This window comes from Malaya genurostris, chromosome 2 (genome assembly GCF_030247185.1).
Source record: "Malaya genurostris strain Urasoe2022 chromosome 2, Malgen_1.1, whole genome shotgun sequence".
In the NCBI taxonomy this organism is placed as follows: Eukaryota; Metazoa; Arthropoda; class Insecta; order Diptera; family Culicidae; genus Malaya; species Malaya genurostris.
The window spans coordinates 314,416,216-314,488,304 of NC_080571.1; the positions used below are offsets into that span (position 1 = coordinate 314,416,216).

Sequence of the window (72,089 nt, forward strand, 5' to 3'; positions counted from 1 at the left end):
AAAAATAAGGTCATTTTAATGAACGTGTAAGGTGCAGTAATGATGAGTTTTCCATGCAAATTTGGAATATCATTACTTGGTGATCATTAAAAATGATATTAATAATTCTCGTGTAAGGGCCGCTTAGGGAATATTAACACAGATTATGCACAGACTCATTTTAGAGGCAAACACAGATTTTTTGAAAAATGACCTGGCATCCCTGAATATCACCTGGAAAACGTCAGCGGATTGTGATTTGATGTGGTATTTCTACATCTGAGCAATGCGGTTTTGCTAAAAGATTTTTTACAATATTCCGTATAATCGTGGAATTAGATTCGTTTTTCATACTATAATTGAATTTGTTCTTATTAAAAAAATGGTAATGGTTCTCTTATTTGGCTTCAATCAAATGATGCAACGTTTCCTCGAATAATTTAATTTTAGGCTACTGAGAGGAAGGGAACATTTAAGGTGGAATACCTACAGCAAATCGAACGGGAAATGCAAGCTCGATGGGAGCGAGAAAAACTTCACGAAAATGATGCTCCTAATGCTCAGAGGAAAAGTGCCGATGAAAAATTTATGGTAACTTTTCCCTTTCCATACATGAATGGAAGGCTTCATCTAGGCCACACGTTTTCGCTGTCTAAGGCCGAGTTTATTGTGCGGTATCAACGACTCAAAGGCAAGCAGGTTTTGTTCCCGTTTGGATTTCATTGTACTGGAATGCCCATCAAGGCATGTGCTGATAAGCTCAAGCGAGAGATGCAAGATTTTGGATGCCCCCCGGTTTTCCCACAGCAAACAGAAGTAGTAATTGAAGAGAGGGACGTTGTTCCGAAAGATAAAAGCAAAGGTAAAAAGAGTAAGGCCGTTGCCAAGTCTGGTGGAACTAAATATCAGTGGCAAATTATGCAAAGTCTAGGATTGAATGATGAGGACATTAAGAAATTTGCCGAAACGGATCATTGGTTGGAGTATTTTCCTCCGCTTGCCATTCAAGATTTGAAATCGACGGGATTTCACATCGACTGGAGACGAACATTTATAACGACTGACGCCAATCCGTTCTTTGACTCCTTTGTGCGATGGCAATATAACCATTTGAAGGCACGTGGAAAGATTATGTACGGGAAACGGCATACCATTTACTCTCCAAAGGATGGGCAACCTTGTATGGACCATGACAGGTCATCGGGTGAAGGAGTTGGCCCACAGGAATATACTCTTATCAAAATGAAGATTGTTGGAAAGTTGCCAAGCAAGTTGGCAGGAGTCAACGTACCGGTTTATTTGGTTTGTGGAACATTGAGACCTGAAACCATGTACGGACAAACCAATTGTTGGGTGCATCCAGATATTAAGTATATTGCCTTTAAAACTACTAGAAATAATGAGATATGGATTTGTACCCGACGAGCCGCTAGGAATATGTCATACCAAGGCTTCACTACCGTTGACGGTCAAATTGAAGAAATTGAAGAATTGATAGGTCAGGAAATTATAGGTTTGTCTTTGGTTGCTCCTCTGACATTACACAAAACAATTTACACGCTACCGATGCTATCGATTAGAGAAGACAAAGGAACCGGTATTGTAACGTCGGTTCCCTCGGATTCACCCGATGACTATGCAGCGCTGGTAGATCTCCAAAAGAAACCTGCCTTCCGAGAAAAATATTCTGTAACGGATGAAATGGTGTTGCCTTTTCAACCAATTCCAATCATTGAAGTTCCTGGTCTAGGCAATCTGAGTGCGGTTACCGTATGTGAGAAGCTAAAGATTCAAAGCCAGAATGACCGTGACAAACTTACGGAAGCTAAGGAAATGGTTTATCTGAAAGGATTTTACGATGGAGTCTTGCTGGTAGGTGAACACGCAGGCAAAAAAGTTCAGGACGTGAAAAAAGATTTAAAAAAATATCTAGTCGATCGCAACGAAGCCGACACTTACTACGAGCCTGAAAAGACTATTATGTCTCGTTCCGGTGACGTATGTGTGGTCGCTCTGTGTGACCAGTGGTATCTCAACTATGGAGAAGAAAAATGGCAAAAGATTGCTTTCGATCATCTGAAGACGATGGAGTTATTCCACGACGAGGTCAGGCGAAACTTTGAACATTGCCTCGATTGGTTACACGAATATGCTTGTTCCCGTACCTATGGTTTGGGAACGAAGCTGCCGTGGGATGAACAGTGGTTAATTGAGTCACTATCCGATTCCACTATTTATATGGCGTTTTACACCGTAGTGCATCTTCTGCAAGGAGGCTCTTTCCGTGGTGAGAAACCTAGTCCACTAGGGATTACCGCGGCAGACATGACTGGTGAAGTTTGGGATTATATCTTCTTCGGTGATGCGAAGTTTCCCAGTAAAAGTAAAATCAAGAAAGAAAGCCTAGAGAAGATGAAAAAGGAATTTAATTATTGGTACGTCTGAACTCAGATCACACTTTAAAATAGAATACTGTAAAATTTGTAAATTATTCATGACATACTCTATCTGCAGGTATCCGGTTGATTTGCGTGTCTCGGGAAAGGATCTTATTCAAAACCATCTCACATTTTTCCTGTACAACCACGCAGCCATATGGCCCAACGATTCGGCTAAATGGCCTCGAGGTATTCGCTGCAATGGTCACCTGCTGCTGAATTCGGCCAAAATGTCAAAATCCGAAGGTAATTTCCTGACACTGTATGAAGCAATCGCTCTGTTCAGTGCCGACGGAACACGGCTGTGTCTTGCCGATGCCGGTGATAGTATAGAGGACGCCAACTTTGTGGTGAGCACTGCCGATGCGGGCATTTTGCGACTTTATACGTTTATTGAATGGGTTAAGGAAACGTTGGCTTCGAGGTTTGCACTACGGAAGGGCAAACAGGATGATTTCAATGATGCTGTGTTTATGAGCGAAATGAATCTAAAAACGAAAGAAACTGACGAGTTTTATCGTAAAATGTTATTTAAGGAAGCACTTAGAACTGGCTTTTTTGAGTTGCAATCGGCGAGAGATAAATACAGAGAGTTTTGCGGATCTGCGGGAATGCATGTGGATCTAGTCGTGGAGTTCATTAGACGCCAAGCTCTCTTGATCGCTCCGATATGTCCACACGTGGCTGAGCATGTCTGGGAGTTACTTGGTAATAAATCTAGTATAATGAAGGCCTCCTGGCCGCAGGTTGGAGCCATAGACGAAAATAAGATTAAATGCTCGGCTTATTTGTTGGACGCAGCACATTCTTTCCGTTTGAACCTGAAGAGTGTTTCGCAGGTAAAAACTAAAGCTGGTAAGGCTGCTCCGCCGGCTGCGGTCAAGCCAACTGAAGCGATCATTTGGGTGGCCAAGTCTTTTCCACCTTGGCAATCTTGCGTGCTGGACACAATGCGGGAATTGTTCGAAAAAAATAATGGTCTGCCCGACAATAAGGTACTTGCGGTGGAGTTGGGTAAGAAGGAAATACTTAAAAAATATATGAAACGTGTAATGCCATTTGCCCAGATGGTGAGAGAACGCGTTGAATCTGCCGGTGGACCAGGTAAAAGTGCGATGAATGTTTCTTTAGACTTTGACGAACGGGAAGTGCTGCAAAGAAATTTGGAATATTTGAAAAATACATTGGAATTGGAATCGATTGCCATCGGATTTACAGATCAACCAGACGCTCCGGAAAAAATGAAAGAGGAAGTTCGCCCCGGTGTTCCGTACATTGTTTTCACGGTAAAGCCTAGTGTGTCAGTTACATTGGAAAACCCCGTGGAGCGATCTGGTTTGTTCACTGTGAATTTGCATCTATCTGAAGGAGACACTAGCCGAACGTTCAGAGAGAAGTTGGCGAAGCAAATCGGGTACAAAGGTAGAAAAACGCGGAGCTAGTCGTGTCATTACAGTAAGCTAATTCGATTGCTCTATTTCAGCCGACATTCAAGCATTGGAAATTCTACGCTATGAAGATCCTGCGCTCGGACCTCGAAAACTTCCTGCTTTTCAGGATTTCCGCAGTGGTAAACTGACTCTCGAAGATGGAACACTAAACGTTGACGCAGACAAAAAGCAGATATCCTTGACCAACGAAAAATCGCAAGATCTCATTATCGGTACTTCGTTTGTTTACGTTATTAATTGAGTTTCATTTGTATCTTCTTCACTGCGGTGCTTGTATTTCAAATTGTAAAAGATCAGTAAAACTGAAAATTCATTGAATTGGTATTTTTAATAACAGTTTTTAGTTCATGTATGAGTTCATAACTTTCGCAAAAAATAATTTTATTGATAAATCAAGTCTCGAGATATCGTGTTTGATTTTCTTTAAATATTCGGCTGGTGTTCAGAAAAGTGAGAGATTAGTTCCCTAAATTTAGCGGAACCGGAATATCAACTAAAATTTTGCCCTGCCGTGGAAGATCTTTTACACAGCCCATCTAGACGTTGTTCGCGGCATACCGCTTTGTGCACTTTTTTTCGTAATGGCAAGATTCGAAATCAGAACGGAACAATTGTGTTCCCAAAGGAAGGGCTTTCCCAGGCACTCTTGTATATAAATGACCTGGTTGCTATTCCCGGTTACAATGTGTCACTCTTCAAACCACAGGAATAGCTGATAGATGAGATGCCATTGTTTTTAGTTACCCCGACCATAAACGCTTTATTTTGTCTACTGTCTCGGAAAGCTAACTGATATTCGAATTATATCATTTGACAATCTTCATTTCAACTATACAACCATACCCATCCTACGATTATCGCTCATCGGATGAAGATTACTTGGTTTGCACTTGCACGATTCGCGCTTGTTAATAAGTTTTCGTTTTTGAATAAGTTTGTTCTAATTCTACGGTTGCGTTGATGGCACAGAGGTTAGAACAAAGGTTTTGTAAATCATGTAAACCAAATTATTACAGACTATTTTTTGTTGAATTTTTTACCTTCCTCACATAGAAAGGCTATGCAATCACTTTTGATCCGAGACCCGGAGGGCCGAGTGCCATATAAAACTATGCACGCACTCTTCTCCCAGATGCCTGAACGAATGTTGTTTGGTTTGTACTAGGGATGGTACTCGGAAGTCAAAGTATCGATACCTAGGGTATCGGGATATCAAAATTTTGGGAATCGATACAAGGTATCAAAAGGTAATAAAGTATCGATACCTGTATCAATTGATACTTGCACAGTAATCATTTTGAAATAAAATAAATGAATAAATTCGCGACTTTTGATACATGTCAAAGATTATCCGCACGCCACTTTGTGTTGGAGCCATGATGATTTCACATTTCACATATTTTCTTAAAAAATTTCATGTCATAACCTTTATTACATTAAAAGCCAATTCCTATTGCCATTACGACGGTACCGACGACGGACTGAACAGAAGCACCAGGCTCGCGCATGTATTGGTATGACGTGGACTAGCCGTCGTTGAAATTCGTTCTCGACAATCTCGCGTCGTCCCACATGCGCACTGAAACAGTGCAACGAGTGTGAAAAATTGAAATGATTAAATCCTTAAGGACTATTCACACATTTCAGTTCCGTGACGGTTCAGTGAAAGTGCCTTCAGTGCGCCGTCAGTGTTCTTTTTTATCGGTACCCTTCCGTTCCGTTTCCGTGCTGTTTCCGTTCCGGCACAGCCAATGCAATGACATATCGACTTCAGTGAAAATGAAAAATATCGGTGACGACGAATTTGAGTTTGCCGGACGGACGCGACACTGACGGCGAGCTGCACGGAAACGGCACTGTGCTGGATAGGTGTGAATGCGCGCATAGAAAACGAATGAAATAATATCAGTATCCGTGCACAGTGTTGTGCCGGCACTGAACCGGATCGGATATGTGTGAATAGTCCTTTAGTGAGTATGGCCTTTATGTGCGTGTTTTCTCTCATTGCACTCTCTTTCAGTGCACCTGTGGGACGAAGCGAGATTGTCGAGAACGAATTTCAACGACGGCTAGTCCACGTCATACCAATACATGCGCGAGCCTGGTGCTTCATCGAAGTTGAAGAAAAAAAAGAGTGGTGGGTTATGCCAGAAACATAACCGGATGGCATGGCATACGAATAAAATGAATTCTGGACCTAAATTCTGAAACTCAATTTTGATGATAGACCCTGGAACAGAATTCTGAAACTAAGTCCAAGAATTGAGTTCTGAATGTAGATTGTTGAACTGATCACTGAACGTGAGATCTGTAACTGAATTCGAGACCAGGATTCTTCGATAGTCCGATCCAGGAATCAATTTTCAAAATTTAGCTTCGAAACTGAGTTGTATAATCCAGATCCGGAATATAGTTCAGAAATCTTTAGAATCTAGACTCTGAATTCAGTTACACTTTTAGAATTGTAAAAGTGAGTTTTGTATCCTAATTCTAGGCCAGCTTTCTCTAACTTTCCAGAATTCTGGAAATAAAGCTGAGTTTGAGATCTGAATTTGATCCAGATTTCCAGGGCTGCAATTGCAGAACTTGAGGTTCAGAACTCAATTTCCAAATTCTGAACTTAAATTATAGTCCGAATTCTGGATAGGAGTTTTGCAAACCTCAATTTCAAATCCAGAATTCTATTTCAAAATTCATATTCAAGTCAAAAAATTTCTTTTCCAAATTTTAGCTCCAAAGTCTAGGTCTAGAACCAAGATCCTGATCTATGTTCCAGATTTCAGGTCCATAAACCAGGCTTAGAATAACATTCTTAAATTTGGTCCAGGTTCCAGAATTCTGGATTTCATTTCTGGAAATCGGACGAGGAACTGAATATTAGATCTGGATTATGAAAATGAAAAATAATATCTGGTCTTGCATTTTGAAATCAAATTTCAGAACTGAACACTAGAATTGGATTCTCGACCTGGATTCCGATCTGAACTGAATGAAACAACTACGCAGGCTAGAATAAAAGAAGCATCAAATTTTCACCTTTTTCACTTACCAAATATGAAATTTTAATTTGTGGTTATATTACTGGAAATTTTATCACAAATTGCTGAAATCTCCGATGACGTGTAAAAAAATTATGATGATACGTTGAATAAAACAAGAAATATTCACGATCAAAACCACTCTTCCAGAGGGTAAATTTTGAAAAGGTGCCCCATAGTAAAGTGAGACGTATTCACGTCAAAAAATGTTTCATCGGTGACGGGTATAGCGTGATGGGTTAGTCAATGATGAGCCGAAGGCGAAGAATTCGGAACTAAATATGTACTTTACGTACAAACCAAACAACATTCGTTCAGCCATCTGGGAGAAGAGTGCGTGCATAGTTTTATATGACACTCGGCCCTCCGAGTGTGCGACACTGTTCAACATTTTAATGCAAAAACCAGATAAAAGCATTTGTTTTTAAAAGTATCGGTTTTCTGGGATTGCGGGCATTGTCGATTAATGGCATGTAAGTATGAGATACGATCTTACAGCACCGAAAACTTTAAACGCGTTTATCTCAGAACCACGTTGTTTGAGCTGGCCGGAAACATAAGTCAGGTAAATCTTGACCAATCGATTCAAAAATTCTACAAAATATTCTCGATAGTTATCTCCACAGAGGTACGTAGGGTTTTTTGAAAATTGTGAATATTTTTTTATGAACAATTTTGTGATGAAAAAATGCGTTTTTTTTTCAAAGGGCTGCCATTTTACAGAAAATCAAATAATTAAAAAAACCCCTACGTACCTCTATGCAGACTGTAATATGATATAAGAAAATGTTTTGTTTTTTGCCTTCTCATATAGAAAGGTTATGCAATCACTTGAAAAACCGACTAGTGAAAATTGGCCCGGAGGGCCAAGTGTCATAACATTCGACTCGGTTCATCGAGCTGAGCAATGTCTCTGTGTGTGTGTGTGTGTGTGTGTGTGTGTGTGTGTGTGTGTGTGTGTGTGTGTGTGTGTGTGTGTGTGTGTGTGTGTGTGTGTGTGTGTGTGTGTGTGTGTGTGTGTGTGTGTGTGTGTGTGTGTGTGTGTGTGTGTGTGTGTGTGTGTGTGTGTGTGTGTGTGTGTGTGTGTTCCTGAATTTCATCCGGATCCTACTTCCGGTTCCGGAGTTATAGGGTAAAGTGTGTTCAATATTGTACACCGTCACTTAAAATATTTTCGGATGCAATAATTTAGAGTGCGTACTAGAAGAGTTTGGTTCTCGGGTTCCGGTCCGGAAGTGCATATAATAGTGAACCCATTTCGTTCTCTTAATGATGACTTACGCAATCAAAGCACTGTTTTATTCTGTATGTTATGCATTTATTCTGTATGTTATGCATAAATAGAATACCTCAATATTATATGTACATGAGAAAGGCATCATTACACCACTAGGTGGATTAAAACAGGTTTTGTTCTAGAGGTTCCATTTAGTTTTTCAATTTTTAAAACTGATCATTTTTAGTACCTAAATATACATATTAAAAAGTGCTTATACAAAATTCGGATTACTCCATTTTTTGGATCCCAAAATAATTCCCCAAAAAAGTCCTTCTCTTTTTTTCTACAGTGGTGTAACCCCTTAAAGGAGCTTTTCAAACTTAGATGCACTCATGCGGTTTTTGCATTCAGCCGTTCATTTGAAATGAGATTTAGTCTTATTTTTAGAAATGACAACTAAGTTTATACTGCAAACAAGACCGTGATAACATCAATACCCATGAAGTTATATTCACCAATGTAATATGCGTTACGTTCAGTTTCAGTCAAGAAAAACAAAATAGCTTATGACCCGAGAACTTTTGATCATGGTCTATAATCATAACATGAAAATACACGCTTTTTCTGAAATCATGACTCATTTTGCTTATTTGCAGAATCGAAATTCTGCCCGTGTGGGATTCGCTCGTCACGAATTCGTCCATTGATTCGTCATTGTTATGATTTTATCAGCGACTTCGTTATCAGTTGAATTGGCAATCTCTTCTCAGCGAGGCTCTGATGTGCTTTTGTTTAATTTCTCGCAAGGTCTCCTAAAGTGGGTTCGTTTTTAATAGAACTGACATGTGACCAGTTGATTCTCGTATGTGATGATTCCTCCTCGCTGGAAATTACCTCGCTGTACTAGGGGTACGGGTATGCGTATAGCGTGATGGATAAGTCTGTACCTTTAACACAGCCCACCTGGATTCGATTCCCAACCCCGAACATAGAAGCAGCAAGTCAGACCTGAAGGTTAAAATCTGTATAATTGAAACAAATAAAAAACATCCCCGTACTGTTCGCCATTTGTGGTTGAATAAACTTATCGCCATGTCCTCAACAATAACGTTCGGAAGGAACTTTCCAACTCATTTTCAGAGTTTTCAGTTTCATTCATTTATGTTTTTGTCGATTCTCGTGGAGTAGTAATAAAAAATACATTTTTAACAAAGCCAAAGAGAAACATAACAAATCACTATTTTAAGAGTTTTATTGGTTGAGCGTCTTAGAAATGCTTTATAAACTTAATAATTCAAAATCCCTATAAATCCTTTCTTTTTAAACATAGAATAATTTAAAAACATGATTTCTCAGACTTTTGTTGATTTTCTTTCGTTGTCAGTATTTTAAAAGCATTCGTTAGGGTGTTCGCTAGGGTGGGACAAAATATTGATTTCAGCTCCACTAAACTTTTCGTGTTCCTTTTGGGTCCCATAAGCACCATGCAAAGTTTTAGCTCGATAGGAGGAACTATATTTTCGCGCCCGCGGTTCAAAGTTTGTATGGGATTTAGTATGGGAAAACTAACTTTTAACAAAAAAATCATCTGGGGGTCACCCTATATACTCAAAAAATCAGCGGGCATGTAATTTTTGTAGGAAATTTAATGAGGAAGAAAACCTTCGAAGACTGTAACATAATCCGACATCTGTAAAAAATGTTATTAAAGAACAACCGACACAAGGTCCGAACGATGGCTCATTCCTTAATGTATCTAGCACCACTGCTGTTAGTGGTGGTAATATGAGTTTGCTTTCTTTTATTATGCTACAACGATTGATCTGAGTTGTTTGATGTCTTCACAATAGTTGCTCGGTGTAGTTTGAAGATTTTTTTAAACTTAAAAACCATGTTCCAAAACTCACTGTAAAGATACACAAAAATCTAACTTTTTTATTTGAAGAAATACAACTTTGAAATCTTCCACAATATTGTTGATAAACTCAAATACTATAACTTTGTCGAAGACATAAACTATCTGCCTCATATGGTTTAGAAGATATGGATGATTTCATTTAATACTATGAAAAAAAACATTTCCTACAAAAATTACATGCCCGCTGATTTTTTGAGTATATAGGGTGACCCCCAGATGATTTTTTTTATCAAAAGTTAGTTTTCCCATACTAAATCCCATACAAACTTTGAAACGCGGGCGCGAAAATATAGTTTCTCCTATCGAGCTAAAATTTTGCATAATTTCTATGGGACCCAAAAGGAACACGAAAAGTTTGGTGGAGCGAGAAAATATTTTTTCCCATACAACCTTGTCCCACCCTAGTGTTCACGTATGAAGAAATTGGAATCGTTAAAACGCATTCACCATTGGATTTCAGAACATAGCAGTCGATTTTCTTGTTGTAGGGTTGGGTATCAAACACAAGTATCGATTTATAAGTTTTGTGAATCTCTGACATACTGGTTTGTTTTTCTTTTCTAGCATAAGAGTTTTATGCCTTTTGATATGCAATGTCATCATAATTCGTTTTTAAACCTTGTTGAATATACCGATGACAGCTAGACAACAGTAATTGGTTCATGAGTGTAATGAATACAACATTATTGCGTCCGTGCAGGGGACTGAGCCGGCACTAAATCGGACCGAAAATGTTAGAATAGACCTTAGATCTTAAAATATAAAACACGATCACTAGCTACATTCTAGATCGGATGGTGTATGTGATTCCTGTCTAATCACGAAATCAATCCATGGCCGCATTGATCCGACACTAGCGTACACTCCTGGTTGGCCTCCCTGGCCGCATCCCACGCCCCATGAAACGATTCCCACCACTTTTCGGTCCAGTATGAATGGTGCTCCAGAATCTCCGTGACAAGCATCATAGCCACCTTTTCTGTATTGTGCACAGAACACATTTCTTGATATTACATACCTACTGTAGTAATGTTTACATTCCATTTTGCTGATGATTGGTATGTAAGTCTTCTGCACTTTTTCCTGATACTTATCGCTGTATGGATCCGTACGACCCCAACCGCTGATGAGCCCCATTGATCCGATCGATGGCATAAATCCATTTGCAGCCATAGAAATGCATTGGCTGCATTTGTCCAATTTTATATTTCGTTCCAGCATTAACAATCCTACATCGAAATTTTGAACTTGGGCACTGTAATTTGGATGAATGTGAACTGTTAAAACACGGATTCTCGTTCCACCTCGATTGCGGTACGGTGATCCCGCTCTAACATAAATTGGTGTATTTCTGAAGTTGTCCACACAGTGAGCTGCAGTTAGGATCCATCTAGGTGCCACTATGGATCCTACGCAGATGTAGTCATTAGCGGCTACAATTGCCACTAGATAAGGAAAAGCACAATCCAGCATTGTTCATTTGAACGAAATACGCTTATATTTGCTGGTGTTCTGCTTCATTGGAACAAATTTAGTTTGTACTAAATCTAATCAAGTTTCGCTACAAATAATTAACCGTTTCCGAATGAAATTTATACGGAAAAACAAAGGCTAGACCCTTGGAATCTAATTACTTTAAATATGAGTTTCTACGACTGATCATAGTTTCCGTCTCCAGAATATGCCCAACAAAAAAAAAAGGAAAAAGACCAGATAATACTGTAAAAAAACTCCAATATTTTATCTAATATATGTAAACTGATCATTATACATAGGTAAAACAGTCTTAAAAATTTAGTTTCTATTTAATAAATACATAACGTATAAGTAAAATAACTATGTTGCAATATTTTCGTGATCGCCCTTTATATGGAACCAACTTGCTCTTTTCAGGCAATTACGAGAATTGTTACTTATGTATGTATGTATGTATTAGCTTAAAAATGGAAACAGTATTATATTTGATCGGAAATGGTTTTATTGTTTTTCAAAATATTCCCCTAGATGATGGATGACCCATCAATTCGACGTTTTGGCCGGTCAAAAAGGTGCTGGTTTGAGTTGATGTGTGAGAGCTCGCATTGTCATGATATAGGATGAGTCGTCTTCTCTTGTTCTGCAAAGACTTCAGGCATACAAATGGTTGTGTACCATTCAGAATTGACCGTCTTACGTTACTCCAGCGGCACAGTTGGCACATGATCCGTTTTTCCGGAAAAAACAGGCGACTATTTGCTTCGAAGTGCTTCGTGCGCGAACAACTTTTGTTGGATTTGGTTCGTCTTGGAACACCCACACAGTCGATTGCTACATATATATTTATGATTCGTTACATGTTACGATCTTATATACCTTATGATAAAAAAAAGAACCAGAATTTTATTAAAAAACGCAAAATTTCAATTTTTAATAAATTTCTTTATTAACGCCTTTAAAGTACTCTCCTCCTGCGGCAATACATGCATGCCAACGCTTGATCCAATTTTCCATACAAGTTTTATAGGCCGCCGAAGGTATGGCCTTTAGTTCACGCAGCGAATTCTCTTTTATGGTCTCTATGATCTCAAAACGCGTTCCCCGCAATGGCAATTTGAGTCTGGGGAAGAGGAAAAAGTCACACGGGGCCATATCTGGAGAGTACGGTTCTTGGTTGATGATATTGGTTGAGTTTTTGGCCAAAAACTGCGACACAACCAACACTGTGTGAGCCGGCGCAATGAAATGAAATTCAGCTTTTTTGGCACCAGCCGAGAAGCGACGCGTTTCAAACCCAAAACATCAGTTAAAATGTGTTCGGCTGATCCATAAGAGATGCCCAACAACACAGTAATCTCTCTAATCGGTACAGAACGATTTTGCAACACGATTTGCTTCGCCGATCCAATGTTTTCTTTAGTAACAGATGTTGTTGGGCGGCCAGGGATCTCACCATGATCCAAGCTTGTACGACCACCTTTGAAGCGTGTACCACTCGTATGCCTGTGTTTTTCCTAGACACGATTCACCAAAGGCCTTTTCAAACATTTTCAACGTTTCGGAACACTTAAATCCATTTGCAACACAAAATTTGATGCAGGCACGTTGTTCTAAATTTTCATCCATTATAAAAATCGCCGCACGAAAATTTTCCAACTTCTTTGTATAGACGCCAAACAAAAACTAATCGTACGATATGCGTAAAAACATGACAGAATGTGTACAAAAGTGTTGCCAACGTTGAGAGAATAAAAGTTTACCGATTGGACAAGCGCGGGAATTTTAAAATGAAAACTCCGGTTCTTTTATGATCATAAGGTAAGTCGGGTGACGCACCGCGATCTTATTTTTTTAAACATTTCCTTGCACCAATCGACACGAGCCTCTTTTTGAGCGATTGTCAAATTGTGCGGGATCCAACGAGAAAAAAACCATTTTTACGGCCAGATGTTCATGCAATATTAAATATGGAACTAATACCCAAGGACGTCTCTATCTCACGGTATGTCACATGACGATCTTGCATTATCAGTTCAAATACAGCAATCGATGGTTTCCTTAGATTCGAAATTCGTCGGCGACCGAACTACGACCACGATGGAATTCACTATACCACCGATATACAGTGGTTTTTGATGGTGCTTCATCGCAATACAAAGAACATATCAATTGGTCCGAGCATTCGTCGCTCTCATTAATCGCGTTTCGATTCTCCAATCGTCTTTTTCGTTGAGGTTTCCTTAGATGAACCCTCGACAAAATGACCAATAATTTTATTTGATAGCGCAAAGTATTCAGCTGTATTTGTTCTCTAAAAACAAGACACTTTCAAAGTTCTCGGGTAATTTTTTAAAAGGGCGTATAAGCAAGTGACAGTTTCTCTTTGTTTACTTTCTCTTCTATTAATTACCAAGCGGTATCCACGTTCATCACTCAACTCTTTGCATGAAATGATACCCGAAACTTTCGACTTTCAAACAGAATAGTGATATCAAAGAAAATCTTTTTAATCACATCACAATAATCGAAAGAGAGAGTGTCTGTCACTTGCTTATACGCCCTTTTGAAAAATTACCCGAGAGTTTTCATGAGTTGCCCCGAAAAATCGTTCTTTCACTTTTCTTTGTTTTGCCTCTGTAGCATCTGAGAACTTCGGCAGTCTTTTTCTGATCTTTAGCAGAGAAAACCAGCAACCTGTTGGGCCGCCATTTTTTTGTGACCATAATCTTTTTCGTTAAGACGAAAACAACGAAGAAGTATGTACACATAAATAAAAGTTTGTTAATGCTAAATATCTGTGAGATTTGTTAAGAAAAAGTTGATTTTATAATTGTGATATCGTTATAAAATGTGCGGTGCCAAATTGTAATACTGACTTTCACAATCGATGATGTGTTGTATTTCTGTTCTTTTTGTTTACTTCGCTCTCACTGACTTGCTAGCTTTGAATGCCCCAAACGCCCGAGATGTTGGCTACGATAGCACTGGCTAGTGCGCCTTATTGTTGCCACCGGGCTGCAGAAAATCGATTTGTTTGAACTTGTTATGCTACACTCAAATAAAAAAATCACATCATGCTTACGTAAAAAGTTATGTGAATTTTTTTCACTCTACTTTTTGCGTAGATTTTAATGGACTGGCATTTAGAAGTTATCTAATGTATAATCCAGTAAGAGTTACGTATTCCATAGATAAAATTTAGTGTATAGTTTTCATGTCACATTTACCTACCAGTTTATATCACATTTACTAGGGCAATTGTTATTTTAAATATTAGTTGATATTAGGGATTTTCACAGATTTTCATATACACACTTAAATTTTTTAGCTGAGTCTCGGCAAAAAATGCCGAGATTCGCACAGCCGAGTAATCAGCAATCATCTCGGCAAAAATAAAATTACTGAGCGTCTCGGCACCCTCAAATTTGACAAACGGTAAATATTGCCGAAATCGTCAGCATAAGATTTACTGTTTGCTCAGTGAAACGTTCACTGAATATTCGGCAATCCAATAAAACGAACAAAATGAAAAAATAAATTACCGAATCATCAGTAATTAAAAATCTAGTCAATTAATTTTGTTTGTAATTTCTCAACATTATAAACACGCCAGTCAAGATCAAAAATTCCCTTTATTAACACTTAAAGAAGGCTTACAAATTTGTTGCCAGTAGTGCTTAGCCTCTACCTGAAAACATGTAGCATAAAAATGCGGCGTTTCCAGATGCGACCATCTTGAGTCGAGCTGGAAATATGAAAATAAAGATATATATTGATTTTTGGCTTACATAAATGTTCAATATTTAATGATGCATATACGGTATTGTTCAAAAAATAAACTTACTTTGATCTATTGAATTATTCCATGCATTGGGTTATTTTTTCGCATATCCCCCAAAGTTTTGTCTCGAGGACGCTTTGAGCCCCGTGTTGGGTGTTTTTCCCTTAAAATCGCGAGTGCTCTGATAAAATCGCTTTTTATAAAGCGAAACATGTCACTATATTTATTCAATATTTTTACTTGCAAGTGGTTTCACGCTCCTTCGAAGATTATCCATTTTTTCACTCGAGAATTTCATCAGAAAATAATCGCACAATGCGAAGCGGAAATGTAACGCGGCAATAAATGACAGCTGTCATGCTGAATCTCGGCAACAGCTAGCGCATATTCCGGAATCTCGGCAAACGTCTCTGCTGATGTCGGCATATCTGTTGTTTACTGATAAATTCAGCAAGCAATTATGCCAAATATCGGCAAAGTGAAGCATTTTACCGAAATATCAGTAAATGCATTTAACGAAGTTCAGAACCATGCGTATTGATTACTGAGCAATCAGCAAATTTACGTGTTGCTGATCAGTTTCGGCATTTTATTATGACGAGCTCAAGAAATGGTTTTAAGTGTGTAAATCAATAGGATTCTTACTATGAAAAATTAAACATTTATTTCAGCATATAAGTTTAATGGCTGAAAAAAACCACCAACAATCGATAAAATCGTGGGAGTGGGTTTGTAAGATTGACAAAACAGGAATAGTTGAAATATTAAGTTAAAACAAAATCGCAGTTGTTTGTGTTTTGTAGTATAAAATTGTTATTAGAAAAAATTCTCGCGTACTTCCAAACGACTTGCACTCTAAACACTCACTGTTTGCCATTTTCAAAATCGAATTTTTCACACCGAAAATTCACGTAGATTGCTTGGCGTTTGGTCAAATCACATAGATTCTATTCATTTTTGGGGATGTTCGCATAACATTCATTTTCTTCACGTAAAATATTCAATTTGACATTTTTAACCATTTTAATTTATTTTTCAAGTAAATCGAACGCGTGGGTTTGAAACGTTCCCAATTTTATGAATGATTTGAAGATGCCGTGAAGATAATACTTTCATATTTTATTCAGTCAATATTCTTCGTCAAGTCATATTAAACACTGTCTGAATTACTGAATCTACTGTCTACAAATAGTAATTGAAACAATTATTGATAAGTACTCATTACTTGCAGGATGTGGATAATCTGGATCGATGGTTACATTCAATCGTTTCTAAAATATTGCCATAGTTAGGAGCTGGATATCATTCGTCCAATATTCAAACTCCTGTCCAATGTTAGAAGCATATCACCATCGTGTTGGGTTTGCCGAGAATAATTATTGTACTGTGAGTTTTTTCCTTTTGCGTGTCCTATGACTATCCAATGCCACAGTTCGTGATATTTTAACTTTTCGTTTCCTTCCGCAGATGAAATATTGTTATTATTTCCTAAAGAAAAGTTGGAGTTTCAGTTGAAAGATTGTCCTTGATGTTTGCACCCTTATTCCATCCAGAAGTTCAACCAGTAACTAGTAAACTGGCTTTGAATTAAAGTAATATAGTTCACGAAAATAAAAACAGGATAATCGTGAAAACATGTTTAAAATTGATGTACATAAAATAAAATCGTTATCGTTCCTGTAGCACAAGTATATAGGACTTCAATTTTTTTATTCTTCTATGTGAATTCGATGAATGAATGAAATGAAATAGGTACTTCTTTTAGTGATTTTCGTTTAACGGTTGAAACTATACTCTGTTCATTTAAAGTTTTCGTGAAAGGCTCCATCGAAAGACCATCGTTGCTGCAATGCAAATCATCCCAGTTGGATCGACCTTGCCAACACTAATCTATCATTTTATTTGCCTACTAATCGTTAGGCTATAAAAATACTCCCATGTGCACAGTGAATAATTTTCCGTTCACACTTCCACCTGCCGAATTGGCCATCAGCGGTGGGGTGTAAACATAAATAGGGGACTACCTGTTGCACACGAGTTCAAGCAATAAATCAGAGCCAATAGTGCAAACAGACCATTCCCTTTCGTAAACGAGTGGAGACTTTATACAATATACAACTTTAATGGTCTTCCTCGAGATGCTTGGATGAAATTCAGTTGGCAGCCTTTCTACAATGTCGATCGCTATTGCATTTACATCGCGTCGAGAATGATTTTCGCAGGGACTACAGGCTCGTATGTCACGTGATAAATCTTTCAACCGAAGAATCTTTTCAATAATGTGTTATACAAATGAAAGCGTTCAATTTGCCAGTGATTTACGAGTAGACTTTATTTTACTGAAGCCTAACCCATGATCGACTCATTTGGTCGTAGTGCCCTTCGTTCGTAGCAGAATTTGTTATTGAACCAGCTCAGACTCCGGCGTTTTCTCGAATCCATTCACGTACTACGGCCACTCGTGAATATACGCCAGGATAGTTCGGGCGAGCACATCCCAAACCCCACGAGACAACACCAACTAGTTTTTTGTTGGCGACCATTGGACCACCGGAATCTCCCTGGCAAGAATCTCTGCCGCCTTGACGCAATCCAGCACAAATCATACGATCCGTTACTCCACCGTAAATCTCGTAAGCTTTATTGCAGCGCTGTTGGTTGACGGCTGGTACATACGCGGCCCGTAGAACGGCATTCGACTCGGCAGAACTCTGTAAACATAGGACAAGGTAGAACAATTGGATTAATTTGAACGGCACATCTTGAATAGCTACCTGAGTATTGCCCCAACCGGAAATCGTGCAACGGGTATTGTCTTTCACTGCTTCGCCTTGTTTGGGTAATGCAATTGGTTTCGCATTGCTTCCAAATTCAATAACTTCCTTCAGATTCAGTAAGGAATAGTCGTAGTCAATCGAGTCGCTGTTATAATTTGGATGCTGAACAATGCGGTTGATGTCTATCAGACGTCCTTCCGATGCATGTCTGGAAGAACCAACCCGTACCTTCAGGTTACTTGCGCTAGCTCCGTCCGTACAATGAGCTGCCGTTAGAACCCATTGGTTGGCAATGATTGATCCGCCACAGATGTGTCTTCCACGGGACTGCAGTGATACTTGGTGGGGAGCATCCGTTATGTTGATGGCAAATCCACCTACAATCTTACCGTGTTCATCTACCGAATGAAGATTTGGGTCGTAACGTGGTCTGGGGAGTAGTTCCTTGTTCTCGGGTAGGACTGCAATACGAAAGTAACGTTCAATGGGAATATTTGGGAAGCAAAACTAAAATGAATCCTACTTGACCCTTGTACTACAATTAGCACGGCAAAAACTAGGGTTATTGAGCGAATCATCTTCTCAACAGTTACTTGCGTTACTGCACACTACAGCTGGTGAATTTCGAGCGTTCTGCTTTTATACCCCACTAAAGTTAGTTCAAAATTGACAAAGTAGGAATCTTATCATTTGAACTATTCCAATAGAGATATCCGGCGTTAATCCTGTTTCAAGTACCCATTCAAGAAGTTCAGGGCACTCTTGGTATCGGTTTGTCCAGCTTAGCGACACAATAACTGCATCATTGTTTTGCTACCGAATCTTCGCGTAAACAACTTCAAGAGCTCTATATCATGTCTCGATAATTCACGTCTGAAAGGTAGCTATCAATTTGTTGTGTTTACTGAACTTTTGCACAATAACTCTATTATAGGAGAAGTCAAAATAGGAATATGAAAGTTCTACGAATTACTTCTTTGCAGAAACGACTCATGCACAAATTTTGTTACGCCTAATGCGTTGTCTCGAATGGGAGTTTCCTAGCCAATTGCACGAAGAATTCCCAATACCAGAATCGAATGTTATATCGAATAAAATGTATTACTAGTTCATGAGATATCTTTGTGTAATCGAGGTTTTTGGTTAATCTCCTTTCTACGTTGAGAATATACTAAAAACCGAATAGAATAGTACATGTAGCTTGAACCTCCGTTACTTGTCTCTTTTTAAAAATTCAGTTTTCACAATGATTTAGTAATTTTGTTATTTGAGAAACGAATAATTGGCCCAATTAATTGAATTTCCGCTAGAGCCGATCTATGTTTTGTTCACACTAAGGTTTGATTCCGGTATTCGACCATTTTGTTGGCGAAAATTTACGGTAAAGATCAGATCAATTTTTCGGAACATGAGTTTTATTTTACAATAATTACGCGAGTTTTTACCAGACGATCGATTACCCGCAAATTCTTTTTCATGATTTTGTAAATACAAATACAACTTATTCGGTAAATCTGAACAGTCACCGAGTATGGTAAAAAAACGTACAGCGCACATGGTAAAATTAACTTTAAACTTTAATAATTTTGCGAATGCTCACAGGAGGAAGACGGGTGCCTCATTGATATTTTTAGTTCTGTTGTCTTACCCATTTTTTTTCTCCCGAGTGCTCGGTAATCGTCTAGAAAAAATCTATAATTACTGAGAATGTTGGTAATCCTAAATTTGTTAACTCTCAATTATTGCCGATTAAAAACGATTTGGATTGAATCATGAATGGCCGTGTCATCAGTAATTGAATATACTACTTTAATCAAAAAGTTCCCGGAATCACCACCGCATGGCGCTCTGAGTCACCCGGTTAGATTTTTTATTTATTTTTTTGGGTTACCACATCTGTTTTTGATATTTTATCGAATTTCCAGCTGGATACCTGGACATTTGTAAAAGTTACGCTGTATTGAGTACATCTGCGATTGAGCGTGTCCTCGATTTTGTACAATTTTCAAAATAGAATTTAACTTTGAACAACGAGTTTGCATGTGTTAAAAATGGTTTCAATGGTGCGACGACATTGCAAATGTTATAAGAGTGTTTCGGCAACGATACTCTGAAGAAAACAGTCTTTTATAAGTGGCACGAACGTTTCAGAAGTGGCCGTGAGTCTGTGAATGATGATGAGAGAAGCGGTAGGCCATCGACATCAAAAACCGATGAAAACATAAAAAAATCAAAGAATCAATGACCGTAGACCGCAAATTGACTATTAGAGAAATGACAGAGTTATGAGACATTTGCGTCCTGCAATTCGCCGAAAAAGACCAGACTTGTGGGCAAACAACTCGTGCATCATCAAATTCACCTGATTTGACTCCCTGCGACTTTTTCCTATTCGGTCGACTCAAGAAACCGCTCCGTGAAACGCGTTTCAGCACTCGAGGTGAGATTTTGGAAAAATCACAAATGGCTTTGATGGCCATACCGAAAACTGAATATAAAAAATGCTTCGAGGATTGGATCAAGCGCTGGCATAAGTCCGTTGCAGTCGATGAGGAGTACTTTGAAGCGCACAATATCGGTTTTGATAATAATAATTTTAATAATCTTGAATAATCTTGTATTTTTAATTTTCCGAATAAATTCCGGGAATTTTTTGATCAATGTAGTAAAACGGATACTGCATGAAATAATTATCACAAAGGCTAAGGTTGTGGAAAGGGGGTGGTTAATTAATGTTGATTTTAATTCAGCATACAAAAAGTAACCCCAAAAGAATCAAATCACGGCTAAAGAAATTGAGAGTTTTAATCAAATTAAAAAAATTATGCAAAGTGTAAAGATGATTGTTTGAGATCTGCTCCTCGTACTTTTTTAAGCGTGTTTGTAAACAGTAAACTGCTGAACTGTCAAGGATGAATGCTTGTTCATTTGTCACGATAAAAAATCTAATTAGGTTTTGCAAGATGACGACACAAATGAACTGACGATGAATCAAGTTCATCTTTGACAGCTGCCGTGTGTTTGTTTTATTTTGTGACTGCAAATTAAAAATTGAAAAATGTCGAAAAAGTGCCTGTTAAAAACGTGTTCCACAGTGAAAAGAACTAAAAAGAATGCGTTTCCAGCATCAAGGAGCGATATTTGTATAAATCTGTTTAGTGTGAAGCGACTTGCAATTTTTCAATTCAAATGATGTACCTCTGATGAACTTTCAAACTGTAAAAAAATACACGGCGACTGTCAAAAAAAGTTCATTCTGTTCATTTTTGTGAGGTTATGTTATGTTCGTGCAAAACCTAATTGAAACCCTAGCTAGCCACGTTTTATTTCACCGAACAGTAACATGAATGGATGAATACTTCTTATTCAAGTCTTTGCTGCTTACTATTTAATCCTATTTTCAAGTAAGCCAACTTATTTATTCAAAACATTTGAAAAGGAATCATTCCTCTATTTTCACAACAGATTTAGCGGAATTTTATATCGAAATGTACTCAAAGCTCAACTTTATATTGCTCAGACCCAATAAATCTATATGGATGCTCTGAATAATTTTCATTGAAACTTTGAGTTAACGGTTGATCGAAAAATGAGGATAGATACACTGAAACTAATTTACACGCTGGCATCATGTGCCAAGCATTTGAACTATCACTACTTGTATAACACATGAAATTCATGAAAACATAAACCTAACTCATAAAATGATTGTAAAAAACTAATAATATTAAGCATGCCACATTTATCTGAAATGCACATCAAAACGATAGGATATATCGTTACCTCTAGATTCTTAATGAATTTCATATGAATGTCACATTGTTTTTCACAAAGATTTCAATTGAAACAGAGTTGACCGAATTAAATGTTCTGCACATACATTTGTGCTGTACTCTTTTCCACTAGAAAAGGAAGTGTTTAACACATATAGTTCGATTCAATAGCAAAATACATTACATCCAAAAGAAAACCACTTCAAAGCTAAGTGAAAAATAATCTAATCTTGCATCTTAGTGAATTTGCACATGAAATCTTCAAAAAAATCACTTTGGTTATTTATTGAAATGAAAAAGCATATTAAATTGAAGTGTAGTGTTGTGCGCTTTTGTTTTTTTTTATTCTATTTCAAAGCTATTTTATTTAAATGGACGGTCTGGAAAGGTCTCTATACACTTACTGAAACAATCTAATCGTAATGTCTTCTTTTTGGTGTTTGCGCTTTTTTGCTTGTTTGCTGATTTCAATTCAGATCAATAAAACACCCCATTCGCAAACCTTAGCTTTTGTGATATTTAATTCATGCAATAATGAAGGAAAGTCCTTCCTTCTTTCGATTACTGATGACTCGGCAATTCATGATTCCATCCTGATAACTTTTGCAAGCTTTGCCAAATTTTTGCTGGCAATAATTGTTAACTGTCAATTGACAATAATATTAGATTGACGAGATTCTGAGTAATTATACGATTACCGAGCACTCGGATGTGCAAATCTCGGCATTTTTTTGCCGAGATTCAACAAGAAAATTTAAGTGTGTAGAGTGATGGGTAAGTCAATGCGTTTCAAGCAGCCCACCTGGGTTCGATTAACAACTCCGCACATAGGGTCAAAAAGCTTTTCTGGTCCGTAGAGGCAAAGGTTAAAACCTCTACAATCTAAACAAAAAAACAGAGCAAAACTTTGTCACCCGATTGCTGCTAGCACATGTCAGTTCCTAACGTGCCCGATGAGTGACAGATTGAACGGTCAGCCAACAGGCAGTAATAGTTGAACTTTTACCGACCGTACAAAGTATCACATACGAGTTCAGCGCTTTTTCATTGGGTTGCTTTCTGGAGTACGATACTGAAGGAAAGTTCTCACTATGTCTCATGAACTGCTCTGCCAAATATAATGGAATGTTGTTGTCAATAAAAGAAGTTTCAATATGTTGTCTCTGTGTTTGTATTCTGGTCCATTTTTTTCAGTCGCGAATAGTTCAAAAGCATCAATATTTTATCATAATGGCTTTGCTAGTGGCCGACATCCTGTAAAATTTGTCCAATTCATGAGCATATCTTGGAAAAGACGGGAAATAATTTTCCAGCATCACACGGATGGAGCGAAGCTGTGGTTCAAATTGAATCATGCTCTTATGAAATATATTATATATCAAAATTGATCACTCAAGGGAATCCAATACAAATCGAAAAAGACAACATAGTTACACCATCTCGTGATGGAAAAGGTTACTAATTCAATATTGTTTAATAGTTTGCATTTAACATGCACAAAAATGTCAGTTGACTTCTCAGAAGGCCGTAAGAGCAAGTGACAGTTTCTCTTTGGTTATTTTCTCTTCTAATTATCAAGCGGTTTCCACGTTTATCACTCAACACTGCATAAAATGATACCCGAAACATTCGACTTTCAAACTGAATTTTAAAAAGCAGGAAAATTCTATAATCACAGCACAATAATCCAAAGAGAAAGTAATTAAAGAGAAACTGTCACTTGCTCTTACGGCCTTCTGTAAAATCAACCGAGAAATCTGAATGTCAAAACAAATTGAAGTGGAAACTTTTTTATGTTTCAAGTGTTGTTTTTTCTGAAGAATTGTCTGAATTAAAATGTTGCCTATAAGCAACACAACAATCAACATAACAAACCGTTCGAGGTTCTGTGCAGAATTAGAATAAATCTTATCGTCTTATTATTCAAAAGTATTGACAGTATATGATATTTTGTATTTACACCAATGCAATCAGAAATCATCATCATCATAAACTTGAATGAAAGTGGATTGATTTCTAAAATCAAGAAATTGTAATACATTCTTCGGAACTGCTGACAAATAATGATGTAGCCAATGATTTGTTCGGGAATGTGAGAGCTGGATATCTTGTTAATATGATGTCTCTTATTGTATTAGGTAACCTCATTCGTCGAAATATTTTTTCTATGTTGGTATGACTGCAGTGACATCTGTGCGATGTATCACGTCAAAATATTCATTAGTATTTAGTATACGTCTGTCCTTCTGAAATACTAAAAGTGCAATCGACTATTTTTATAATGAGTGAAATTATTCAACAAAGAAGTTCCATTAAATTATATGTGCGGAATCAAATTTCTGGTGTCGACACGTTCAGAATGTTGTATGTCTCGAGCAAGTGTTTTCGATTGGTACAAGTCTTTCAAAGAGGGTCGAGAACGCGTTGACGACGAACCACGTTCAGGACGGCCATCAACATCAACTGATGATGAACACGTCAATAGAATCAACGAATTGGTGCTCGAGAATCGACGAATAACAGTCAGAGACCTTACTGAGATCGTTGGAATATCGGAAGGATCAGTAGAAAGCAGTAGTAGTGTAGTACACTGATAAAGATCAGCCTTTTTCTAAACTTATTTTTATTACAAGCCGATGCGAGCTGTCCGTATAATTTTAGTTCGGTTCCGACTGTCAACCATTTGTTTTAAGCTTACAATTTAACTAGCTCGTTATAAATTCCCAATGTTTTGTAACATAAAATTATGTTGATGCTCTGGAAGTATGCATTTTCTTTTTAATTATTTCGGTGATCGTTCACACTGCTGCTATTCCTAAGTTTAGCACATAGTGAGACACTGTACAGATATTTAAATATGTATTTAGTAGACTTGTGATAACAAGTAACATAAATGATAGGTGTGGTTGTCAGTGTATATAAATTCATTTATTGTACATTAAATTCAATATATCAATTTGGCGTATGAACATATAGCAAGTTAATAAAAAGTAATTAATTTACCGTTTTCGTTCATTCATTCTAAAATAAATCTCATAGATGCAACTATGTACAAAAAGCGTTTAATTTTCAACGATGAAAAAATTACTACTACTGCTGCTGCTGCTGTTGGACGGTAACTAATGCACTAACGCTTTCCCCTACGGAATCGATTATATACGTCAAATGCATTTTCTGCTAACGAACTTGCGGCATTTCAATTTCTGCTAGGAACAACCTTCACTGCGTAACGCGTATATTACACCATTATTCCATTCTCAATCATGATTGTGGCCGAATTGCAACGGTCCGGGCTTGCGGATCTGGCTTCTGCGAGCCAAAATCTCGGAAAGACTGTCACGGTGTTGCTGATGGCTGACGTACCCGAGGGATCCAGACCCGAGGGCAACCCCATTGGGACCGTGGATGTATCCGAGTGATCCCGACCCGAGTGCAACGGGACCATGGTTTTTCGTTAGCAATGGCGAACGGTTGGTCAGTGGCAATCCGAGTCGCGGATTGAAACCGATCGTGGTGGAGTATGGCAAGTTGAGCGGACGGTTGTACACGGTCGGTGGAAATTCGGTGTTATAGAAGGATGGGTCCAAGTTATCCGGCTGTAGCAAACGGTGCCGTTCGATTTCCTCCGGGTGATGTTCTAGGACGGAGTACTGCTTGAGAATACGCCCATCGGCGATGTAGGTTTCTTCGTCGTTGAATCCCAGATGGTTACCACCGATGAATTGGAACGGTGAACCGTAGTTGGAGTATTCAAAGTAATTGTTTTTGTAGATGGTGTGCAGCGACGGGTTGGAATGGTAGGACGGAAGGCTCGATGGGATCGGTTTGATTATTTGATCGAGCACGGGTGCACCGGTAGAGTAAATGGTCGATGGTTGGAACGTTGACGGGTGGTAGTATGAAGTTGCTTCGGTTACCGAAACGAAGGGATCGGCAAGGTCGTACAGTAATCGTTTTTGTTTGATCAGCTTGGCAAAGGTCTGCATCTGGATAGCAGCAAACATCAAGAGTGTTGAGAGCAGAAGATTCTGTAAATATATGAAATAAGCGATTTTATAGATTAGTTGAAATTGAAATGGTTTATCTCTCAGTCCGAATTCTTCAACCAAACATCTTGTAGAGCGAGTTTTTCATCAATTAACAAACCGGTCAATTCAATTATGGCGAGATTCAGCAGATAAAATCGAACACCGTTATAGTGACAATTGATGTCGAAAGTCACGAAAAAGAAATAAGCAAAAACACTTCACTGATTAGTGGTCACATGGCACGCACCTGGTCTGATGGAAATAAATAAGATCATGTCGTTGTTGGACCACTTTTGAAACCATCAATTTTACCAGAACATTGGAAACCACGTAACAAGTGTTATGGCGATCATGCTTAGCCCTTTAATGATTTCATGCGCACTTAAATTAGCCACGCACACGCAGTCTGGTAACTGAAACGGTCTAATATTCACCTTAAATTACCCATTTTATACACATTCGTGAGGATTTCTCTCCTAATAACCCGTCTGCCCATGCGCCTTCTTATTACTTCGAACTTAATTGACTTAATCACTAGAGTTTAGCGACTTCACGATCTTCGTGATTCATGAGATTTGGTTAACATCTCTCATCGTAGGGCTCCAGTTAAGTGTTTCTTTTTTTAATGTGGAGGCTGTCGTTCACAAAATTAACTCGTGACCAGCGTTATTGAAAGACTAAATTCAAGTTTAACAGCTTTATGGGATTTATTTTGTAAAGCGAGCAAAGGGTGTGTTCCTTTTGATCCGAAAGCCCTTCAACCTCCACCAGCAGCGCATCGGCACAAGTTCCTGCCGCTCGACGGAAGGTATTCAGAAGTCACTGTCAGTCAGCTTTCCGTCCATTCAGTAGCAATCAACGATGAAGCATGAATCGTTAGCGTTGATCTTTCAATTTGGACGCTTATTCATGATCATGTTGCATGTCGTGTGGCTATTAATATTTCAAGCTGAATAATTAAATATAATTAGGAACTGCAACGATGGACCCACCTTGCCGGTTGGAAACAGACCGGCCAAATGCCTTTCTACTTGCCCTTGTTTGCACGAAGTTCTAGATATTGACGAATGAAGGCCACATGCCTTTCGAGGGCGAAATCTGTCATCGAAATTATGCAGCTTTACACACAAAGCTATAAATGCAATGAAATGTTTCTCTCGTTCGTATTGTTCTGGTCTTAGACGAAAGGCAGCCGTAGGTGGGCTTGAGAGTGACATATAACGTACCCAAGTAAGTTAATATCTTACGCGTAAGAGGAAACGATTAACGCAATATTTGTCAATTACCTACGCCTTTTACTCAATCACTTTTGATTTAATTTTTTTTCTTGGGTTGGGAAACAAGCTGTGAGCAACAAGCATTCCTGAATTAATTAATTGATCAAGTGCTCAGTTCGTACGATAGGGGAGAATGAGGATATTTCATCCCCAAGTCATATTGCACAAATTAATCACAACCATCTGAGTATGGAGCAAGAATAAAAACCCGGTGACCCAAATTTAGAAAAGAAAATTTCTCATTGTTTGTTTTGGTGTAGTTTACCTGCGCTAAATATAGGAATCATAAATCGAATTGAATTTATAAAAGCGTATTTGCAAAATTCCTCAAACGAATTTTCATAAATTTATGTTTAAACTTTCTAATTTGGTTTTCCAAATTTGATTACCGTAGAGAAAGTGCGCAATTGCTAGATGTGAGGGATCGTAAGACACTGCTGTAAATTGCGCATACATCAACGGAAACAGATCGAAAATGCAGATATTGTGTCATCTCGGTCATTGCCCACAATTCTACCCGCATTGTCTCAATGATGGACTGAGTAGTGAATTCTTACTTGACTGCTCGTTTCTGTGTGGTCGACATTAAGAAATTCATGGATTTTTCGCTCACTTAATGTGATAATGTAAAAATCAGGCTACTTCCGCCATTTCATCATATTCCAGCTTGAAGATTATGGGGATAACTGAAAAAAGTGTTTTTTTTTTGTTTAGATTTTAGAGAGTTTAATCTTAAGGTCATTCGGCTCGCCGGGCCGAAAATCCAAAGAAAAGTGATGTAGAATATAAAAATGCAGAAATATTGTGGGGGCATGGCCACTCAGGTTTTTTTTTTTGAGGGGCAAAAAGTGCCTTGCACTCTATAGCTGCCACTCCTGTCTGGCTCTGTGACCGTGACTCGGAAAACGTGTTTTCCAAAATTTTCTCGCGCCGTTCGTGTTTTGAAGGTGCTGTTTCAAACTCACTCAGGTGAATATGCTATTTTTTATCCATAGGCTTAAGCCCTTCGATACACAAAATTCATTTCGGATGCAAAGTCTTTCAGTCTTTTACACACTACTATGTTGCAAAACATAGTTCGTTGGGAACACCTTAAGTGAGGCATTAAAAGACACTCGATACCAGTGTTTCGTGATACGTTCAATTGTATTTTGTTTGGTACTTCTACCCGTGTACCTCTTCCCGTTTTGTAGCCTCAATGTCGCGTTAGTCTATAATAATTCCATTCGACAGTCGCTCAATCGTACAATCTACCACCTACAAAAACTCTTTGTTCACTTTTTTTTTCAACATTCTATAACTGTTCTATAACCATGTGTTTAGCCCTTATAAAGTTTTCTAGCCTAAAAGTCTTGAGTTTTTATTTGATTTACGCGGTGTCTCAAATTCAATTCCAAAATCATGGAACGACACTTTTGATCTGAATACGTCTTACCGTACTATGGGGCGCTATTTCAAAATTCACTCTGTAAAAGAATTGACAGAACTTTATCGAGAATATCTCTAGTTGAATTTAAGGCAACAACATAATGTTTCTCTATACAATCGGAAATTACTAATTTATCATAGAAATTTTAGTAGTATGAGATAACAACAAATAACTCAAAGTAGAAGTTTTCTAAACTGTTTGGTATGAGCGAGCATTAATGTGAAATTTAGTACCAAAATAGAGCGCGCCAAATTTCAACTGCATGGATTGAACGAATCATCGCTCAAAACGTATCGTGCAAAACCTGTTATTTAGTTGTATGGCAGAATAATTTTTTAATTTAAAAAGATATTTTTATTCAGGCCTATTTGCGTACATGCTTTACGTGGCCGATTGAGCCGATTTTTTAAATAATTTTTTTTTGTATTGGATCTCGTTGTCACCTTTTTCTAGAGGGAGAGGAGCTTCCATTTCCCTCCTGCGAGGATTGAGGGGCACTTTGTTCGTGGCTCGTCTCGTCATCCATTGCCGCATCGGTGATGTTGTTGTTGATTTCCGTCTTAAGTTCGTTGCTAGTTGTACATTGGTTGCAGTTGCGCCTTGTTGTACATTGGTTGCAGTTGCGCCTTGTTGTACATTGGTTGCAGTTGCTGATTGATTGGAGGGTAAGTTGTTAACTGCAGCTGGTGTACTTTGTTCTATAGGGGATACTGATGATTTTGTTGAAAGGGATGCTTCATTGTTGTTGGTGGCTGTCACAGGTGTACTGGGGTTGCTTGGGGTTGGTGTGAAGAAAGCACCGTTGTCCTTTGGTCTAGTTGTATCCTTATCCAGTTCATCACATGGCTTACTGTAGTGAACAGCTTTTTGGCAATATTGACATGTGACCATCTGATTGTCACAGGTAAAAAATGATTTGCACGGGATTCTTGTGTCCTGACCAAAAGTACCATAAGAAGGTATATGCCTCTTCAAGCGCATGCGTAACAAACGTACGCCATTTAGAATACCGGGGAAAAAGTTCTTCCACTTTTTCCCTTGCATTTGCTCTTTAAACAAACCTTCAAGTTCTCGTATCGAAGGTCGAATTTTGCACTGCCTGAAGTCAACAATAATTGTATTCTTTCGTACCGGCGGTAGATTTTGTTCGTTTGGTACACTCATTTCCAGATCGTTCTATTCTTCACTACACAATACTGTACTTGGTTTCTTCCGTCCCGAAAGTAAGCGGTTTTGTTTTATCGGCTGATTTGGATGAGATGTGAAAGCAAACTGTATGGTAGAATATGTTTGCCGTCATAAAGTTGTACTTATGTAAACAATTCTGGGATCGGAGCAGCAGGAGTTGCAAGATTCACATAATCAACTAATAGGAACGATTGCCTATATTTGGAAATGTGAAAGAAGTATGTTAGTTTTATTCGTATTCACGTCCTCCAGTTATGTCTAAGGCGTTACCCACTCGTCTTTTCTAAGTAATGTTAATCATCAACATTATATTTGGTATATTGTATGAATCAGTAAAAGCCTTAATTTTCGTTTTTAGTTTAGTGAATGTCAAGATTTTAGGGATTTGAAATTTCTTTTTTTTCTGGCAGAGATATTGAACTAAAATGAAGTATGTTTCACAAGTTCGTACTCTCTCCTATATTTTCAAGCAATTTCATGATCTCAAGGGTTCCTTATTTGCTGATATATCAAGTTGCTTGAGATTAGTTTGTACGATATGGCTAGTGGAACAAATACCAAAATATACACTGTAAAGAAAGTATTCTAAATATTTGTAACGCATAGAACGCATTCAAGCAACAAGAAGAAACAAAATTAATAAACTTTGTTCGACTAAAAATAAACAAGATCACAAATCTGGCTTTGGATGTCATTTGCTATTAGTGTAACTTTTTTTGTTAGTAACTTGCTTCTAGGAATAAAAATAGAAGAATAAGTAAACAATTCTTCGATGATATCAATTGAAGTTCATTCAGCTAAATAAGCTTGATAAAAAACGCTTGATAGCAATCAGCTGTTTGTTTACTTGCTCATTATTTATCACTCCACTCTTATTCATTATGTCCATATAATTTCCCCATAATTACATAGTGTTCCTCGTCATTCGACAGCATTCCGTGGTAAACAAACCACCGATAGCTGTCAAAGATGAACTTTGATTCATTGCTAGTTCAATTGTGTCGTCATTAGATTTTTTATCGTGACGTCACAAATGAAGAAGCATTCATCCTTGACAGTTCATCGGTACTGTTTATAAACAAACTTGAACAAAAATCGAAGAACACATCTTAAACAATCATCTTTACAGTTTGCAACTAGTCATTTTTATTTAATGAATCTCAAAAATACACCGTATCCAAACGTAAACAAATGTTTTAAAACTCTTTTAAGGTGATATGGACCGTATGTCAACAGATAAACAAAAAAATCTCTGTTTACAAACAGTACTGCTGAACTGTCAAAAGCAGTGACGATAAAAAACCTAATTGTGTAAAATCTAGTGAGGTTATGTCTTGTTCATGTGAGATAAAATTTAAACGCAGTTCAGTTGATCTGCCCGTTAATTTTGGACATAAGAAATATCCATTTCCTATTAGGTTTTGCACGATGACGACACGAATAAACTATCGATGAATCAAGTTCATCTTTTGACAGCTATCAGTGGTTTGTTTACATATCTATTGACACGTATTCGAATTAGAATGAACACATGAACAAACCACTGATAGTTGTCCAAGTTAGTTCATTTTGTTCATTTTTGTGAGGTTATGTCATGTTCGAGTAAAAACTAATTTTACAGGACGGCGTCATGAATGACGCCGTGATGAACAAAGTGTGTTTGACAGCTATCAGTGGTTTGTTGACATGTTCAATTTACACATTTAAATTAGAATAAACATGAAGTCACGTGAAGTCATTATTATATCAACAATATATATGAGACTCGCACATTCCGCTTGTTTTATAACATCCTGCCCAAGTAGCACACGTTATTACACTTTAATGACAGTAACTTATATGACACAAATTCACGGAACAAGTAGAAGACTTTCCAATGTGTATTATAACTGCTATGTAACCTGAAAAGCGTAAGATGCGGAGCTTGTGCGACTTACCAAGGGTTGCCAAACAACTTCTCAGTAACGAACATTTGATTTTATTCAGCGCACACATCAGTCACAATGAAACAGAAAATATAAGCTTGTGTCAAGTTACAAATTGTTAATGTTTTTACCATTCAACATTTACGACCAAAGATTGGAATCCAATTATCAGAAATGAAATATAGAATTCAATCATCTTTAAATTCACTATATCTACTCAAAATCTAAGTGCTATTCGATATTTATGGTGAAGTTGATCACTGTACTTATTGAAAACGTGCGCGCCTTCGATATTTTGGGTTTCAGAACATCGACATACAAAATAATATTCATATCTTTATAAATTTTACAGCTAAAAAGTCGAAATTTGTTCAGATAGAACTTTTTTGTGATTAATATTAGTTTTTCATATACCCAAGTTAAAACAGTTGACCAACCGAAATAATTAAAAAATTGCAGTTTTTTTTAAATGTAATGATTATTTCATTCTCTAGTCATAATGATGGTCATTGGCATAAGTTTTTCCATGACTATACCGCCGTGACGAAGTGTAGAAATATTTTCTCTGGTAGAGAGGAGGGAATTTTCTACTTATTCTACTTATTGATTTAATATTATTGTCTGGGATAATGTACAGAAGCTTTCAACCGACACTGTATTTGTATTTCTTTGTTGCATCATTATGTAGGAAAGGATAGTTGATCGTTTGAGTTCAGATTTTCCTTAAACAATCGTGATTCCTGGACAATTAAATTGTAAGGCCTCCTATAACTCATTTGTGGAACAATAGTATAATTCTTTTTTTAACAGCTAAATGCAAACATTGTATATATTTAACTTGAGTGAAAACCGGAGTCGTGTTAACACATCTTTATCGCATCGATCAGACAAACAAAACTTTTCTTGCAAAAACCGCATAACTATATCCTTTATTCAGTTTTTTTTGCATTCAAAGTTTCAATGTACGGCTCTAGCAAAAAATATGTGTTCTTCTAAAATCTCTTCCAAAATCAATAGATGAACACAAACAGTGTGCCACATTTAAGCAGGTATAAACGAACGTTAAATCTATTGGTTCTGAAAGGTACATGATAGGTAATGAAAATTACCGATTTTTAACATTACAGATGTATGTATGGACTACCTGTGCGCTTCTAAATATCGGTAGACAATAAACTTTTGTCGGATACCTGGCTCGAACTATATAAGTTAAACCATCGGCCACTGCTTCACTGGTAGAACAGTGATTTCAACAAACAATTATTACGACGAAGCTAAGCGAATCAGATATTAGGATGTGTAACCGGATTATAGTGATATTATGTGCAATTCTAGTGTTGAATAACGTGAGCATCAATGCTAAGAAAGGTTGATATAAATTTATTGACATTTTACTTGAGTTGGTTTGAGAAAGAGAACGATCTGTTGAGAGTGTATTTTTCTAACTTTTATTTGTAAGCAATTTATTGCTCCACATGATAACTGGAATTCTTTACTCTAACAACAATTACTGTAGGTTTTCTACACTTTGTATTCATTTCGCTAAAAACATTGTATTCTTCCAGGAAATGACAAACATAAGCGGTTTGCTGATTACTACAAACCAATACCGGTGCCCAAAAACGAGTACGGCCACTACCATTCATACGAACCTTACCAGCCATCATATCACCACAAACCACCATGCGAGCATAAACCAACAACAACGACCACAACCACCACTACGAGCACTACCACCACCCCAAAGTACGAGAAAATTACCAAGAAACCATACTTGGAAAAGCACCACCCTTTACTGGATCTGAAGAAAATTTTTCACTACCCAAGCATCAAAGGCCATCCCACGGTGGCTCCAGCAATTCACGAACAAAGTTACGGTGGCATCGTCAGTGTACAGGAACATCATAAACCCGTAGCACATGAACAGAGTTACGGTGGTAGCATCGCTTTTCCTGATAGTCCATCATCATACGGACAAAATTATGGTAGCTGAACACTGCTTTGGAAGAACTCAAACCGTTTGCTCATCCGCCATCGCTAGGTTAACATGGAACTGAGGTCAACAATTACTATTAGAACAAATTAAATTGAAAATACGAGGTCTGTTCAAAAAGTACCCTGAATTCTCATTTTTTAAAAAAATATTTATTTATTCGTCCACATCTATATGGTCCCCTTCAAAGTAATCCCCTCTAGATATAATACACTTATGCCAGCGTTTTTTCCAGTCTTCGAAACACCCCTGATAGTCACTTTTCGTAATGCACTGTAGCACTCTCAGCGATTCTGCCTTTATCTCTTCAATCGATGAAAAACGCTGTCCTTTCATGGGTCTCTTCAACTTTGGGAATAGAAAAAAATCACACGTAGCGATATCTGGTGAATAAGGAGGTTGGGGCATGATTAAAGTCTTGTTTTTAGCCAAAAAATCACGAATAAGCAACGAAGTTTTGGAACGAATTTTGCTGCCGCTCGTTTCATGCCCAAAACATTTGAAAAAATGTGATGGCATGAGCCAACTGATATGCCAACTTCATCAGCAACTTCTCTAATAGTGATTCGGCGATCATCCATAATAATTTTTTCCACTTTTCTTACATTTTCATCGATTATTGACGTGCTGGGTCGACCGGAGCGTTCGTCGTCTTTAACGTCTTCGCGGCCATCTTGGAAACGCTTATACCACTCGTAAACACTTGTTTTTTTCATAGCAGACTCACCGTTGGCTCTCTGTAACATTTCGCACACTTGGTTACACTTTATTTCATTTTTCACGCAAAATTTAATACAAATTCTTTGACTCTTCAATTCTTCCATTGTTTAAACTAACAAAAATCGCCGAGCTCAAAAAAACACGTCTACACCAGCCGCTACAAGACAGAATGTAAACAATGAATACAGCTGAAAATTTCATCATACATTAGGGACATATGTACCAACACAATAAAAAAAAAAATTTGACCGCCGGACTCTCCAGACGCGCGCAATTAAAAAATTCCGGGAACTTTTTGAACAGACCTCGTATATGGTCCAAACGTTGAAAAGAATCTAAAAATTTGTTTTACTTACAGTTAAAGTCTATTTGTCGGAATCCAAAAATCCTAATTTGTATATTAGCTATTTCGATAAAATTGCAGAGTGCCAAATCCAACCAAAACTACATCTCGGATTGCGTAGGTAAGCAGAACCTTGTTAAAACAGATACTTTTCTGAAAAGTTTCACGATTTACCAAACCAACATACAATGTGAACAAATAACGTGCTTTAAGTCGTGATATCATGTTCATTACATTTCAACTTTTCAAAGTTGTATGTCTCTTCTTCTTTCTTCTTCTTCTTATTATTCTGGTTGGCGTCACCTTACTTGAGGAGACGCCGATTTGATGGCACAGCAACTAAGGCTATATTGCCAGTTAATTTTCGTTTATAAAGCTTGCTTCATTTAGAATTGGAACAAACTTTTACTCATACTTTTGCGCTCCTGGTGGACGGATTTGGAAGTTCTTGGCGACCGCGTTTTGGGGAATTTCGTCAGCTTCACGTTTGATTTTTGAAATTCCGCAAATCGACTGTACTTTGTAAACAATCAACATGGAAGCCGAAAGAAGGGAAAAGATTGTGCAAAGTTATTTGGAAAATCCATTGTGGTCTGCATCTAGGCTAGCTAAACAGCTGAAATTGCTCAGAAATACCGTATGGCGCGTTATCAAACGGTATAAGGAAACATTGACGACGATTCGGAAGCCTCAAGCCAATCGTCGGAGTGGAACTGCCGACCGGAAACTGAGTGGTAAGATTTTGAAGACGATTAAGAGGAAATCTGAGCTGTCGGACCGTGATTTCCAGAAAATTCGGTGCTGCCCATAGTACCGTGAGGAGAACTCGACTCCGGGAAGGAATCAAGTCCTATCGAGCTAGCAAACAGCCAAATCGGACCATAAAACAGAATAGTGTGGTCAAAATTCGTGCTCGGAAACTATATGACCAGATGCTGACCAAGTTCGACGGGTGTCTTCTGATGGACGATGAAACCTATGTCAAGGCTGACTTCGGGCAAGCCCAGGTCCAAAATTTTACTTGGCAACGGCTCGGGGGATGCTATAGCCAAATTAAAATTTGTTTTTGCCGAGAAATTTGCAAGAAAATTTTCGATTTAGCAGGGCATTTGCAGCTGTGGCAAAAAACGAAAGTTTTCGTTACAAATAAGACAATGACATCGGCACTATACCAAAAAGAGTGTACCCAAAAAAAAAACTTAACCCACCCTACTGCCCCCAGTTCCGCCCTATTGAGAAACACTAGGCAATCATGAAGAGGAGACTCAAGGCAAAGGGAAAGGTTGTCAAAGACATCAATCAAATGACGACTTGGTGGAATAAGATAGCTAAAACGATGGACGAAGAAGGTGTGCGCCGCCTACTGAGCCGTGTTACAGGAAAAATTCGAGAATTCCTTCGAAACCGTGACGAATAATTTTATCCGTATTTTTTATTTTTTAGCAAAACTAAAACTTCAACCATGACAGGCTACTGAATGAAATGAATACAAGCCAAGTATTATCGTTCATGTACAATATTTGAAAATATAACTTTTATATAACCTGTGATACAAACAATGTGGCCTGGTGAACTACTGGCAAAGATATCGAAAATACTCTTGTCTTCAATCGTTTTTTTTAAGGAGAATCCATGCTTGCTACTAAACTCAGGTATATACATGGTTAGCAAGTTAGTCAATACATATACATATAACCTCATGTTAGTCATTCATTATTACTCATGATTCATAGCTCTAGTGTAAGAGTAATCACTAACAATAACGATTGAATTACCATATATTCAAATTGTGAAGGATTCAAAAATCAATTACGTCCAGTCTTTTTCACAAACCAACATAACGAGAGGTAAGCCCACTGCGCTCAATCACTGAAAAAAGTTCTGGTTTCTATGTGTCGGTTTTTCTTGTTATGCTTTGTGTGACGGTTCGTTTAACTGAAGCGGATAAAATTTTGCGCGCATTTTATGACATTGCATTGCACCTTAAAGAGGCGCAAATCTGTACAAATACGACTGATTACCTCTCTACGCGGGTGAAGTTAGACGGAGCTGGGGACCGGACTAAGTACAAGACTTAGAAAGAACCTATCCTTTCGATGAAAGCCTAAATATTGCTATACCAATATTTACTTGGGCAACATAGTCATATATGGAAAGAATGTATGCCGAAAGCCGACTCTCTCATATAGGGATGAAAGAAGAACAAGAATCCACAACCTCATCCTATCCGTATGCCGTAAAATGAAATAGTTTTTTGAGAAGTGTTACGCGAAAGCTAATCAGACTAAACCAAATGTCACGAGCAGAGCTCTAAAATTAAAAACTGTATTTCGAAATGAAAAATCATCTGTGATGCATAAAGTACATACAAATCTATGAAAATGTTTGCGAAATATCTGTCAGTTCTAAGTAATAATCCTGAAAATCTGTTTTTTTAATGTGAAATAATTTTTTATATGTGGCATAGAATACACAGAAAAAACAATATTTTGTAAATTTATACTTGTTTTCCAGCACATCTTTGGAGTAGGAAACTTAATATAAAGTAACTGTAGACTGTACAGTTTCTCTTCATGGTAGTTTAATTGGTAAAACAATTTCCCCGGTTAGGAGTTAGCTACGGGTTCGAGTCCCGTCTCTGTGGTAACATTTTCGCAGTTTTCGTTACATCACTACAGTTCTTTGTTTTTCAATATACTTTCATTAAAAAAAATCAATGCATTCAATTTAAGTTTTACATAGGTGATGACTTTCAATCATATTTTCATACGGATATTTATTTTATAGTACTAACGATTAACATGTCGTGTAAAATTCATTTTTTGCTCCAGTAGGGTAAGGGCTCCTTATTTCATCTCATTTGTAAGAACGTCGCCTCAAAACCCCGATTTAGCCACTAACATCATTATAATTTTTTCATATTACTGCTTCATTTGCCTGGCTCCAAGTTGAGAATTGATACACATTTCTTGAAAATTTAACTAATATTGATGAAACAGCTAAAAACACTTATTATGTGTTCACTACTCTGCTCCTAATTTCATCTCAATGGATTTTTATGCATCATATCGTTGGTCCTTTATTCATCCTAGGGGACGGGTACAGCGTGATGGGTAAGTCGATGCCTTTCACGCAGCCTGCCTGGATTCGATTCCCAACCCCGCACATAGGGTCAGAAAAATTTTCTGGCCCAAAGAGGCAAATGACCTTTAGGTTAAAACCTCTATAATCGAAATAATAAAAAAAATAAATAAATTATTCATCCTATAAATTAGTAATGGCGACAGCATATTCCACTGTTACACTCTCAAGTTCAAAATGTCAGAATTCTTCTTAAAAACGGCCTAATGCACTATGAGACAACACACGATATTTTTAGAACCAATTTGAAATCATTTCAACGTTTTAAATATTTTTTGGTCGTTTCCGTTACCTTTCGTTTTAAATTTTAAATTTTTTTGCAAAGTTAATTTGGTAAACTTTAAATAAAACCAAAAAATACTGTTACTATTTAGGCATTAGCCTTTCTTAAAACAAAATGCAGGGCCATAGATGCCATTTATACAGCTTTATCTGTATTGTATAAATTTTTGCGTTTGCATACTGATTTAAATCAATGTACAGATTTTATACAGATTTCCTAAATTTAACACAGATTTGTACAGGTTTATAAAAAGTGAGAAGTAAAAATATAAACTTTTCGCTCTGAGTATCTATTAGTATATGATTGCAGTGATTCTTTAAAAGTTTATTAATCAACGGATAAATCACATGTTAAAGTAGAAATCTTTTATGCAGATTTTTGATTATGATTAACACCATTTTATTAGTGAAAACAGATAGAGCAGATATAGACTTTCTATACAAGTAATCATATTTTCTATGAAAATATCTGGCATCTCTGTGCACAGCCAATGAAACACAAACACTTCACAGCGTTATGTTGACGTATAGCGGAATGAAACCAGTGCTACTAGATTTGCCACAATGGTTATTTCAATAGTATTTAACACGCTCTTTCTGGTAATATTCGAAGCCGAAACAGTTTTATTGAAATATTAATATCAATAATATAATTAAACTAATGTCACGGATACCAAAAATATACTTTTTGATGATAATTTGAAGAAGAAAAAAAATTTTGTTTTGTAACATTATGAGATAACTTGGCAACCTTGCGAAACCAAATGAGATGAAAACAAAGCGCAATCAAGTGAACTAAGTGAAAAACTCTTATCTCATATTTTTGAAGACTTTCATTGCTTGTCGGGTAATTTTTGAAGTTTTAATCGTTAATTAAACAAGTGGCAAGTGAACATAACTAATTATGAAGTCATCCAACATTCAATGGTAGTGTAATTGTGCGAAATAGTGATCATGTTTTGAAGCGAATCGATTAGTAGATATTCAGAAACATGACGAACTGTAAATCATGAGACGAAAATGTATCCTAAATTGAAAAGTAAGTTTATTTTAAATGAAAAAAACGTTCACCGCAAAATTGAAAACCATTTCTTTCAATAGGAAATAGTGACAATAGCTTTTATAATCATTTTAAAACATTTCACAGTTTGGTTCAGGTAGGTTGTAAAATATTATTCGTGTTCAAAGTAATGAGGTGACGGGATGAGATGGAAATAGAAGCTCAGATGAAATAGGGAGCCGTTACCCTATATGTTTAATAAAAAGAATTGAAAAATCTTTGTTTTTGTCAGAAAAATCTTCGAATATGAAAACCCTGTTCACGAACTGTTTTTTCCGATTTTGAATTTTCGTATTGAAAATTGACTATGTTTTGTCTCTTTTCGTATTCGAAGATTTCTCCAGTAGCGAGACGTTCAAATTGGTCATTCAGGGTTTTGGATACCGGTTTATGCTAAAGTGCACATGATGAGGTACCGATTTTCACAAACATTAGTTCAAACGGAAGGTCGTCTGATCCCATATCCAAATAACTTGTATAACTTATAGGCTAGTTATACCATGTGTAATTTCTTAATTCATATTCTGGTTTTTAAATGAATATTTTAATCAAAAGCTAGAAGTTCCGTAAATACCTGTATAACTTATAGGCTAGTTATACCATGTGTAATTTCTCAATTCATATTCTGGTTTTTAAATGAATATTTTAATCAAAAGCTAGAAGTTCCGTAAATACCTGTTTTAGCAGTAATTTCTTCATTTTTTAGAAGACACTAACCAAATTTACGTGAAATGTGGGTTTTCATAGCTTCAATATTGAGAAAATTATTTACTCCGGGTTGGCGGTTTTTAAGCATAGGGCGCTGGTCTCACATCCAAGTTACCGTATGTTCGATCCCTGATCTGGATTCTTAGTGTCAGTAAGATCGTGACACTTGCTATGCAATGGTTATGTATGATAAAAATTGGCTGCGAAGTCAGTTGACATAGAATGGTCAATTTGCACAAAAAGAATGTAATACCGACACTTTGGTATCAAATTTAAAATACGTTTTTCTTAAATCGTATATTTTAGAATAATTTTGTTGTAAATACGACATACTTTTCTATGGGGCATTTTTTTCAAATTTTACCTTGCACAAGAGTGGGTAGAACTTAATCGAGAATATCTCTTGTTGTATTTAAAGCAGAAACATAATTTGTTCTCTTTACCAACGGGACGAAAGAAACCAAGTACAGTATTGTGCAGTGAACAATAGACGACCTCGAAAATGAAAGAACCAAACAAACAACTACCACCGGTACGAAAGAATACAATTATTGTTGACTTCAGGCAGTGCAAAATTCGACCTTCGATACGAGAACTTGAAGGTTTGTTTAAGGAGCAAATGCATCTTGACATTAAACGTGTGCATTTACTTCAATTCAATAAGACTAATAATGTTGTTTACATCCAGTTTTATAGAGAGTTGGATGCAATCCAATTCGCAAAAGACAATAATAATGTGCATTATGTGGAGCACGAGAACATTAAGTACAACATTCCAGTATATTTTTTTGGCAACACTGTTCAAACAGAGGTTGTTGTGTTTTTGCAGTCCGTATTATTTGCGTTTTTTAACAGTTTACACGTTAGTTCTTAACTAAAGTTTTTATCAGTTAGTGACTATTTGCTGCCCGAGCTTGTGTGGAGTGTTATTCTTAACATTTGACTGCTGATCGCATAGTGAATCAAGTTCAGTTGTGTTGTGCCTACGGTTAGTCTGTTTGCCGCCGTCGTGTTGTTGTTTTGATAACAAACAATATCGTTTCACACTGTGCTTTGTATAAAGCCTAACTGAAGGCGTTTTATTGCATATATTACGAGTATGGAGAAAACCTGTGGACAATGCAGTCAGATTATCACTGGCATTGATTCCGTTGCTTGTCGCGGCTACTGTGGATGCATGTTCCATTTGGCATGCTCGGGTGTTTCTCGCGCTCTGCTGGGGTACTTTACATCGCATCAGAAAAATCTATTTTGGATGTGTGATGAATGTGCCAAATTGTTCGAGAACTCGCATCTCCGATCTATCACCAAATCGGCAGACGAAAATTCGCCACTTGTGTCACTTACGGAAGCTATCAATGGTCTACAAAAAGAAATCAAGTCGTTATCAAAACCGACACCATCACAATTAAATCTTCGCTGGCCTTCTATCGAGCATCGTCGTCCGGCCAAAAGACCTCGCGGACCTGATTTGGACGCTTCTGAGTGTATAGCTGGATCGAAAAGAATCGTAGAGAACGTCGTCAGTGTTCCAATCTGCGAAAAACCAGCAGACAAATTTTGGCTGTATTTGTCTCGTATACGACCGGATGTCACCAACGACGAGATTTCTGCTATGGTGCGAGCCAACCTTGAGCTAAGTCAAGACCCAGTGGTAGTTAAACTGGTTGCCAAAGGTTCTGATATTAGCAACATGACCTTTGTGTCTTTCAAAGTTGGCCTTGACCCTGCATTGCAATCTATCGCTTTGGATCCTTCAACTTGGCCGCAAGGAATATATTTTCGCCAATTTGAGGAAAAATCGACCCAAAAATTTTGGAAACCTTTGGCGAGTCCGTCTGTAACGCCCACACCAGGAATATCTCAGCATTGACTGAATGCAGCACACTGGGACGCGCCGTAAATTATACTATGGAAGCCTCTGACTCTCCTGCCTCAGTCGTGCCACTGCAGCCTGCGATCGACAGCCGTCCCGGTCCTGAGAGCAGGTGCGGAGAAGGGGGCTTCCAAACTACTAGCCTGGGCAAGTATCCATTCGTTTCCAGTATTTCAAGCGCTGAATCGTGTTTTAGTTCCAGTTTGGTGTCATCAATCCACCGGCCGCTGGGACGCACCGAAGTTGGTATAATGGAAGCCTTTGACCCCCCCGCCTCAGTCGTGCCACTGCAGCCAGCGTTCGACAGCCGTCCCGGCCCTGAGTGCGAGAGCGGAGATGAGGTCTTCCAATCAGCCACTGCCGGCAAGTACAATAGTACCTTGTACAGTTCAAGCATTCACTACCTTCCTGATTCCAGCACAAATCGGTCTCGTTCGCGCTCTCAGCCAGTTTTATCAAACATCTTATTGTATTATCAGAATGTTAGAGGGCTACGTACGAAGATTGACGATTTGTTTACTGCAGCTTCTGATGTGGAATATGATGTTATTGTGTTAACTGAAACGTGGCTGAATAGTGAAATTAATTCACTTCAATTATTTGGCTCGATGTACACGGTGTACCGTAACGATAGGGATCCAGTAAATGCTGAAAAAAAACGCGGCGGTGGTGTGCTTATTGCTGTCTCCAACCGGCTTTCGTCCAAACGTAAATCTGTTCTGAATCATGCTCTTGAACAGCTTTGGGTAAACATTCGCAGCCATAATACTGACATATGTGTAGGTGTGGTATATATTCCCCCCGATTCTGCCGATAACGTTGAAGTTATTCAAAGTCATATTGACTCCGCACTTGACATCGCTCAATCTATAGATCCTAGCACAGTGCATTTACTGTTTGGGGACTATAACCAACCAGGTCTAGTTTGGATGGAAACTTATTCCGGTTTTGCTATCCCTGATCCATCTGGATCAACCTGGACAAGGCCGAACGTTTCTTTGCTGGATGGAATGTCGCTACTGAACATGGTGCAAAAAAACACTGTTACTAACATGCGCAACCGTACGCTAGACCTGCTTTTCGTAAACGAGGAAAATTCAAGGAACTGCATCACTACTGAATCAATTGAGCCTTTAGTAGCCGTTGACGCAAATCATCCTCCGCTTTCTGTCACTTTGACTTGTCCTCGGCTTGTGCGGTTTGACGATGTGTCTGAAGATACGCTGTTCAACTTTTCGAAGACTGACTTTTCCGGACTCAATAATGCACTGTGTGTTATCGATTGGGATTCTCTCCTGGATAATGTTGCTGACGTGGATACAGCTGTAGACAAATTTTCCTGTGTTTTGCGGGACCTTTTCTTAGTACATGTTCCCGCACCCCGCCCTCGCCCAAAGCCACCTTGGGGCAATAGAAACCTACGTGAGCTTAAAAGGTTACGAGCAGCTGCACTTCGGCACTATTCCAATCGACGAAACCCAATAACAAAGAGGGATTTTGCTCAAGCTAGTAACAATTATCGGTCGTACAATCGCTATCTCTACTCGAAGCACGTACAAAAAACTCAATCCAATCTGAAACGAAATCCGAAGAAATTTTGGTCTTTTGTTAATGGCAAACGCAAAGAAAACGGACTTCCTTCCAGCATGTTCCTTGAAAATGAAACATCGAACACTCTAAGAGGCACCTGCAACTTATTCGCACAACACTTCTCGAGAGTATTCAATACAGACTCGGCTAATTCAACTCAGGTGGAACGATGCCTTCGAAACGTTGTCAATATTGTCAATATTGCGAAACACATGTCAATATTGCCAAAAAGCTGTTCATTACGGTAAGCCATGTGATAAACTGGACAAGGAGACAACCACACCAAAGGACAACGGTGCTTCCTTCACACCAACCCCAAGCAACCCCAGTACACCTGTGACAGTCACCAACAACAGTGAAGTATCCCCTTCAACGAAACCATCCAACGTAACCCTTATAGAACAAAGTACACCAGCTGCAGTTAACAGCGTACCATCCAACCAACCAGCAACTACAAACAATGTACAACAAGGCGTATCTACAGCAACTAGCAACGAAATCAACAGCAATGCCACGGCAATGGATGACGAGACGAACCACGAACAAACTGTCCCTCAATCCTCGCAGGAGGGAAATGGAAGCTCCTCTCCCCCTAGAAAAAGGGTGACAACGAGATCCAATACAAAAAAAAATTAGCTAAAAACTCACCTCAATCGGCCACGTAAAGCTTGGACGCAACTAGGCCTGAATAAAAATATTTTTTATAAAAAATAAAAAAAAAAACACAGATGACGGTTTTACTTTTTTCGTTGTTAAAGAAATGAAGCTATGATGATTGTCATCGTTCTGCAACAGCATGGCTTAATAAGTTTATAAGAAACATGCTAGTACCCAGCAGTAATGATACAGAATGAATATTTGACCCAATAAATGATGTACAGAAATGGATCAGAAAAAAGACATTCATGTAAATTGTTCACCACATACGGATTCGTGTCGTGACAAAAAAAAATTGAATAAATTTTCAAGGAAAAGGCAATACAACTAATCTTGAAGAAAATAAAACTGGGGATAAAATTGATATTTTTTAAACAATGAAAACTAGAATTCAAACTGCGAACGTCTACTCTTACTGAGCGCTACCTCATAAGCCAACTATAGTACAGCCAAAACAGTTAGAAAGTAGTCAGCGCCTTACAACAAGAAAACGTACGACTAATTGAAGGTAATTAGGGGACCTGTTCTTGCCGCTCACGGAAACTCGAATGAGAAATGTTTTTTCCGCCTTCTAGATTATATTCAGTCATTATCTTTTTTCAACTGATAAAACGTAAAAGTGCTACACGTGAATGTAATCGTGACTCGCTATTCAATCGTATGACAGGTGCATGCACCTACTCCAGAACGAGACACTTCTACTATCGTTTGATTGACCAACTTCAGACAGTAGATGTGACGCCAAACAAATGTGGAGAGGCCACGATTGGCATTTTCCCAGCACACCACGTGAACTGAAAAACCCCCATACCAACCTCGACGGGATTTGAATTTCGAAGAACTCTCAGCTTCTACGGTTTAACAAGATCCAAGGATTTACCTTGATTGGTAGTAGCCCCGGTTAGTTCGTGGCATTGCATAATTCAAATCGATTTATCTACGCGTCTGGTGCGACCGCGCATGCCACAGTTTGTAGTTCACTTAACGTGCGTGTACGATCAACGCACAGCTGGGTAATATTCTGGTTTCTGCTTTATCAATTTTTTTTATGCGCCCACCGGTTGTTGGCGGATGAAGGAGGTGGAACATGAGATTAAGTTAGAATGGGTGTGACTAAAGTCGTGAGAGGTTGAGGTGTATTAATTGCCGAACCCAAATGGGCTTTTCAACAGATTTATTATCATTGGAGATCTTAACAATCGAGCCGTTAAATGCGGATGTTTTGAGTCGATTTGGATATGATAGTTATTATGGTTTACCAAATAATTCGTCATACACCCACAAAAAACGCTATTGCAAATTTAAAGTCCAATGATTCAGTTACAATTCTGTAAAGTTCAATAACGAATTTAACACCAAGATTCTGACGAAAAGTAAATCTCAGTCACATTCTAGTGGGCAAAATAAATATGTTCAACTAGATGTAGCAATCTACGCAATAAAAGTGTAACCAACCCAGAAAAGGGGACACACAAAAAGCCGCCAGTATCATATTGACCGGTCAGACTAGCCAGTGGACAGATCTGCTGTGTTAAGTGAAAACACTAGTGGATATACTATACTACCTACAGTCAAATCAAGGCGCTTGTAAAAGCGTCCGAGTGGTACCGGTTCCCATATGCGTATATTGCCGTAGGGTTCAATGCAATTAGGGGAGTGAGTTGTACTAATAGTACAGTTGGAAATAAATTAATCAACATATGATGACATTTGATTTCAGGTTATGACATGTGATTTGATGTCATAGATTAATAATATATGTGTGATTTCTTCAGTTAAATTTAGCAACTCCATCTTTTCTTTCGCACCTTCAGCAGATCCGATACCCTAAAAGCGAGAAGTATTTTTTTTTCTAATTCTCGCTTAAATTATGCATATATATTTTCATTTACTTCTTTCGATTTCACCAGAAGCAGCAATAATCTCCCCTAAATATGGTGCGAACAGTCCGGCCTGCATCGGGCTGGGTCATCTGGTTAAGGCAAATATCAAACCGGGACCGGCCGAAGCGCGGCCGACTCCAGACAACTTTTTCATGACACGCACTTATGCCAAACTGCAATAACTCTCGAACAAATCGGACCGAATGTCTTTATTCCGAGCTGAAGGTGATAAATGTCGTCGAAATTGATTTGCATTTGAAACTAGGGCAAGATATTGTAAGACATGAGCTTCTTTCGGCACAGCACCCTAGCGCGTTTCAGTGTGACATCACGAATGAAATACTCGAAGAATGCAGCGCACATTCGAGCACATTTGTTTCTATAGAATTAAGTTCTGCAATCAAAAGTGTATTGCTTTTCAACACCTATACAGTTTTAGATTATTTTCCAAAAATTTTATTTTCTAGTTAAAAACGCGCTCACTCCACATGTGAATATTTTGACGTAGGACAATATCTATATTTTCTATGTAGGAGTTTTAATATCAAATACGAAATAGCCAGGTTTTGAGCCAGTTAATTCAATTTTAAACATATTTTCGATTGCATTGCATCTATTTAGAAATGATTTCTTGCATCGATTCGAGTAGATATAACTATATATTTTGGATAAACGGAGGAGAAAAATTCAATTAACAATTTTCCTTGTTTTTTTTTTCAAATCATAATCATGGTTTCCTCTATCAGAGACGACTGTTTCGTATCCATCATGCCGAAGGAAGGTTGGCGTCCACAGCGTTTCATCCGCCATTTCTTTGACATACTGTTTATCTCAAAACAGTTACTCTATGGACATTTCAAGAAGCCTAATGCATCATTGTTGTGGGGTAAAATGTCTCTTGCTGTGTGGCATGCCACTGATTTGTTGTGCAGAGATGGCATTTCACCAGAGAGATACACGCTAGAGTCAGATTTTTGCCACACCGAGGATGAAAAAAACGAAGCACCGCACAAAGCGGAAAGCGCACTTCTTCTCAGTGTCGAATAGACAGCATTTGAGTGTGTGCTTGTGGTTAAAGCAGCTGGCGCGAGTGAAACACATTCTCTTCGCATGAATCGCTCACACGCGCTCTCGTCTAAATACACCCAAGTGACCACTGGCGCGTGATGTTGAGCGAACACTTCTGTGAACTTCAATTAATAGAGAGTAGATCTGGCCTTGCTATGAAAAATTTGCAAGGAAAACCGAAAATTTTACGATAAATTGTTTTATTTTGCTGATTTTGCGTGTCCACGCTTCATCTACGCAAACCATACAGCAGAGTGCTCACCGGCGTGTACACCTCTGTGAAAGTATCTGCATCCACCTCAGAGAATTTATTAGCTAATGCTCTAGCACTTTGGTGCGATTCAGTGGAAGAGGTAAAAGGAAATAAACAAACGCACTCATGATGCGTGTACACTTTACACAACAGTGGTGTATAAATGTGAAAGAGAAGAGCTCTCGTTGAAGTTGTCAGTGCGAGGGGAGAAATTTTGCTTGCTCTTCGTCACACAGAGGAGATAGACATCTGTGGTTGTGAGACATATTTTACGGCATTATGTCTAAGGCAAGCGAAAAAACTAAGAATGTGGTCGTTTTGGAAAATGAATTTGTATCATTCAGTTCTCATCTTTTCTATTGGAGTCATTGGGAATTATGTTCCTTAGCCGTATTGCAATGAAATACTCACATTCTCGAGGAAAATATATATTTACACACTTAGAAATATCTAAATGTTTTCTTAAAGGGCAATATTAAAACACTTTACCCCGCATCAGCAACTGAACCGTTTAGTGTTTAGTGTATCTTTCGCTTCGCACGAGAGACATTTTGATCGCAGTTCCGCAATTTCTTCGTATTCGAGAAAAACGCAGGATGACCTACATCGTCAATACTAGCACACCAAACGGTCCTTTTAAGGGCATTTATGAAATTATTTTCGAAGAAAAATTTTCATATTTCTATGGAACGCAAAAAAGCTGCTAAATGAATATTCAAAACAAATGTTAAGAGTGGTAACCAACCCCGGTGGGAACTTTGGAGGTAGGCTGACAGGGAAGGGGGGGGGGGGTTTGCTTCAGCAAGTCTGAGCGTCTGTTCTCCAGGTTAGGAGCGGTTCACAACAGCGTCTGCTCCCCATGTTAGGGGCGGCTGATCGATGTCCGTCTGCCAGTGAAGGACTCTAAGCTCAACTGTACCCTATGGTCCGCCGGAAATTTAGGGGGTTGGTGTCCGGCCCTGCGAGCCAGCCGTAAAAAAACTATTGCAACAGAAAATCAGCAAGAGAGTAATACGAATCGAGACCAATGGCTACGACCCCTGGACTTGCGATAGGAAGCTCGGTACGTGGAACTGCCGATCTCTCAACTTCATCGAGAGCACCCGCATACTCGCCGATCTACTGAAAGAGCGCGGGTTCGGCATCGTAGCACTGCACGAGGTGTGTTGGACAGAATCTATGGTGCGAACATTTAGAGGTGATCATACCATCTACCAGAGCTGCGGCAATACATGCAATTTTATCGTGATGGGTGATATGCAGAGACGCGTAATCGGTTGGTGGCCGATCGACGAAAGAATGTGCAGGTTGAGGATCAAGGGCCGTTTCTTCAACTTTAGCATAATAACGTGCACAGCCCTCACTCCGGAAGCACTGATGATGACAAGGACGCATTTTACGCACAGCTCGAACGTGAGTACGACTGTTGCCCGAGCCACGACGTCAAGATCATCCTAGGAGATCTAAACGCTCAGGTAGGCCAGGAGGAGGAGTTCAGAAAGGCGATTGGAAAGTTCAGCGCCCACCAGCTGACAAACGAAAACGGCTTACGACTCATCGATTTTGCCACCTCCAAGAACATGGCCTCCCTTATCGTTACACCTGGAGATCACCACAGCAGACGGAATCGCAAATCGACCACGTTCTGATTGATGGAAGGCACTTCTCCGACATTATCGACGTCAGGACCTATCGTGGCGCTAACGTCGTCAGTGCGAGAGGTGATGGTAATGCTGTAGCATGGAACCCGGCAAAACGTGGAACGATACAAACAGAAGCGGAAAGAGCAGATCCGCATCTTTCGGGAGAAAAAACGCCATCTGGAAGAAGCGGAGTGCGAGGAACTGAAACTGCTGTACCGCTCTCAAGAAACACGGAAATTCTACAAGAAGCTCAACAAATCTCTCAACGGCCCTGTGCCGTGAGCCGAAATATGTAGGGATAAGGACGGGAGCCTCTTAACGGATGGACATGAGGTGATTAAAAGGTGGAAGCAGCACTTCGATGAGCACCTGAACGGCGCGGAGAACGTAGGCATGGGGGTTCAAGATGATGGGAGAAACGACTACGTCAGTGCAGCAGCAGACAGAAATGATCCAGCTCCCACATTGAGGGAAGTTAAGGATGCCATGCACCAGCTCAAAACTAACAAAGCAGCTGGTAAGGATGGCATCGCAGCTGAACCCATCAGGCCCAGAAAAGTTGGCCACGTGTTTGCACCGATTAGTAGTCAGGATCTGGGAAACCGAACAGCTACCGGAGGAGTGGAAGGAAGGGGTAATTTGCCTCATTCACAAGAAAAGCGACCATTTGGAATGCGAGAACTTCCGAGCGATCACAATTCTGAATGCCGCCTACAAAGTGTTATCCCAGATCATCTTCCGTCGTCTATCACCTAAACGAATGAATTTGTGGGAAGTTATCGACAACGGACCAGATCTTCACCGTGTGACAAATCCTCCAAAAATGCCGTGAATACCCGGTCCCAACGCATCATCTGTTCATCGACTTCAAGGCAGCATACGATAGTATCGACCGCATAGAGCTATGGAAAATTATGGACGAGAACAGCTTTCCTGGGAAATTGACTAGAATGATCAAAGCGACGATGGACGGTGTGCAAAACTGCGTAAGGATCTCGGGTGAACTATCCAGTTCATTCGGATCTCGCCGAGGACTGCGACAAGGTGACGGACTCTCATGCCTACTATTCAACATCGCCGTGGAAGTAATGCGACAAGCCGGACTTAACAGCCGGGGTACGATTTTCACGAAATCCAGTCAATTTATGTGCTTTGCGGATGACAATGCGGATTATCGCGAGAAACTTTGGAACGATGGCAGAGTTGTACACACACCTGAAACGCGAAGCAGCAAAGGTTGGACTGGTGGTGAGTGCGTCGAAAACAAAGTACATGCTAGTTGGCGGAACCGAGCACGACAGGATTCGTATAGGAAGTAATGTCACGATAGACGAGGATACCTTCGAGGTAGTGGAAGAATTTGTTTACCTCGGATCCTTACTAGCGGCTGACAACAATGTGGGTCGTGAAATACGAAGACGCATCATCAGTGGAAGTCGTGCCTACTACGGGCTCCAAAAGAATCTGCGGTCAAAAAAGATTCACCCCCACACGAAATGTACCATGTACAAAACGCTTATAAGACCGGTGGTCCTCTATGGACACGAAGCATGGATCATGCTCGAGGAGGACTTGCAAGCACTTGGAGTTTTCGAGCGACGCGTGCTAAGGACGATCTTCGGCGGTGTGCAGGAGAACGGCGTGTGACGGCGAAGAATGAACCACGAGCTCGCTTCACTCTAAGGCCAACTGTGCATCCAGAAGGTGGCCAAAGCCGGAAGAATGCGATGGGCAGGGCATGTTGCAAGAATGCCGGACAACAACCCTGCTAAACTAGTGTTTGCCACAAATCCGTTTGAAACAAGAAGGCGGGGAGCGCAGCGGGCAAGATGGGTGGAACAGGTAGAATGTGATCTGACGAGTATTGGGCGTGATCGAGGATGGAGAGAGGCAGCCACAAACCGAGTATTGTGGCGTACTATTGTTGATTATGTGTTATCTTAAATGTGATGTTGTGCAAATAAATGAATGTATGATAAGAGTGGTTTTAACAATAGTTGTTAAGTCCTATGTCAATATTTCGAACATTCGGTTCGTGTTTACACTTCATTCACAGAAAACAGATATACAAGCTCACATATGAACTATGTGTAAAATTTGCTCATTCAGCGTGGCGAATACTTGCAGATGTCACCACGATCATCGACACGAGGTGTCACCACGATTTGGGTGTCATTTTCACATGAAACAAAATGTTGGGTGCAACATTCACTTTACGCTAGATATTTGTTTTGCTGTCGGTTAAAACAAAAAGATTGCTTTTGTTTTATTCCGATCGAATTCTCGTGAGATTTATGCGACCTGGAAAAAATTTGTTATTAACACTTAGGGAAATCGTGTATTGGAACGTTTTGAAAGATCGCGGCGAATAGTCGAGTAGGATTTTAAAAAATTACACAGAATTAAAAAAAATATTCGAGTCTGCATATCTGTTTTCTGTCATTGCTCTAAGTATTTTAACCTAATTCAATGCAATTCTTTCAATGACATATTCTAACGAAACGAGTACAATTGCTTTAATCTGATTCCCATATTAACCATATTAATTACGCTCATTATTTTAGTCGTCAACCGTGCGTCTAGCGAAGTTACGGAGATATTCAATCGAATTTATCTAATATATTTCTAATTGCATACTTACATCTTGCAAAATTTAGTCTTTATAGGAGCATTCTATGAAACGGTAGAAAAATTGTCTATATTTTTAATTCTAGCACACTCGAAAACTTACGAATTAAAAAAAAAGTGTGAACGAGAGGTTTACTGAAAAGATTAGGCACTCCAAAGAAATGGTAGGGTGAGAGTGAATTTCAAGTAGTCAAAAAAGTTGTACGAAGCTAGAATTTGAATCTTTGCAATCATGTTTTCAGATAATATATCTATCAATTATGGCAATAAATAAGGAACGTTTCTTTATAGAGTGTAAAGCCCCTTCCAGCCACCCAATTCATAATTCAATCTTTATGAAAACCTGTTACAAGGGTGCATTTCCACCAGGAAGAAAGCGCTTCAAAGAATTTAGAATAAAATTCTGAAAATGATTTTGAAGCGTCCTCCCTGGTTTAGTACAAATGAGTTGCACAGACTCACAAATATAGAACCATTAGATGTAATGTCGCATAATATTATAAGCAAATTCCGACAAAAATGTATGCAATCTTCAATTAAATCGATTCGTTCTCTGTATTAGTTTGTAAAATAGTATATAAGTTCCTTTTCCCCATTACATAATACAATTAGGTTCACAATTTTCCCTACACAAAAATCACAGAATTGCGCAAGCAAACGATGTCTTAATAGTAATAACCAAATCATATATATAATAGGGCTGAAAATGCACCTCTTGTGGCTGAACACCAAATTTAAATCTTAATAATTTAAGTTTAACTTATATTTCAATAATAATTTGTTTTTTACCTTTCTCATATAGAAAGGTTATGCAATCACTGTGGAAACCGCCTTTTGAACCGAGGCCCAGAGGGCCGAGTGTCATATACCATTCGACTCAGTTCGTCGAGAACGCAAAATGTCTGTGTGTGTATGTGTGTGTAAGTGCGTATGTGTGTATGTAATGTTTTTTTGCGCTAACTTTTCTCGGAGATGGCTGAACCGATTTTCAAAAACTTAGATTCAAATGAAATGGTGCCATACAAAATTCCTGAATATTATTTGGATTCGACTTCCGGTTCCGGAATTATAGGGTAAAATGTGCAAAACATTGTGAAAATATGTGTTCTAACTTCTCTCATAGATGGCGCGACCAATTTTCACAAACTTAGGTTTAAATGAAAGGTCCTGTGGCCCCATACGTAATTTCTGAATTTCATCCGGATCCGAAAATATAGGGTAAAGTGTGTTAAAAATTTTATACCATCACTGAAAAGGGCGAGAAACCGTAAAAAAGTGTTCTAAATCGACCTTAAATCTTCTCCAATTGATAGTTTTTATCAGTAGACGGTCAAACAAACCGATTTCGGTTTTAAGAATCGAAGAAAATTATTTTGAAGAATACCACAGAATTATATATGATAGTATGATTGATATGAGAAAGGCATAATTACACCACTAGGTGGATTAAAACAGTTTTTTTTTAAACAGGGTGCATTCAAGAATTATGTTTGACATTTTCACATGTTTTCAAATATCCCTCCCACCAGCTTGACTAGAACTCTGACAGCCGGTTGGAACCTCATTAGATTTTGACAGCTGCAAAAATAGTATTCTGCCTATTGTATCATTCTATTTCCGGTCATTTAATCTGTTTCACCTTATTCGACTCCCGGATGTACCAACAAGAAGCCTTTTCGGAAGAAAAGGCCTTCTGATTATAAGAAAATTACGGCATAACTCTGGAACTACTGAACGGATTCCTACCAAACTTGGCAAAGAAGTACTCTTCAGATATGGTCATAAGGTTATTTTTATAGGGAGGGAGCGTAGTAAGTATAATTGAAAGGGGAAGGTCATGAAAAATTCATATATTTTGAGGAGAATCAATACATTTTGAAGACTGTAAAACATTTAGCATACTTTAGATATGATTATATTGAGGTGGATGTAGCAAGTACCTTTAAATAGGAGGTGTTATGTTTGTAAAGGCATAACTCCGGAACTTCTGAACGGATTGCTATCAAATTTGGCACAGATATTCTTGCTCTTCAGAGATGATCATTTAGGACATTTTCAGGGGGGAAAGTGTGCAGTAAGCGTCGGAATTTATTTAATTTAAATAGAATCGATACAGTTTTTTAGATTAAGTTGCCCTTAACAAACAATCTAACCATGCTTCGTTCACAGTGACAGTCGGTAAAAACTTTGAATGCAAAAACCGGATAAATACATTTGTTTTTGAAGAACCTATTAAGTTTTTGTCCGGTTTTTGCATTCAAAGTTATTTTGTCCGGTTTTTGCAGAAAACATGTTTTTAAACGATTCTTGCATTGCAAAATCCATTTCCGGTTTTTGCTCCCAATGTTATCACCAAACCTGGCACAGGTACTTCATAAAGGTGTTATTTCATTTTTCCCTACGAGCTTAGATATTCATTGCAGAGGTGCTTATAAGGATAGAGCCTCTAAAAAGTGGTGTTTATTGTAAAATTTATCTTGTTTGTCGATAAACCAAAAGGTGGAAAAAAGGGATTTAGAACTGGGGTTTTGAAAATCAATTTTCAAGGGGCAAGAATTTAAAAGTCGTGCTAAATAGTATTGCTATTGTAAATTTGAATGCAACACAAAATATTTAAAATGACTTGAGAAGATCTGGTTCCATTTTGCCGGGAAATTAAAAAATCTAAGGGTAAATAATCGTTATCTGCCTATGAACGAATTACGTTTACGTAATTACGAATAAACTAATCGATTCGATAGTTTTTGAAAAGCACAGATACTTTCTACACTACTCAGAGGCGGTCATAAGGGTAATCATGGAGCAGAGCTGTAGTAATTTTACAAAAAAAAGGAAGTGATACAGTATTTCACGAGAATACGGTGAAAATTATGATTATTGTGAGATCTGAGATGGAGCACTTGCCGTGAGCAATGTGGGCATGAATGGATGTTGCCGTCTAAGCTGTGTTTCACTACAATCAGAATATTTCACTGGGTAGGATAATTTTGAGAACATTTTTGCGGCCTTACCTTCCCGAAACATTTCCAAGCAATGCCGGGTAATTCAGCTAGTTATAAATGTAAATCAAGGAAACAGTCACTAAGTGTAAGATCGGCATTTTGGTTACAAAGTTCTCTAGCGAAAAAGATTTTAAATTCCTCTTGGATTTTGGCAGCGAAGTGAGGACACGTATTGCCATGATGAAAAAAATACACCGGATGACAGTTAACCACATCGTTGATTTTGAATCGCACGACTTAGTTTATTGAATGTTCACATCGCACATAAGCTATAGTTGGTTGTTCCCCATTATTCCATAAAATCAACCAAATGAAAATAACTCATAACTAGCAGAAGCAATGCATATCGTAGACATTGTTTACTGTACGCACTGATAGGCAAATGAATGAATGAATCAGAACATTATCTGTAATAGCTGCTGCTCGTAGTTCAGAACTTCAATGGTTTCTAAAAATATTGGATTCAAGTAACTACAGTACAGTATATCTTTATCCTGATCGATTATAGAAGCATGGTTTGAATATCGACATTGCACTACCGAAATTGATCAAAACGAGAATGGGGATACGAATGAAGGAACACGATACTGTTCCGATTGAGTTGTCAATCGCACATGGATTTCGTTCTCATAATTTGCGAGCGGAACTGAGAGTAACATTGGTTTTTCGTTATTTTTGGTCAGTTTACAATGAAATTAAATTTCAAGATTAAATGGGATTATTGGGTTGAAACAGCATCAGCGTTCACTCAAACAACCCGCGGTCGATTTAATAAAAGTTCTATAGTCTAAATTGAAAACAATCTCAAACAAATAAAGAGTTAAGACGAATTTGACATTACGATGTGGCATATGATCGTTCTGAATAGGTTTCTCATTCAGTTTAGGAAGCTGATGTAAAATCTACTCGAACAACAAGTGGCGCAAACATTTCAATTTGAAAGAAAATATTTCAATTTAAAAGCCTGTCGTTGAAGGGTTCTTTATTAACATAAAAAAAAAACTTGCACTAAAAATATGTAAACCAAAATTGAGAAACATTGAATTATGAGCCGTTTCGAAAAGAAATTTTTAGTATTTTAAAATTACAAATCAATTACAAGTTGACAGAATGCCTAATTTGACTAATCGTAACTGCTGGTTTTGAAAATTATGGTTTGATTTTTAATGTATTGAACAAGTAACGACAATGGCTATTCACACGCTGTCTCAGAAGACTACACTTTGTATACAAACATTGCTTTCGGACACTCGTTAGTTCTTTATGAAAGCTAGCTTAACCATCACACTTAAGCTTCAGGGCCATCTCTCATTGCACAGATGCGGTCTCGAAGCAGGTGCGCTAGAAACCAATTAGTTGAGGATGTTTAGAAGCCCATTATTCCATAAACATTAGGCACTTCATAAAAAAAATTGAAGCTGTCGATAGCATCAATTGCTTTCCCACTGGCGCTGTCGAAACAATACACCAATAAAACTACTTCACGACCAGATGCCATTATAAATAAATAAAACTTATGCAAAAACTGACGGCGATTTGCTGTTTCCAGACGTCTGAACGGACAATTTACCATTTTTATTTTCATGATCCTCCACAGAGGTTGGCACTTCCCCGCGGTCTAAAAATCGTTGCTGCTTCTGAGTCCAAGTTTCAGATGCGATGTTCTGCAGATCGCTACGGGTAGGTAGGTCTTAACCTTTTGCTGCCACAGAACTACCACGGGCTGTTTACCATTCTGCGCCCACACAGTTGGTCACGTTTTGTTTTCTGCTGCACTTTGTTGCAGTTCTAGTTCACGCTCTTCTGCAGAAGATTCCAATCGATGACAATACAAATAACTGACTTTCCGTGGTTGCCACTTCAGGGTAACAGTTAGTCGAAGTTGATTAAACGTTATTTGAAAACTATGTCGAAACTTGGAATCACATTGCTCACGGATTCTATTTCACTTTCCCGTTTGAAGCTTCAAAACGGTTGAAGCGGCGAAGGATCGTCTGCCCGGCCAGAACTATTCCGCGATCAATTAGTACTGTCGACAATTTTCAAAGAACGCGAGACCCAACCGACGAGAGAAGTTATTACAATCTAGAGGTACAAATTTGAACTGGAAACGTTTGATCCTAGCTAGTACACTTTATAATAGTATATTTTTAATCTCGGCTGTATACATTTTCGACTATGGTTCGGCAGTGGCGAAGTTCGTCGCTTCTAAGTCTCGCGCCAAGATCTCTCGTTCTCCCAAGAGCGCACCGGCGGTTAGGTGGCACGACTTTGCCGTAGGTTTGTTTTGGTTTCTACCTTTCTGCTGCTGCTCCATTGGTGACAGGTATTTTTTATCGCTTGCATGCTCTCGTGACTGACTGCCAGTCTGTCTGTCTGTCTGTCTGTTTACCTTGCGGATCGCAGCCACCGATCGATCTTTCATGAGAAATGAGAGTTTGCTATTTCGTACCGATTTCGGAAGTACCCATACTCATAAGTAGGATTTTTCGACACAGCTACCTTTAGATGATCCAACATGCAGCTGACAAAACAAAATTGTTGTGATTGTTGATCGTCAATTGAAACTAAACGTTAGTAGATTTCACCAAATAGCCTGGTGTGGTGAATGCAAGTACATTCATTTTGGAAAAGGTCAATCGTAATCGAGCTAGCGGCTTTTTGTTTCATGAAACTGTTTTTACTTCAACCCACATTCAGGTACAATTGGAATGTTTACGAAATTCAAAATAACAAATGTGAGTTCAGAGCTAGATCAAAACAATTTCATCGATTACGTTTAAAGACATCGGATTGCGGAAACTAATCATCTAACTATTAAATATATAAGGGGGGAGAAAATTGGTAGCGAGTAAACAACTCCCAGTCTTCAATTGAAGCGCCCAAAAAGAAAAAGTGTACAAATGTAGAGAATTACAGGATAAAATCGAAATCGTTCGAAAATTTCGTAATTTGTAAAAATCTCCAATGTTTTTATTCGGTTCTAACGCTTTCTCAATACCTGCTTCTAGTAGCTGCATTACATATGCAGAAAGTCGTCGAAATCTTGTTTTTTTTTGCAAATACCTTATGATCAAAAAAGAACCGGAATTTTCATTTTAAAATTCCCGTGCTTGTGCAATCGGTAAACTTTTATTCTCTCAACGTTGGCAACACTTTTGTACACATTCTGTCAAATTTTGACGCATATCGTAGGGTCCCTATTTGATCTCAGCTCCAATTTCCATCTCATTCTTCCACCTCAGTTTTAAAACATTTATTCTAGGTTTTGCCACACTTTCCAATTAAAAAAAAAATAAAAAAAAACCTTCAACGATCGCTTTTTTCATTTAAAATAAACTCACTTTTTGATTTAGGAACCACTTTCGTCTGAAGTTTTATAATTCATCATATTTCTGAATATTTACTAACCGATTCGTCTCAAAACATGATCACTATTTCACATAATTACACCACTATTCAATGTTGGATGACTTTATAGTTAGTAATGTTCACTTTCCACTTGTTTATTCAACGATTAAAGACTTCTGAAATTACCTGATAAGCAATAAAAGCAATGAAAAATATGAGATGAAAATTTGCACTTAATTCACTTGATTGCGCTTTGTTTTCATCTCATTTCGTATCGCAAGGTTGCCAAGTTTTCTCATAATGTTGAATTAAAAAAAAAATTTACTTCTTTAAATTATCATCAACAAGTATTTTTTGGTATCCGTGACATTAGTTTAATTATATCATTGATATTTATATATAAATAAAACTCTTTCGGATTCTAATATTACCAAATAGAGCGTGTTAAATACTACAAAATAAATACAAAGTTAAAGTTGTTAAAATAAGTGTGTCGATCTAAAATGGGACTACATCGAATATTTATACACAGATAAAAATATTTTGTGATTTTACATTTATTTTCATGCACATGTTTGAAGCAGGCAATTGAATGGAAATTTACAGCGGTTTGTAAATATACAGTCTTGTTCAATGAAAAACTAAATAAATTTTAATGTAATTTTACATCAATCATGATTTTAAATTAGATTTTCGTTTCAACTGATGTCTATTTCATAGTACTATCGGTTTACATGTCGTGTAAGTTTCATCTTTTCTTTCTGTCTACCATTCAACTCAAATTTTGTTGTGAATCATCCGCAACCTGTATCTAATTGATCATGCGGTAAAGAATCATAAATCATAAAAATGATCGTTTTATTCGTTTCAAGAAAAGGAGAAATCGTTTTCCAAATTCTCAATTTTGGCGCACCTTCGATCTTAAGGCCCTAGGCGACCGCCTACTTCGCCTATGATCCGTCCTTGACTAAATGCAAAAATATAGATTCAAATTAATGATCTTATACCCGCAATTTTTTTTTCAATTTTGAATAAAATAAGAAACAGCAACCTATGGAACTATAGGAACTTTTATTCGAGCCCGTTTGTGGAAACCGATCAAATCATATCTGAGAAAATTGAGTGAGTCTCATTTTAAACTTTTTGACAACTATTTCCAATACTTCTGAAACCGGGAACTTGGAATTAGTATAGCCGAAGTTGGTTCGTTTAGTAAGTAACTAATATAGCCTACAAATTGAATCAGTTTTAAGTGAAATCTAAAAAAATTTTACCCTTTTTTGCATCGTCGCTGACGGTGTGAAATTCAATAGCAACCTATAGAACTGCGAGATTTTTTATTTTATGAGTGACATTATTTGACACATACTCACACTCATACACGCACAGACACATATATTGCTCAGCTCTATGAACTGTGTCAAATAATATAGAACACTTAGCCATCTTGGACAGTTTTCACTAGTCAATTTTTCAAGAGATTGCATAAACTTTCTCTATGAGAAAGGCAATAAGTGTACTTTTATAGTAAAGTATCGTTATAGCACTAACAAGTAGGTACAAATTGAATAAAAGAATTATAAATTTACATTTTTTTCACCTGAAATATATAAATTCTAATGTGGCAACCCTACACGCTATACGAAATTGAACAAAGCGCACTGCGAACGGAGCAAAGTCGCACGTACCGTCGCGTACTGGATTTGCATAGTCATTTTGAATGACGATTTGAATGTTTTGACAATCATCGCCCTATAACTTCGGAACCGGAAGTCGGATCAGGATGAAAATGCACAGTATATTTAAAGTCAATGAGAGCTTTAATATAAAAATTTTCGAAGTGAGTTCCGTTTTTGGAAATTTTTTTCACTATTATCGGTGCTTTCGCTAGCGGAAACCGAGGATCAGTAGTTCCAAAGTAGTTATATATATTTTCAATAACTAACCAAACATACCAACTAGATGAATAGAGGTACTATTTCTGAGAAAATCGAGTACGCATTTTTAATTAAGTTTGCACATATTTCCTTCTAACTCGAGAACCGGAAGTTGTATTCACATGAAATTCAAGAAAATTATATGAGGCCATAAGACCTTTCATTTGAATCTAAATTGGTGAAAATCGGTTCAGCCTTCTCTGAGAAACGTGTGTGACTATTTTTTTCCTTTTTTTTTTGGTGCATATCACCCTGTAATTATGGAACCGGAAGTCGGATCCAAATGAAACTCAGGAACTTTGTATGGGACTATAAGACCTTTCATTTGAATCAGAGTGGAAATTGGTTCAGCCATCTCTGAAAAAATTGAGTTACATTATTTGTCACATACACACATACATACATACACACACACACACACACACACACACACACACACACACACACACACACACACACACACACACACACACACATCGACATGATCTCGACGAACTGGGTCGAATTGTATATGACACTCGGCCTTCCGGGCCTCGGTTATAAGGTCGGTTTTCACAGCGATTGCGTAGCCTTTCTATATGAGAAAAGCAAAAAATGCTCTCCAGTAAGAAATCCAAGCAATTGCGGAATGTGAAGCCTATTTTGAGGCAAAAGACAAACCTTTCTACAAGTAAGGCATCGTGAAGTTAGAGGTGCATTGAAATGATTTGAATGATTGAAATAGATTACATTTAAAAAAAAAAAGTATATTTCGTAGTTAGTCACACTACTTATTGAGTGATATGTTTCTCCTGGTTCACAGAAGTAAGATGAGCTGCAACTTATATTAAATATTCCGAAACGCAATATCTTTGCTGTCGTTGGTAATGTGTTCAAATTTATACCAGTATGAAACGAAACAAGTTTTCGTCTATCATTCAGTAATAGCCGTTCAACCGAGAAGGTTGTGTATAGAAGCGTACAGTTTAATAACGCTGGTTGGTTTACACGCGTTAAATACGACAACGGTTGAACTACAGGTAGAGACCTGTTGGCAGCAGCCGTTAAAACGTATAGTCGTGCTGCATAAGAGAGCCCTAGTGCTGGGCCAAGCTGGTGAAGGAAACAACAAAGGGCGTTTCCCAAACTCTACCCAGGCCGCAATATACAGCCACAAGTGCTGAGCAGGAGAGTGCAAAGGCACATCGAAGAGGAAGAGTGCAAAGGCACATAGAAGCAGGAGAGTGCAAAGGCACACCGGTGCGAAGGCACTTCGGTGCAGAAGCATATCGGTGCGGAGCACTAGGAAGAGGGAGACAAGACAACTCGGTCTTTCCACTGCCATACAACACGCAGGTATACACCGGTGACCTGCGCTGGTTACAGCTGGCGAAGACGAAAGCAAATCGGAATTCGAGTGGTGCTGGATGTCAGGTAGCAGTAGCATCACATCATATTCTATCGCTACAGTGAGCTTCAGCATTGTATCAACGTCCAGATACATCCAATAAGAACATCTAGAGCAACGAGGATCTACACGGCAGTGCAACGGAGATAGACAACAATTTCAAGGTAGAAGTTTTTTCTTTTCCTTTTGATTGAGTACTGTGTAGTGTTGGTTTCAAATTTTATTTTAAAGTTTAGTTAAAAATTTTAATGTAATGGATGAATCCATGGACGTAAATCCTAGCATGAATCCGATACCCCCACGAACGAAAAAATATCAGGAGAGCTCTTCTGGGCCTTGGATAGTCTTTTTTAGACGTATATCAAAGCCATTAAACATTTTTCAAATTAATAAAGGTTTGACATCACGATACTCTTCAATCAAAGAGATCATAAAAGTAAATAACGATAAAATTCGTGTTGTGGTAAATAATTTGAAACACGCGAATGATATTGTCTCTTCGGAACATTTCAATAAAGAGTATAAAGTTTACATACCCTCCAAAGATGTCGAAATTGACGGTGTTGTTACCGAAGCGAGTCTTTCGGTAGATGATTTACTCAAGCATGGTGTTGGTCGTTTCAAGAACTCTATGCTTGAGGGTGTGAAAATACTGGAGTGCAAACAACTGTACTCAGTAGTTCATGAAGAGGAAAAAAAAGTTTATCGCCCATCAGACTCGTTTCGAGTGACATTTGCCGGGTCTGCGTTGCCGTCCCATGTCTATGTCGATAAAATTCGCCTCCCTGTTCGGCTTTTTGTTCCAAATGTAATGAATTGTACGAACTGCAAAAAATTCGGCCACACAGCTACTTACTGTAGTAATAAACCAAAATGTATTAAGTGTGAAGGGCCTCATAAAGATAATGATTGCAACAAGGAAATTGAAAAATGTATTTATTGTGGGAATAGTCCTCATGATGATATTTCAGTATGCACTGCATTTAAAGTGCACAAAGACAAAATTAAGCTTTCTTTAAAAGCACGGTCTAAGCGCACATATGCAGAAATGCTTAAAACGGTCATTGATGTCCCCCCTTTGGAAACCGAAAACGGGTTTTCAAATCTAGAGGAACCAGAGGACTCTGACTCTGACGAAAATAGTGAAGGTAATTCGTTTATCACTACCCAAGGGTCAGTTAAGAGAAAGAAGTCTTCCTCCAAATTACCAAAAAAGACACCAAAAATTTCATCTTCAAAAAAAGATCCCCGTGTTAAACAAAAAAAGTCAAAACCAAAGACTGTGCCTCCTGGTTTGTCAAATTCACAAACCAATCCAGGATCTAGTACAGAAAAAGATAATAATCCAGTGGGCTCCATTTCACAGCCACCAACAGGATTACTGAAGTTTTCGGAAATTGTTGAATGGATTTTCTCAGCATTCAATATATCTGAACCCTTAAAGACCCTCATAATGGCATTCCTTCCAATAGCTAGAACCTTTTTGAAGCAGTTATCAGCTCAATGGCCAATTGTCTCAGGTTTTGTATCTTTTGATGGATAATTTATCACCCGTCGCAAATGATACAATCACTGTCCTGCAGTGGAATTGTCGAAGCATCATGCCAAAACTTGATTCATTTAAAATATTATTGCATAGTCAAAAATGTGATGTATTTGCTTTATGCGAAACATGGCTTACTTCAAACATAGCTTTAAATTTTAATGATTTTAACATTATACGTCTCGATAGAGACTCTCCGTATGGTGGAGTGCTTTTGGGAATTAAGAAATGCTATTCCTTTTATAGATTAAACATCCCTTCAACTTCTAGTATAGAAGTTGTTGCTTGCCAAATAAACATTAAAGGCAAAGATATTTGCATAGCTTCGGTTTATATTCCTCCAAAAGCACAAGTTGGACAGCAACAGATTAATGAAATGGTTGAAGCCCTTCCTGCACCACGATTGATTCTGGGGGATTTAAATTCGCACGGTATTATGTGGGGTTCCGTTTACAATGATAGCAGATCATCTTTAATACAAAACATTTGTGACAATTTTAGCATGACGGTATTAAATATGGGTAGCATGACACGGATCCCAAGACCTCCGGCACGCCCAAGTGCATTAGATCTATCTCTTTGCTCAACATCAATTCGACTAGATTGCACCTGGAAAACACTGCCTGATTTACACGGTAGCGATCATTTACCAATCATCATCTCAATTAGCAGTAGCAATTGCATTGCTACTTCCGCTAGTATTCCATATGATTTGACAAAAAATATCGACTGGATTAAATACCAAAGTAGTATCTCTAGTATTTTGAATTCAATGGAAGAGCTCCCTCCACTTGAAGAATATGACTTCCTCATTTGTTCGATTCTGGAGGCAGCAGAACAATCCCAAACTAAACGCTTTCCTGGGCCAACGACTAACAGAAGGCCTCCCAACCCCTGGTGGGACAAAGAGTGCTCAGAGGCTAAACTCGCAAAACAAAATGCTTGCAAGACGTTTCTAAAACGGGGAGGAGGAACTCCTCAGAATTTTGAAAAACTTATGGTTTTAGAAACCAAGTACAAGAGCATACTTCGAGCCAAAAAATGTAGCTATTGGAGACATTTTGTCGAAGGTTTGTCAAGAGATACCTCAATGAGCACTCTTTGGAACACGGCCAGACGAATGAGGAATCGTAACGTGGGCAATGAGAATGATGAATACTCGAACCGATGGATATTTGACTTTGCTAGGAAAGTATGCCCAGATTCTGTTCCTACGCAGAGCATTATACGGGAATCTCCTCCAAATAATGGTTTTATTAATAACCCATTTTCAATGATGGAATTTTCTATAGCACTCTTGTCTTGTAACAATAACGCTCCAGGGTTGGACAGAATTAAATTCAACTTGGTGAAGAATCTGCCCAACCTCGCAAAAAGACGTTTGTTGGAATTGTTCAACAAGTTTCTTGAGCAAAATATTGTTCCACCTGACTGGAGACAAGTGAAAGTTATCGCCATTCAAAAACCGGGGAAACCAGCTTCCAATCACAACTCATATAGACCCATTGCGATGTTGTCCTGCATCAGAAAATTGTTCGAAAAAATTATTCTACGACGTCTCGACACTTGGGTCGAGACGAACGGTTTGTTGTCAGATACTCAGTTTGGCTTCCGTAGAAATAAAGGGACGAATGATTGCCTTGCATTACTTTCGTCTGACATCCAAATTGCCTTCGCTCAAAAGCAACAAATGGCATCTGTATTTTTAGACATTAAAGGAGCATTTGATTCAGTTTCCATTGATGTTCTTTCAGACAAGCTTCACCAAAATGGACTCCCAGCGGTTATAAATAATTATTTGCACAACCTTTTGTCAGAGAAACACATGCATTTTTCACATGGCGATTTGGCAACACTCAGAAATAGTTACATGGGTCTCCCGCAAGGCTCATGCCTCAGTCCGCTCCTCTATAATTTTTACGTAAATGACATTGACAGCTGTCTAGTAACCCCATGTACACTAAGACAATTGGCAGATGATGGCGTGGTTTCAGTTACTGGACCCAAAGCTATTGATCTGCATAAACCATTGCAAGATACCTTAGATAACTTGTCCGATTGGGCTGTTCATCTTGGTATCGAATTCTCTGCGGAGAAAACAGAGTTAGTCGTCTTTTCAAGAAAGCATGATCCCGCGCAGCTTCAGCTCCATATGATGGGAAGAATGATCCAACAGGTTTTAACTTTTAAATACCTCGGGGTGTGGTTCGATTCCAAATGCACGTGGGGAGGACACATTAGGTTTCTGATAACAAAATGCCAACAAAGAGTAAATTTTCTTCGAACAATAACAGGATCTTGGTGGGGTGCTCATCCGGAAGATCTAATAAAATTGTATCAGACAACGATACTTTCAGTGATGGAATATGGATGCGTTTGCTTTCGTTCCGCTGCAAACTCTCATATTATCAAACTGGAGCGAATTCAGTATCGTTGTTTGCGAATTGCTTTAGGGTGCATGCATTCGACACATACAATGAGTCTTGAAGTTCTGGCGGGAGTTCTTCCATTAAAAGATCGATTTTGGGAGCTTTCATCACGCCTGCTAATAAGATGTGAGGTGCTGAATCCCATGGTAATTAATAATTTCGAACGACTAGTCGAGCTTCGATCTCAAACAAAATTCATGACAGTATATTTTAAACATATGTCACAGGAAATCAACCCTTCAAGATATATTCCTATCCGTGTCAGCCTCCTAAATGTCCCTGACTCAACTTTATTTTTCGATACATCCATGCAGCGCGAAGTGCGTGGAATCCCGGATCATCTACGTTCGACGGAAATCCCAAAAATATTTTCAAGTAAGTTCAGGCATATTGACTCTGAGAAAATGTTTTACACGGACGGATCGCGAATTGAAGAAGCGACAGGGTTTGGTATGTTCAACAATAATGTTTCGGCCTCATTTAGGCTTCAAGAACCTGCATCTGTTTATATAGCAGAGCTAGCAGCAGTTCATTATAGTTTGAGTGTAATCGTCACATTAATTCCAAACCATTATTTCCTCTTCACAGATAGTCTGAGTGCAATTGAAGCCATTCGCTCAAACATGACTGGCAAGACTGAACCGTTTTTCCTGGGCAAAATAAAACAGTGCCTGAACGACATATTGAACAATAATTATCTAATCACTATAGTCTGGGTCCCGGCTCATTGCTCCATTCCTGGCAATGAAAGAGCCGATATTTTAGCCAAACGTGGTGCTATTGAGGGTGAAATTTATAAGAGACCAATTGCTTTCAACGAATTCTATAGCTCGTCTCGCCAAAGAACACTTGCCAGCTGGCAAGCTTCTTGGGATAAAGATGATCTGGGTCGGTGGATGCACTCAATTATTCCGAAAATATCGACAAAGGCATGGTTCAGGGGACTGGATGTGAGTAGAGATTTCATTCGTGTGATGTCCAGACTCATGTCCAATCACTACACGTTAGATGCACATCTCCTTCGAATTGGGCTCTCCGAGACTAATCATTGTGCTTGTGGCGAAGGTTATCGAGATATTGATCATGTCGTTTGGACATGCGTGGAGTATCGTGATGTCAGATCTCAACTAATAAATTCTTTGCGTACCCAAGGTAGACTATCCAATATCCCAGTTCGAGACATTCTTGCTTGTCGTGACCTTTCATACATGAAACTTATTTATCATTTCATAAAGAAAACTGGAGTTTCAATTTAATAAAGGCCCCTTTCAAGACTTAGTTCTGATCCCAGCTGCGTCCATGAGTTCAACCAATAGCTAAATTAGAATAAAAATAATGTAATGATACAAACAAACTCGAAACAGTTTATGAAATTATTAACAAAATGTCTGAAAATAACAGCTTATTTTATAATTTATAGAAGTTAATCGTTTGGTTCAAATAATATTTCCGAGTAGATTTCATAATTAATGACGAGTTACCTAAGATGATATTTAAGTAATAAGAGAATATGTTTTAATAAATGCAAAACGTTGTGACTATGTTAGAATTAAATTAGGATAAGAATATTATGTAAAAGTGATGCTACGGCGAAGAAAAACTTATGTAAACTGCCCTAAGAAATAAACGTATTTATGAAAAAAAAAAAAAGTTTTCGTCTATCATCATGGCCGGGAAAACAGTGCCCTGCATTTTATATTAAATCTAATCTAATAAAGCTAATCTATAGTTTTAGTTTTACATCTGCTCAGCGGACAGTGCAGTGGTCCCAATCATGTCAAAATACGCGTTTTTTATTTGTGCTTCAGTTGTTGATTTTGGATCTTTTAAGCATTCAGAAGAATATCTGTTTGATATAGTCGGCTTCTTTTAGTATACTCTAAATTGTCAATAATCTACCTACAAGTAAGTGAGTTAAAAAAATTATTTTACACACAATACGAAATAGAGCATTTATGTCTTCAGAAAAGTTGTAGATCATGTTTGAAAAAGAAAACATGTCGAAGACATGAACACTTTAATATGCATTGGTGTCGAGATATGATGCATTGTTTATTAGAGACCCCCAAAATCTAGTTTTTCTATCATAACTTTTCTCAATGAATTTTTCGAATTTTCAAATGTTTTACAATTATATTTTGATTATCAAAATACATATTTTTAAGTTTACAAACTAAAAAGTTTTTGAACAATTTAACATCAAAATGCTACATATTCAAGTATCAATATGTGAAACCAATTTCAACGAAATTTGAAAGTATGATCAAAACATTATTAGAAAAATCATTAGTCACAACTTAAATTCGCTTGAATTTATATGAAACACACTTCAAAGAAAAGCATGTTCTAACATTCTCCAATATATATTTAGCACCCTAAAATACAGTATTCAATAACCCTGCACCTTAAATACAATATTAACCAAAGTAAACGAGAAAATAGGAGCAGTTGAACATTTCAGACAGAAGTAAAAAGAATTTCCTAAAGATTGATGAAGTTTTCAATGTTTTCTTCAATTAAATATGGTTAATCTGTTAAGCGGTTTGTATTTCATTTTTGATTGGAGGGAACACTGCATTAGGAAAACTCTCCGTTTTTTTATGTTTCTGTACTTTGTGTAAAAATGTTTATTTTATTTGCGTCTTCTACTATTTTTTCGCTGACTTTGATCAATATTAAATTTTGGGTTTCAAGGGTCATGAATATTGTATGTTAGGGTGCTAAATATATATTGGAGAATATTAGAACATGCTTTTCTTTGAAGTGTGTTTCATATAAATTTAAGCGAATTTAATTACTAATAATTTTTCTAATAGTGTTTTGATCATACTTGCAAATTTTGTTGAAATCGGTTCCACATATTTTCACATTTTCGAGATATTGATATGTAGTATTTTGAAATTAAATTGTTCAAAAATTTTTTAGTTTGTAAACCGTTGACAAAAATATGTATTTTGACAATTAAAATATAATTGTAGAACATTTGAAATTTCGGAAAATTCATTGAAAAAAGTTATGATTGAAAACTTGATTCTGGGGGTTTCTAAAAAACAATGCATCATATCTCGGGGTCTCTAAAAAACAATGCATCATATATCTGCATTTTAAAGTGTTCATGTCTTCGACATATTTTCTTGTTCAAACATGATCTATAACTTTTCTGAAGACATAAATGCTCTATTTTGTGTTGTGGGCAAAATAATTTTTTTAACTCACTTGTAGGACAATTTTGAGTATACTCAAAAAAGCGATGAAGACATGAAAAATCCAAAATCAACCCCTGAATCGCAAATAAAAAAACGCGTGTTTTGATATGATTGGGACCACTGTGCAGCGGTGTATGTTGAACTGCTAAGTTGCATAGCAATTCAATATAAACGATTCTGTACCAACGAGTCGAAGATGAAACGTGAAGAAAATTTAAGAATGTTTCTGTTTCAGCGAATTACCATTTTGCCTTTCTCATATAGAAAGGCTATACCATCACTGCAAAAACCGACTTTTGAACCGAGGCCCGGAAGGCCGAATGTCATATACCATTCGACTCAGTTCGATGAACTGAGCAAATGTCTCTGTGTGTATGTGTGTGTGTGACAAATATTGTCACTCACTTTTCTCGGAGATGGCTCAACCGATTTTCACAATCTTAAATGAAAATGAAAGGTCTGACGGTCCCATACAAAGTTCCTGAATTTAATAAGGATCCAACTTTCGGTTCCGGAACGACTGGCTGATATGCACCAAAATTGTAATAATAATGTCACTTATTTTTCTCGGAGATGGCATGACCGATTTTAACAAACTTAGATTCAAATAAAAGGTATTATGGACTCATACAAAGTTCCGGAATTTCGTTTAGATCCAACTTCCGGTTCCGGAATTACAGGGTGTTATGCATAAAAAATGTGAAAATAATGTCACTTACTTTTCCACAAACTTCCAATTTTCATTTGGCTTAAACCCCTGCTTCCGGAGGTAGGGTGCTTAGTGTAAAAGTGGCAGTTTCAAGCATTTTTTTTTCATAAGCTACTGCCGATATCCAGCTTTTTGTTGTGCAAGTATCAACAATAGTAATTCAATGTAATAAAATGAAGCCCACTTAACTTTCTCACACATGATTGAAAAGATTTTCACTAATATGAATTCGAATGTAGTACATTAATGTAGCAGTATTATGCAACAGAAATCTTCAAAACTATTTTCTAAACTTTTTTTTAAAATTGTAGTATTTCGGTGAACTTCTAGGTGGATTAAAACATGTTTTTTTTATATCGTTTATTTATACCCGGTTTTAAACTAATTTTGGTCGTTCTCCGGGTAGGATGAATTATCTTAATTTTAATACAATTCTGGAACATCGGAAATATTCATAGAACAATCTGAGCAAGAAAAAAATGTGCTCAGTACAAAACTAAGTCATCTGTCATCAGTACGAGCAATCTTGAATTCTATTACCATTTTTGTGAACCGTTTCGAATTCGGTTCGCCATGCAGTACACAATGCACACGGGCACTACCAACAGAGTAGTGACAAGATTTATGTCAACACGCCTACTTCAATACGTGACGAAGCGAAAGGTCGAATGTGTGTGGTTGCTGAAGTAGACAACGGATCACGTTTTAGCAGGACGAGCTTGAACCTGACTGAATCCTACAAAACCGAAAGTTTTTATTTTTGAAAAGAGATCCTCGTGTGCCATAGATTCATTTCCATGAGAAACTGATTCAAACTAATTTCAGTGATAAATGCTGGTTTCTAACCTTTGGATAGGCTGCAACTGACATTATATATCAGCAACGAAAAATCCCATGCAACTAGTCTCCATCATCAGAAGGGTGTGCGTTCCTTTGAACCTATAATGGTTGTACCTACCCGCGTGTATTTTTGCACAACCATCGCACGCCATTCGACTAGCTCAGCCAAATATGTCGAGGAGTAATAAATTCCAACTCAATTGGGAGCTGAGATCAAAGGCGTTGAACAAGCAAACAAGTATAATTGGTATTTACCTTACTGGCTGCCATGTTTTCAATCACCGGTTTGCGGCATTTTTGGTATTGGTTCATTGTATTAGGATTGAGCAGCAAACTCTGAAGTTGTAAATATTATCATGGTTTTATGAGGTGAAAGAATGTCAAAAAGATTCACTCTGCAATACTTCGTTGGTCAGTGTGTTCAGCAAATAATTGTCCATCCTTGACATAGCATTTAACATAGGTTATTATTACCTTACAGTTCCTACCCAGCCACATTTCAACTCTGTTCTCAAACATTCTCACGATCGTGGTGCATGTTTCCCCAGGATAAACAATAAGTCGTAATTGGAAAATCAAGCTTCTAAGTGCACTATTATGATCAGTGAGTTAGGCTTTACTGTTTGATCTACGTTTGTTAATGGCCCTTTCTGTCAGGATCTACAATAAAGCAAGACATTCTGAATAGACAGTAGCGCGGTAACAGCATAAGAAAAACGTTGACAACGCCAACGATACGATCTGGTCGGTCGCTAATGCATTCATATTTTCGCTCATTAAAATTAACCCCAAGTAAGTTATGTTGCCTTAGAACGAACGATCAGCATAAGAACGGACGACAGAAGCTGGTCAGAAGCCTGCCCTAGCTAGCCATAATGTCGCATAAATTCACGTGCTAGGGGTCCACTCACGCAAAGTTTCGTGATCGCAAATTAGAATATAAACAAAGCAGAACTATCTCCGTTTGCTCTGGTTGGTTGAGCTGAGTTCAACCAAAGCCCAGTTGGTCGTTGGTTGGTGGTGTGGTGAGTTGAGAAATATCGTTCGGTTTATGATTAACTGCTCGGTAGTTCGCCGCACCGTTCGGCACTGACTCACGTATGGTTTCACGTTTAGTGTACGCTCGAACCGGCATAGTTGATCTTTTCACTTTTATTTTTCGTTCAACTTCTCTCGTTGAACCGACCGTCGTTTCGTGTAGAGGTCACGTTGTCGCGTTGGACCTGCCCATGTATTTATGTTTTCGACCGGCTTTGGGCTTTGATAGTTCACCAACCTATACGGACCAGACAGGCAGCCTCATCTAGTTGATTTATTCAATTTAATTGCCACGGCCATTTGCATAGCGAATCGCGCGTACCGCGGGTCATACTTCTTAAGATAGCCAGCACCTTTCAATATTTGAAACTAGCATGGAACCCGTCAACCTTTGTCGCCAAAGGTGATCGCACATTTATGCGTTGAAATTGAAAAGTCACGAAATAGTACTCGTTATTGTTATTGGTCGTTTAGTCCCTTTCAGTATCAACAGTGACCAATCTCGGTCATGTATTTTGTAAGATCTGGTTCGAAATTCACCGTTCTGCTCCTAGCAATCGTGTATAATTTTAAATACACAACAACGCGATGCTTCTACAGTATAGTATACCTCTTGCTGGAACTCAAAGGTGCTACTAGATGATCAATAATAGATGTGTTCACTTTACACCCCGACCCACAACCATGGGTTTCGCAACGGATCACCAGCACAGAAACCAGATCGAAAGCGAACCGGATAACATGATCATAAAAACATTCGTCAAGCGAAACCGACGGCAATGTCAAACGATTCCGTTTCATGGGCTTTGTTTTACTGTGGTGCTAATAACATTTTGGAATCGTCACCTTGCTGACTACATACTTTCCAAGTTCATTACCACTTCCTAGGGTGGCAGATTCTACGCTACGGTTCAGCGTTGACCACTGGTAACCTGAAACATTGAAACAGTACATATTTTGCATTTATCTGTAAATGTCGGTAGCATAAAAATAAACAAAAATAAACCTGACAACAGTTTTTATTTATTTTGTGTGCAATTGAGACCAATCGAATGAATTCATTTTAGATTGTACTCCTTAATATAGAAAGTGAACGGTTGTACTA

General features: G+C 38.1%; 4 protein-coding genes across 4 annotated transcripts; 1 reads left to right on the top strand and 3 right to left on the bottom strand.

Moving 5' to 3' along the window:
* Positions 1 to 216: 216 nt before the first annotated feature.
* Positions 217 to 4,202, top strand: LOC131431168 (leucine--tRNA ligase, cytoplasmic). Its single transcript, XM_058596724.1, has 4 exons — positions 217 to 364; positions 430 to 2,414; positions 2,494 to 3,839; positions 3,901 to 4,202. Exons 1-4 carry the CDS (start codon positions 362 to 364, stop codon positions 4,107 to 4,109), a joined length of 3,543 nt encoding a protein of 1,180 aa, XP_058452707.1. The 5' UTR covers positions 217 to 361; the 3' UTR covers positions 4,110 to 4,202.
* Positions 4,203 to 8,106: 3,904 nt separating this feature from the next.
* On the bottom strand, positions 8,107 to 11,516 carry LOC131429309 (trypsin-3-like). The gene has a single exon (XM_058593372.1). It carries the CDS (start codon positions 11,514 to 11,516, stop codon positions 10,818 to 10,820), a length of 699 nt encoding a protein of 232 aa, XP_058449355.1. The 3' UTR covers positions 8,107 to 10,817.
* Positions 11,517 to 17,606: 6,090 nt separating this feature from the next.
* LOC131431169 (trypsin-1-like) lies at positions 17,607 to 18,694 on the bottom strand. Its single transcript, XM_058596726.1, has 3 exons — positions 18,601 to 18,694; positions 18,075 to 18,538; positions 17,607 to 18,011 (listed from the first exon to the last, which is right to left on the bottom strand). Exons 1-3 carry the CDS (start codon positions 18,653 to 18,655, stop codon positions 17,715 to 17,717), a joined length of 816 nt encoding a protein of 271 aa, XP_058452709.1. The 5' UTR covers positions 18,656 to 18,694; the 3' UTR covers positions 17,607 to 17,714.
* Positions 18,695 to 24,741: 6,047 nt separating this feature from the next.
* LOC131431170 (uncharacterized) lies at positions 24,742 to 56,661 on the bottom strand. Its single transcript, XM_058596727.1, has 2 exons — positions 56,115 to 56,661; positions 24,742 to 25,878 (listed from the first exon to the last, which is right to left on the bottom strand). The coding sequence occupies exons 1-2, from the start codon at positions 56,127 to 56,129 to the stop codon at positions 25,108 to 25,110; spliced, it is 786 nt and encodes a 261-aa protein (XP_058452710.1). The 5' UTR covers positions 56,130 to 56,661; the 3' UTR covers positions 24,742 to 25,107.
* Between the last annotated feature and the right edge of the window lie 15,428 nt (positions 56,662 to 72,089).

Bases quoted from the DNA above. Each gene is read 5' to 3' on its own strand.
- LOC131431168 (XM_058596724.1), top strand. The intron at 2,415-2,493 runs GTACGTCTGAAC...CTCTATCTGCAG, and splicing joins AAAAAGGAATTTAATTATTG to GTATCCGGTTGATTTGCGTG. The intron at 3,840-3,900 runs GTAGAAAAACGC...GCTCTATTTCAG, and splicing joins GAAGCAAATCGGGTACAAAG to CCGACATTCAAGCATTGGAA.
- LOC131429309 (XM_058593372.1), bottom strand. From the start codon at position 11,516: ATGCTGGATTGTGCTTTTCCTTATCTAGTGGCAATTGTAGCCGCTAAT.
- LOC131431169 (XM_058596726.1), bottom strand. From the start codon at position 18,655: ATGATTCGCTCAATAACCCTAGTTTTTGCCGTGCTAATTGTAGTACAA. The intron at 18,539-18,600 runs GTAGGATTCATT...TTCGTATTGCAG, and splicing joins AATTGTAGTACAAGGGTCAA to TCCTACCCGAGAACAAGGAA. The intron at 18,012-18,074 runs GTAGCTATTCAA...CTATGTTTACAG, and splicing joins CCGGTTGGGGCAATACTCAG to AGTTCTGCCGAGTCGAATGC.